Here is a 72,089-nt window from a genome sequence, read left to right as displayed (position 1 = left end):
TATACGGAAGGTGCGCATGTGCGATGGTGAGCTCCGCACCTTTGGTTGCGCAGATGCGAGGGAGAAGACCACAGAAGTGGAGACCCAGCTCTAGTGGTTAACCACAGAAGCGGAGAAACTTTTGCAAAAGTGGGACCGCAAATGCGGTCAAGTGATCCGCAAAAGTGAAAGTCCTAGGAAGACTCTATTAATTCAAGGGTTTGCGAATTTTGCTCATTTGAGACATTTTGAGCTCAGTTTTGGTGATTCTTGAGAGCATTTTTCGAGGAATTTCTTGAGGTAAGTCTCTTGTGCTTATTTTTTTTTATCAATAATCTTGTTTTCCCATTGTTTGCCCCACATAGATTGCGTTTGTTTAAGGTGGGATGTAGGAGTTGAGGCTAGAGATTTGGGAAGTGTAATTTGGGGAGTTGAGTGGAGACTTGGTGTCAGATTTTGGTAATTTTAGTATGGGTGAACTCGTGTTTAAATGAGTATTTGTATTTTGTGACTTTTACCCGATTTCGAGACGTGGGCCCGGGTCGACCTTTTGGGGCGATTTTTCGATTCTTTGCTAAAGTCATAGACTTATGATTTAAATTAGTTTCTTGTAGTTTTATTCATGTTATGAAATTGCTTTTGGCTAGATTTGGGCCATTCGGAGTCGAAAAACCGCGGGAAAGGCATTCTTACCGATTGACTGAGCGACAATTGAGGTAAGTGACTTGCCTAACCTTGTGTGGGGGAAATCCCATTAGGTTTTGGAACTGTTGTAACCATTTGTGATATGTGAGCGCCGTGTACGCGAGGTGACGAGTGCGTACACGGGCTGATTATGGAAAATTTGGTTCTTGCTAATTTGTCATCTTTTAAAATACATTAACGGAGTTGTTTTCTTTTAAAATATATTAACTGAGTTGCCTTAACATATGTAGTGATCATGTTCAGCCTAGTATCGCAAGCCTACGTGCCTTAATTCTTACTTGCAATTTGTGCAACATGCTTAGTTGAATTACCTGCTTTACTTGATTCGAATTAAATCTTTAACTGTAAGATTTTTGCTGAAAATTCGTGTTTCCCTTCGATTACCTGCTGCATATTTACTTTGGGACTACAAGGCGTTTACTCAGGAGACCCCCCCCCCCTTTACTGCATATTTACTTTGGGACTACGAGGTGGTTCCTCAGGAGATCCCCTTGTACTGTATATTTACTTTGGGACTACGAAGCGTTTACTCGGGAGATCCCCCATGTACTGCATATTTACTTTGGGACTACGAGGCGTTTACTCGGGAGATCCCCCTGTACTGCATATGTACTTTGGGACTACGAGGCGGTTTCTCAGGAGATCCCTCTATACTTCATCTTTACATTTGGGACTACGAGGCGGTACCTCGCGAGTGCCCCTGTTGTGTACCTCTATTTATTATGCTAATATTTTTCTGAAATTTCTTATTGTTTAAATTCTTAGCCATTTCAAAATGTTATTATATCCTCTGTATTACCTAACTTCATCACTACTCTACCGAGGTTAGGCTTGACACTTACTGGTTACCGTTGTGGCATACTCATACTACACTCTGCACATCTTTTTGTGTAGATCCAGGTTCTTCCCACCAGACCAGATACCAGTGAGCCGGACCGTACGTTGAGACTTCTAGGTATATCTGCCAGCGTCCGCACACCTCGGAGTCCTCCTCTATCCGTATTATATTGTTTTCCTTATTTTCTTTAGACTCTGATGTATAAAGACACTTAATAATTGCTCTTAGAAGCGTGTTACTTATTTCTACCGGGTTTTGGGAGATATATTGATTTTGAATCGCAATTTGAATTTTATTACATGTTTAGATTTGAGCTTCAGTTTTATTATTCAGTTATTCCACAAATTATTAGTCTTACCTAGTCTCAGAATCATCCTACAGAGGAGAAAATAGGGTCGTGACAAGCTGGTATCAGAGCATTAGGTTCATAGGTGTTATGAGTCACAAGTAGGTTTAGTAGAGTCTCGCGGATCGGTACGGAGACGTTTGTACTTATCTTCGGGAGTCTATGCAACTGTTAGGAAAAGTTTCACTTTCTTAATTTCCTTATCGTGCGAGATGTTGACATCGTACTCTAAAACTTTTGTCTTTCTATTCTCTCACATATGGTGAGGACACGTACAACTGGATCGGATGACCAGACACTCGCGCCCCTGCTAGAGCCATGAGAGGCCAGAGCCGGGGTAGAGGCCGAGGACATCTACGTGGTGCAACCGGAGCACCCGCACAAACTACTACATAGGAGCCACCAATAGCTCCAGTTGGAGGATAGGCACCCGAGATGCATGTTTTTGCACCAGGCCTCCAAGAGACTCTAGCCCGGTTCTTGAGCATGTTCAGTACCTTGGCTCAGGAAGGATTAATACCTCTTGCTCCTGCCACATCTCAGGCCTAGGGAGAAGTACAGACTCCCGTCGCCGGTACCCCAGAGCAGCGGGTTCATGTAGACTAGGATCCACAGATCATACAGATACAACCGGTAGCTCTAGTTCAGTCTGAGGTTAGGGAAGTAGTTTCTAAGGTAGAGCAACTCAAACTCGACAGGTACAAGAAGTACCACCCACCAACTTTTTGTGGCTTGGCGTCATAGGATGCACAGGGTTTTCTGGAGGAGTGCCACTGTATCCTCCGTACTATGGGTATTGCGGAGACTAGTGGGGTTTCTTTCACTGTGTTCTATCTTAGAGGAGTGGCCTACTAGTGGCAGCGTGCATACGAGTTGGATAGTCCAACTGAGGCAACTTCAATCACCTGGACTCAGTTCTCAGATATGTTCCTGAGGGAGTATGTTCCCCAGAGTCTCAGGGATGCTTGGCGCACGGAGTTTGAGCATTTGCGCCAGGGTGCTATGATCGTGTCAGAGTATGCGGTCCGATTTAGTGATTTGGCCAGGCATGCACCAGCCCTGGTCGCTACTGTTCGAGAGTGGGTTCGACGGTTCATTGAGGGGATCAACCCCAGTATCAGATTGAGCATGGACCGCGAGTTGGAGATGGATATTATGTACTAACAGGTAGTAGGGATTGCTCGGAGGTTGAAGGGTATGCTGACTCGGGATAGAGAAGAGAGAGGCCAAGAGGTCTCAAGAGTCTGGCACTTACAGTGGTTCTCGTGCCCTAACTACGGCTCGTTAGGGCAGAGGTTATATGGGTTGCCCTGTTAATTCATCACTTCTAGTTGCCAGCGGTGCTCCAGCCACTTGTCACGACCCAATTTCACCTATAAGTTGTGATGGCGCCCAACATCACCGCTAGGCAAGCCAACTAGTGAATTAAACATATATTTCCTATTTTAATAAATTTATGAGTAATTAAACTTCCTTACTTGCAAGATTTAAGAAAAATAGAAAGTCTAAATAGATAAAAACCAAAATAATAATTTCAAGACTACAATTCTACTAGTGTATATTCCAAGACCTGGTGTCATAAGTGTATGAGCATCTAGTAGATTATACAAAAATTTCAAGTATTGTCTGAAGATAATAGACAGAATACATATAAAAAGAGAGACACTAGGTGCTGCAGAACGGCTCAGGAAAGGCAGCTCATCACTAGGCCTCGGGGTAACTGGGATGCGCACCGGTAGGACCGCCTGAAGCACCTGTCTCAGATCCTGCACAAAAAGTGCAGCAAGCGTAGCATGAGTACATAAACAACGTGTACCCAGTAAGTATCAAGTCTAATCTCGAATAAATAGTGACGAGAGGTCGACTTCGACACTCACTATGGGTCAATAATACAAAGATAAATATATTTAAATAAACATGGTTTATGTAAATAACAACACTTTCATTAACAAGCAGAAATGAATAATTCTTTCATAATTTAATAATTTCCAATAAATCATTAATCTTCACAAGCTGCAATAAAATGGAAAAGCATTGTGTAATTGTTATTATTAAGCACGATTTATACTGAGGTCGTACGGGCCGATCCAGAGTGATGTGTACACTGCCGAGGGACGTGCGGCATGATCCATAGATGCATATATACTATCGAGGCGTTCGGCCCGATCCACAAGAAAGGAGGACATTTTATGAACCTCCGGAATGAGAAGCTATCACAAGGGTGATACATAAGGATTTACAATTTCTATTAACGGTCGAATACTTTTACAAATATTCAAGTAAGTGAAATCTCGGTCATTTACTATTTCCTCTAACAATTTCCAATATGACCCAAGTACTTCAACTAATAAATGATGCAAACATTACAAGTAATTCATGATTTGGGTCCTAAACTAACCGGACATAGCATAGTTAGTAGCTACGCACGGACTATCGTCACCTCGTGCGTACGTAGCACCCACAATTAGCAGAAAATATTAGTTTAAATCACCTATGGGGTAAATTCTCTTTTACAAGGTTAGACAAGAGACTTACTTCTTCTCGAAGCTCACTTCCCGATCAAAATTTTGCATTAAACCCTCAATTTGGTGCCGAAACATCCGAAACTAGTCAAATGTTATATAATTTAATCAATATATGCTCAATAATTCGAAATTAAATCATTAGATTAATAACCAATCCAAATTGCTAAGATTCCTAAAATTGACCCCGAGCCCACGTGCCCGGATTCCGAAAATATTTGGAGGAAATCGTCACCCATAACCTTAAGAACTGAAATATACAATTTTGATCCCATTCCATAACTATTTTCGTTGTTAAATTCTCATTTTCATCCCATTTTCACAATTTAAATGTTATAATCTACCCATAATCCATGTATTTAACTCACAATAAATAAAATTACTTACCTCCAAGTTGCTAAGTGAAAATCCATCTCAAGAAGCTCCAAAATCGCCCAAGAATGGAGAAAAATGGGCTCAAAATGCTGAGCCCCGACTTAAATGATGGTTCTACCTTCTGTGCTTTTAGCACCTACGAAGCTACTACCGCACCTGCGGAAAAATCCTCGCATGTGCGAGTTTCCCCCACCTGGCCAAGCTCCGCATCTGCAGCCTATGGACCGCTTCTGTGCTTTTGCGTCTCTTCTTCTGCATCTGCGGCCCTCGCCGCTTCTGCGCCCTCTTCATCCGCACCTGCGCGCTCACAGGTGCAACAAAAACTTCGCTTCTGCGATCCCTGGGCATCACTGGATGGTTTGCTTCTGCAGCTCGTGGCTCAAAACTGCGAGCTCGCACCTATGGCTGGCCAAGCGCATCTGCGATTGCAGCAGAAGCTGGAAGCCCCGTCCGAACATACCAACAAGTTTGAAATCATAAAACAGACTCGTTAAAACTCTCAGAACGCATAAAACAACATCAAAACTAAGAATCATACCCCAAACCAAATTGATTCAACTTAGAAATTTCAAATTCTTCAAACTTATTCCCAGCGCCGAAACATAGTTAAACTACTCGGAATGACACCAAGTTTTATGTGCAAGTCTTAAATCAACATACGAAACTATTCCCATGCTCCGAATTCCAAACAGACCTCAATTACTCTGAAACCTACTCCAAACCAAATTTAAAGAACTTTAAAACCTTCAAACAACCAACTTTGACTATTAGGCGCTGAAACGCTCCCGGGTCGTCCGGAACCCGATTCGAACATACGCCTAAGTTCAAAATCATAAGACAAATCTATTGGAATTGCCAAATCCCAATTCCGGGGTCAGTTTCTCAAAATATTGACCGAAGTCAAACTTAGCCTTTTTAAAGCCAACTAAGGAACCAAGTGTTCCGATTTCAACCCGAACACTTCCAAGTCCCGAACTAACCATCCCCACAAGTAATAAAACAGTAAAAGCACATACGGGGAGTCTTATTTAGGGGAACGGGGTTCTGGAAGGCAAAACAACCGGTTGGGTCATTACATTCTCCACCTCTTAAACAAACGTTCGTCCTCGAATGGGTGTAGAATCATACTTGGAGTGCTAAATAAGTGTGGATGTCTGCTCCGCATGTCCTCCTCGGCCTCCCAAGTCGCTTCCCCGAATGGTTGGCCCCTCCACTAAACTTTTACTACAAATATCTTCTTAGACTTCAACTGGAAAACCTACCTATCCACAATGGCTACTAGTTCCTCTTCATAACCCAAGCTTTCATCTAGCTGAATTGTGCTAAAGTCTAACACATGTGACAGGTCGGCATGATACCTCCGGAGCATAGATACATGGAAAACCGAATGAACTCCCGATAGACTGGGAGGCAAAGCAAGCTCGTAAGCAACCTCCCCAGCTCGTCTCAATACCTCAAATAGGCCTATAAACCTTGGGCTCAACTTGCCCTTCTTCCCGAATCTCATGATTCCCTTTATCGGCGAAACCTTCAAGAGAACTTTCTCACCCACCATAAATGATAAATCACGTGCCTTCTGGTCCACGTAACTCTTATGCCTGGACTGTGCTGTATGAAGTCGCTCCTGAATAAACTTCACCTTTTCCAAGGCATCCTTCACCAAATCAGTACCATATGACTTAGCCTTGCCAGGCTCAAACCATCCAATGGGCGAACGACATCGTCGACCATATAAAGCCTCAAATGGAGCCATCTCGATGCTGGATTGGTTACTGTTGTTATAAGAAAACTCGGCCAAAGGCAAGAAATGATCCCACTAACCTGAGCATATCCTCCAAGATCTAAAATGTCCGCTTCGACTGCCCGCCGGTCTGCGGGTGAATGTTTATGTTGAGCTCTACACGGGTCCCCAATTCACTCTGTACTGCTGTCCAGAAATGTGAAGTAAACTGAGGGCCCCTATCTGATATGATAGAAATAGGCACACCATGTAACCTAACTATCTCCTGGATATTAATCTGGGCCAACCTCTCTGAAGTATACGCAGTCAGAACCGGAATGAAGTGTGCCGACTTGGTCAACCTGTCGACAATGACCCAAACTGCATCAAACTTGCGCAAGGTCTATGACAACCAAACTTCGAAGTCCATAGTAATGCACTCCCATTTCCGCTCCGGTATAGTCATCTGCTGAAGTAGGCCACCTATCCTCTGGTGCTCATACTTAACCTGCTGGCACTTTAGGCACCTAGTTACATACTCAACTATGTCCTTCTTCATCCTCCACCACCAATAATGCTGCCTCAGGTCACGATACATCTTCGTAGCACCTAGATGAATGGAATACCGAGAATTGTGTTCCTCTTATAGGATCTTTTCCCTCAGCCCATCAACCTTACGAACATATAGGCGACCCTAGAGTCACAGAACACCATTTTCGCCGATAGTAACCTCCTTTGCACTACCCCGTAGTACCGTCTATCGGAGAACCAACAAGTGTGGATCATCAAACTGTCGAGCCTTAATCCACTCAAATAGTGAAGACTGGCTAACAACACATGCTAGAACTTGACTGGGCTCGCAAATATCCAGCCTCACAAGTCTGTTAGACAAGGACTAAATGTCCAAAGCTAATGGCCTATCCTCTACTGCAATGAAGGCCAAGCTACCCATACTCTCCGCCTTTCTGCTCAACGTGTTTGCAACTACATTTGCCTTGCCTGGATGATAAAGGATGGTAATATCATAATCCTTCAGTAACCCGAGCCACCTGCATTGTCTCAAATTGATCTCCCTCTGCTTGAACAAATGTTGCAAGCTGTGATGATCGGTGTAAACCTCACAGGACACTCCATAAAGCTAATGCCTCCAAATTTTAAGAGCGTGAACCATCGCAGCTAATTCCAAATCATGTATCGGGTAATTCTTCTTGTGGGGCTTCAGCTGACGTGAGGCATATGGAATAACTGGCCCCTCCTTCATCAATATACAACCATGGCCAATGCGTGAAGTGTCGCAATACACTGTATACATCCCTGAACCGGAAGGCAACACTAATACCGGTGCTGAACTCAATGTTGTCTTGAGCTTCTGAAAGCTCTCCTCACAATCATCGGACTATCGAAATGGATCACCCTTCTGGGTCAATTTAATCAAGGGTGCTGCAATAGATGAAAATCCATCCACAAACCGATGATAATAACCTGCTAACCCCAGAAAACTCCTGATCTCGGTCGCCGAGGTGGGACGGTGCCAATTCTGAATTGCCTCAATCTTTTTGGGATCAACTTTACTACCCTCGCCTGACACGATATATCCCAACAATGCTACAAAGTTTAGCCAAAACTCACATTTGGATAACTTAGCATATAGCTTTTGTTCCCGCAATGTCTGAAGCACCACTCTCAAATGCTGCTCGTGGTCCTCTATACTATGTGAGTAGATCAAAATGTCATCAATGAAGACAATGACAAACGAATCAATATATAGTCTGAACACCCTCTTCGTCAAAGCTATAAATGCCGTTGGGGCGTTAGTCAAACCGAATGACATCACTAGAAACTCATAATGGGCATATCTAGTCCGAAAAGCAGTCTTCGGAACATCCGAATCCTGAATCTTCAACTGATGGTACCCCGACCTCAAGTCGATTTTTAAAAACACTCTAGTACCCTGCAATTAGTCAAACAAATCATCAATACGCTGCAACAGGTACTTTTTCTTACTGGTAACTTTGTTCAATTGGCAATAATCAATACATATCTGCATAGTCCCATCTTTCTTCTTCACAAATAGCACCGGTGTGCCCCAAGGCGATACACTCAGCCTGGCGAACCTTTTTGCCAACAACTCCTCAATTTGTTCCTTCAATTCTTTCGGATTCATAAGGTACATCGGAATAAATATTGGCTGGGTACCTGGAGCCAAATCAATACAGAAATCAATATCACGATCTGGTGGCATGCCTGGAAGATCGGAAGGAAACACATCGGAGAACTCTCAGACTACGGGTACTGAATCAATTGTCGGAGTCTCTGCAATAGTGTCCTTAACATAAGCCAAATAAGCCAAATACCCCTTCTCGACCATGTGTTGAGCCTTCAGAAAGGAAATAAGCCGACTAAATGCACTGACAAATGAACCCTTCCATTCCAATCTAGGCAGCTCTGGAATTGCCAAAGTAACAGTCTTAGCATGGCAATCTAGGATGGAATGATATGGGGATAGCCAATTGATATTCGGCCAAAAATGAATATATTTACCATTCTTGCCTCACATTCTAATACTTTTAATCATCTTTTGAGTATTAATTATATTACTTTGTGCTTAATATTTGTGATGACCCAAAAGGTCATCTTATGTTTTAGAAATCGATTCTATGTTCTTAAGCCTTAAAAATCTTATTTTTACCCTCCTCGATTTGCGTTCAAAGTCCGGGCGTGTTTCTAGAAAGCTTGTATGTTGAAAATTGATGAAAATAAGAATATTTGCCTTAAAAGTTTATTTTAGTTCACTTTGGTCAACATTTTTGGTAAACGGGCCTGAATTCATGTTTTGACTGTCCCGGTGGGTTCGTATCGAAATATAGGACCTGGGCGTATGCCCGAAATCGAATCCGGAGGTCTCTAGCTTGAGCTTTGAATTTTTGATGAAAATTAAAGTCTGAAAATCTAATGTCTTTAAGAATTTATTTATGTTTGGCATTGTTAGTACGGGGTTCGTATTTTTGTGTCAGAGCAGGGTACAAGTTCATTATAATATTTAAGACTTGTCTGTGAAATTTAGTGAGAAACGGAGTTGCTTTTACATGATTCGGATGTCTAGTTGAGAAAATAGAAATTTTAAAGTGTTCTTGAAAATTTCATTGGATTTGGTGCTAAATTCATAGTTCTAGGTGTTATTTTAGCGATTTCATCGCGCGACCAAGCTCGTATGATGTTTTTAGACTTGTGTACGAGATGATTTCGCCTATCTGAAACGGGTGAGTTTCAGATAGGCTACGAGATGATTTCGACTTGGAAAATATTTTTGTTGCAGCAGGTGTTCTGGTATATTCCTCTTCGCGAATGCGAAGGGTAAGATGGTCAGGGTGAGTTTTGACTCTTCCTTCATCGTGAACGCGAGAAAGGTCTCGTGAACGCGAATGCCAGGGGGAGTAGACTTCGCGAACGTGAAGGGTGACTCGCGAATGTGTAAGCTTGGCAACTCTGCTCTTCACGAACGAGACAGTTTCCTTGCAAATGCGATGACCACCGTCGCCCAATTCATAAAACAGTCCCAAAATGGGACTTAAGCCATTTCTTCAACTTTACAAAAACCAAACGGGCTAGAGGCGATTTTCAAGAGATATTTTCTTTACCAAAGTCTTGGTAATTGATTCTAAACCATTTTATTTCAATTACCCATTACATTTCATGAATTATTAACCTAAAATCTAGAGTTTTCATGGTAGAATTAGGGGTTTTGGTTAGAAACTAGGCATTTCAGAAATTTTGAAATTTAGACCTCAAATTGAGGTCGGATTCCAAAAACAATAATATATCCAGACTTAGAGGTGAATGGGTAAATGGATTTTGGTCTGAACCTCGAGTTTTGACCAAGCGGGCCCAGGATCGATTTTTGACTTTTTGGAGGAAAATTAGAGAAATCTAAATTTATGCAATGTAATTGATGCCTTTAGCAATATTTGATATTATTGAGTCATTTTTGAATAGATACGAGTGGTTTGGAGGTGAATTCTTGAGGAAAAGTTGTGATTGAGTATTGAGTGGCCTTCAGAACAAGGTAAGTATCGTGGTTAACCCGGACTTGAGGGAATTAGGAACCTCAGATTATTTGCTATGTGAAATTCATGTGAGCGACGTATATGTGAGGTGACGAGTACTTATGTGTCGCCAATTTACATGTTTTCTCTATTTCTCCCATTTTTCTTAGATTGTCTCTTTCCCATGCCTAATTGCTACGAGTTTAGTCTGATGTTGTTAAATTAATCGTTCTTATTATGTTTACGGATCTTCTGATGATAATTGAGTATTTATTTTGAAGTTGAGATTGATATTGTGGAATCAAATATTGAAGTAAGGCTTGTATTTGTTATTCTATCTCCCTGTTGTTAATTGTTCATTGCATTATGGTAAGGGAGAGTGTTAATGCACAAAGGGTGATTTCGTTCCATATTGTGAGTGTAAAAGAATGAAGGGTGATGACATGCATATATTATGAGTGTAAACGCACGAAGGGTGATGCCGTGCCATATTATTAGTGTAAAAGCACAAAGGGTGATGTCATGCCATATTGTATCATGCAGGGTGATGTCGTTCCACGATATGAGAGTTAATGCATGAAGGGTGATGTCCTGCCGTTTCTTATGATTTTATGGTGAGATTGAGAGTAAAAGCACAAAGGGTGATGCCGTGCATTTTTCCATTACTGTATTCATTGTTCCTGTTGATTCATAGTATATTGGTTGTTCCAGTTATCATTTTACCGTAGTTCTTTATCTCATATTTCCCTCAGCATGTTTCCCCCTCACGATATTACCTGTCTAGCTTTTCATTGCTATTACTTGTACATATACTGTTAAATTGTACATGTTGATTTGTAGGTTCCTTGTCTTAGCCTCGTCAGTACTTCATCGAGGTTAGGATCGACACTTACCAGTACATGGGGTCAGTTTTACTGATACTGCACTCTGCACTTTATGTGCAGATTTTAGTACCGGCTTGGATTGATCGAGATTTTTGCTATTGGACCGTTATCCGGAGACTCAAGGTAGATCTGTCGGCGTTCACAGACATTGGAGTCCCCGCCTATCTTTTTTTCTATTTTACTGTTTCTTTCATCCAAACAGTTGTATTTCTTTCAGACTATTACTTGTAGTGAATTCTCGAATGCTCGTGAATTATGACTCCAGATCCGGGTGGTAGTAGTTAATAACATTTTGATATTATTCGGCACTCACTATATTTCATCTTAGCTAATGGTTGTTATTTACTAAATGTAATAAGGATTGGTTTAATGATTGTCTAACGTTGGTTTGCCTAGCAAGTGAAATGTTAGGAGCTATCATGGTCCCGACGGTGGGAATTCTGGGTCGTGACAAGTTGGTATCAGAGCATTAGGTTGCCTAGGTCTCACGATTCATGACCAAGCTTAGTAGAGTCTGGAGGATCGGTACAGAGACGTCTATGCTTATCTTCTAGAGGCTATGAAGTTTAGGAACAAATTTCACTTCTATTCTTCTCTGTCGTGCGATTTAGTTTCCTCAATACTGATTGAACTCTTCTTCTCTTATTCTATCGCAGATGGCTTGAACACGTACCGCTTACTCAGCTAAGCAGCAGCTAGAGCCCTCCGTTAAAGCTCTTACGAGGGACAGAGGTCGAGGTCGAGGCTGTGATAGAGGCCGAGGTAGGGGCAGGGCTCAGCCCAGAGCTCGTGCAGCAGTACCAGCAGTGGAGCCTCAGGTAGAGTTGGGCAAGGAGGTTCCAGCCCAGACTGTTCCTGCCTGACCAGCTTAGGTTCCGGAGGGGTTCATTGCCACCCCAGTACTTCAGGACGCTTTGGTCCGTTTGGTGGGACTTATGGAGAGTGTGGCCCAGACTGGCGCATTTCCCATGGCACCAACCGTTTCTCAGGCTGGAGGAGGGGCCCAGACTCCCCCTAATCCCGCTCTGGAGTAGATATCTCCCTAGTATCAGGCTCCAACACCTCATCCAGTAGGAGTAGTTCTGTCGGTTGTTGCGCCACAAATCGGTGATGGGTTAGCTATGTCTTTTGAGGCTTTATGGAGGTTGGACAGGTTTATCAAGCTCTTTCCAGTTCACTTGAGTGGTGCTCTTTCAGAGGATCCCCGGGAGAATCTCGATAGTTGTCACGAGGTTCTACAAAACATGGGTATAGTGGAGACCAATAAGGTCGATTTTGCTGTATTTCAGATGACTGGTTCCGCCAAGAAATGGTGGAGAGATTATTTGCTGACCAGACCAGCTGGGTCGCCTGCTCTTACTTTGGACCAGTTCTCTCAGCTCTTCCTAGAGAAGTTTCTGCCTATCACATTGAGAGATGAGCGTCGCCGTCAGTTCGAGCGTCTCCAGCAGTACAATATGACTTTTACTCAGTATGAGACCCGTTTTATGGATTTGGCCCGTCATGCTATTCTTCTGCTTCCCACCTAGAGATAGAGGGTGAGAGGTTTATTGACGGACTTGCTCAGCCTATCAGATTGCATATGGCTAAGAAGACTGGGAGTGAGATTTGTTTTCTGGCGGCTGCCAATGTCGCCAGACGAATCGAGATGGTTCTTGCTCAGGGAGGTCAGGGGTCTAACAAGAGGCCTCATCATTCCGGTGAGTTCAACGGTGTCTCATCTAGAGGTAGAGGTACTTTTGGTAGAGGCCATCCCCCCAGGCCATTTCATTCAGCACTCCAGGCATCCCACGGTGTCTCGGGTGGTGGTGGTCCTCATATGCCTTATTCCGACCAACTAGCCTACAGTGCACCACCAGCTCCTATTAGTGCACCTCCACTCCAGAGTTATCAGGGTGGTTACTCAGGTCGACAGGGTCATTTTCAGGGTCTACAGTCACAGAAGCCGAGGTCATGTTATACTTGTGGTGATCCGAAGAACATTGCTAGATTTTGCCCTCGGGCAATGGGCAACTCACAGTTTTAGAGTTCTCGTGCCATGGTTCCGGCACCAGTTTCTACACCACCTACTCAGGTAGCTAGAGGCAGGGGTCAGGTAGCCAGAGGTAGAGACCATACTGTTAGACGTGGAGGTCAAGCCGTTAGAGGTGGAGGCCAGCCAACTAGAGGTCATCCTAGGGATGTAGTTCAGGGTGGTGGGGCCCATCCCTGATGTTATGCTTTTCCAGCCAGGCCTGAGGCTGAGTCATCTGACGCTCTTATCACAAGTACTATTTCAGTTTGCAGTAGGGATGCTTCAGTTCTATTTGATCTGGGATCTAGTTACTCCTATGTGTCATCCCATTTTGCTTCATATTTGGTTGTGCCCTGTGATTCTTTGAGTGCTCTTGTGTATGTGTTAACACCAATGGGAGATGCTATTGTTATAGATTGTGTTTATTGTTCGTGTGTGGTCACTATTGGGAGTCTTGAGACTCATGTAGACCTTCTACTTCTCGATATGGTTGATTTTGATGTCATACTAGGTATGGATTGGCTGTCACCTTATCATGCTATATTAGATTGTCACGCCAATCTACCAGAAGAGTTATCTCTTATGTGAAGGCTCGACATATGGTCGAGAAAGGGTGTCTAGCTTACTTGGCTTATGTCCGCGATTCTAATGCGAAGGTTCCTTCCATGGAGTCAGTGCCAGTTGTTTGTGAGTTTCCAGAGGTGATTCTTGCAGATCTATCGGTGATGCCGCCCAACATGGATATTGATTTCTGCATTGATTTGGCTCTAGGCACTCAGCCCATGTCCATTCTGCCATACCGCATGGCCCCGCCAGAGTTGAAGGAATTGAAGGAATAATTGCAAGATTTGCTTGATAAGTGCTTCATTAGACCTAGTGTCTCGCCTTGGGGTGAACCTGTGTTGTTTGTGAAGAAGAAATATGGATCGATAAGGATGTGTATAGATTATCCGCAGTTAAACAAAGTCACAATCAAGAACAAGTACCCATTACCGAGGATTGATGATTTATTTGATCAGCTTTAGGGTGCCCAAGTGTTTTTGGAGATTGATGTAAGATCTGGCTACCATCAGTTAAGGATTAGGGCATCCGATGTTCCTAAGACATCTTTTCGGACTCGGTATGGGCATTATGAGTTTCTAGTGATGTTATTTGGGCTGACAAATGCCCTAGCAACATTCATGGATTTGATGAACCGGGTGTTCAAACCCTATTTGTATTCCTTTGTGATTGTGTTTATTGATGATATCTTGATATACTCCCACAGTCGAGAGGAGCATGAGTAGCACCTTCGGATCGTTCTTCAGATTCTGAAAGATAGCTAATTATATGTTAAGTTCTCAAAATGTGGGTTTTGGTTGAGTTCAGTTGCTTTCTTGGGTCACGTTGTATCAGCAGAGGGTATTCAGGTGGATCCTAAGAAGATTGAGGCAGTCCAGAGCTGGCCTAGACCCACATCACCTACAGAGATCTATAGTTTCTTTGATTTGGCTGGCTACTACCATTGGTTTGTGGAGGGTTTTTCATCCATAGCAACCCTGTTGACTAGGTTGACCCAGAAGGGTGCCTCATTTAGGTGGTAAGAAGAGTGTAAGGCGAGCTTCCAGAAGCTCAAGACAGCTTTGACTACAACACCGGTATTGGTGTTACCCTTAGGTTCAGGATCTTATACAGTATATTGTAACGCATCCCGCATAGGTCTGGGTGCAGTATTGATGCAGGATGGCAAGGTTATTGCATATGCTTCGTGGTAGCTGAAAGTTCACGAGAAGAATTACCTTGTTCATGATCTAGAGCTAGCAGCCATTGTTCACGCGCTGAAGATTTGGAGGCACTATCTTTACGGCTTGCCATGTGAGGTATTCACGGATCATCGAAGCTTTCAGTATTTATTCAAGAAGAAGGAGCTCAATTTGAGACAGAGGAGGTGGTTAGAGCTATTGAAAAATTATGATATCACCATCTTTTATCATCTTGGGAAGTCCAATGTGGTGGCCGACGCCTTGAGTAGAAAGTCAGCTAGTATGGGTAGCCTTGCTTATATTCCAATTGGTGAGAGACCGCTTGTATTAGATGTTCAGTCATTGGCCAATTAGTTCGTGAGGTTGGATGTTTCTGAGCCTAGCCGTGTTCTAGCTTGTACAGTTGCTCGGTCTTCTTTGTTTGAGCGCATCAAAGATCGACAGTATGAAGATCCTCATTTGCTTATCCTTAGAGACACAGTGCGGCACAGTGGTGCCAAGCAGTTTATTGTTGGAGTTGATGGAGTTTTGAGGATGCAGGGTCGTATTTGTGGGCCTAATATGGATGGACTTTGTGAGTTGATTCTTGATGAGGCCCACAGTTCCCGATATTCTGTTCATCCGGGCACCGCCAAGATGTATCAGGACTTTCGGTAGCATTATTGGTGGAGCCGAATGAAGAAGGATATAGTTGCTTGTGTAGTCGGTGTCTAAATTGTCAGCAAGTAAAGTATGAGGATCAGAGACCTGGTGGTTTGCTTCACAAGATAGAGATTCCTGAGTGGAAGTGGGAGCGTATGACTATGGATTTTGTTGTTGGACTCCCACGGACTCAGAGGAAGTTTGATGTCGTTTGGGTCATTGTGGACAGGCTGACTAAGTTAACGCACTTTATTCCTGTTGTAGTTTCATATCCGCAAGATCGTTCGTCTTCACGGTGTGCCCTTGTCTATCATTTCTGATCAAGGTACGTAGTTCACCTCGCACTTCTTGAGGGCAATACAGCATGAGTTGGGCACACAGGTTGAGTTGAGCATAGTGTTTCATCCTCATACGGACAGACAGTCCGAGCACACTATTCAGATCTTGGAGGATATGCTCCGCGCATGTGTTTATAGACTTCGGAGGATCGTGGGATCAGTTCTTGCCCCTTGCAGAGTTCGCCTACAACAACAGCTACCAGTCGAGCATTCAGATGGTTCCCTATGAGGCATTATATGGTAGGCGATACCGGTTACCAGTTAGGTGGTTCGAGCCGGGAGAGGCTCGGTTGTTGGGCACATACTTAGTACAGGATGCCTTGGATAAGGTCAAGATTATTCAGGATCGACTTTGCATAGCTCAGTCCGGGCAGAAGAGTTATGCTGATCGTAGAGTTCGTGATGTTGCATTGATGGTCGGGGAGCGAGTGTTGCTTTGGGTATCACCCATGAAGGCTGTAATGAGGTTCGGAAAGAAGGGCAAGTTGAGCTGTAGGTATATCGGACCATTTGAGATTCTGGAGAGAGTGGGAGAGGTGGCATACAGGCTTGCATTTCCACCGGGGTTATCATCAGTTCATCCATTGTTCCATGTGTCCATACTTCGAAAGTATCACGGTGATCCATCCCATGTCTTCGATTTCATCTTTGTCCAGTTGGACAAGGATTTGACTTACGAGGAGGAGCCGGTGGCTAATCTAGCCCGAAAAGTTTGCCAGTTGAGATCAAAGAGTTACCCTTCAGTTCTAGTGCAGTGGAGAACTCAGCCTGTTGAGGCAGCTACTTGGGAGTCCAAGTCCGATATGCGGAGTAGATATCCCCACCTTTTCACCAGCTCAGGTACTTTTTTATGTCAGTTCGAGGACGAACAATTGTTTTAGAGGTGGAGAATGTGATGACCCAAAAGTTCATCTTATGTTTTAGAACTCGATTTTGCGCTCTTAAGCCTTAAAAATCTCATTTTTACCCTCCTCGATTTGTGCGCTCAATTCGGGCGTATTTTCGGAAAGCTTTTATGTTAAAAATTGATGAAAATAAGAATTTTTTCCTTAAAAGTTATTTTAGTTGATTTCGGTCAATAGTTTTGGTAAACGGGCCCGGATCCAGATTTTGACGGTCCTGGTAGGCCCATATCGAAATATGGGACATGGGTGTATGCCCAGAATCGAATTCGGAGGTCTCTAGCTCGAGTTATGAATTTTTGATGAAAATTAAAGTCTGAAAATATAATGTCTTTATGAATTTATTTATGTTTGGAATTGTTAGTATCGGGTCCGTATTTTGGTTCCGGAGCAGGGTACATGTTCATTATAATATTTAAGACTTGTTTGTGAAATTTGGATTTGGTGCTAAATTCGTAGTTCTACGTATTATTTTGGCAATTTGATCGTGCGAGCAAGTTCGTATGATATTTTTAGACTTGTGTGCATGTTTGGTTTGGAGTCCTGAGGGCTCGGGTGAGTTTCGGATAGGCTACGGGATGTTTTAGACTTGGAAAATATGATATTTTTGCTACAGCAGCTGTTCTGGTATGTTCCTCTTCGCGTTCGCGAAGGTACTCTCGCGAACGCGAAGGTTTGGTCGCAAACGCGAAGTGATGGGGGCTTTACCCTTCGCGAACGCTTAGTATTAGGGACCTGGGGGAAGGGTTAGTCTTTCCTTCATCGCGAACGCGAGCAAGGTCTCACGAACGCGAAGGCCGGGGGGAGTAGCCTTCGCAAACACGAAGGGCGACTCGCGAACGCGTAAGCTTGGAAACTATGCTATTCGCAAACACGACAGTGTCTTCGCGAACGCGATGAACACTGTCGCCTAGTTCATAAAACAGTCCCAAAACAGGACTTGAGCCATTTCTTGAGCTTTTCAAAAACCAAACGGGCTAGAGGCAATTTTCAAGAGATATTTTCTTCCCCAAAGTGTTGGTAAGTGATTCTAAACCTTTTTCTTTCAATTACCCATTAAATTTCATGAATTAACAACCTAAAATCTAGAGTTTTCATGGTAGAATTAGGGGTTTTGGGTATAAACTAGGTATTTCGGAAATTTGGGGATTTAGACCTCAAATTGAGGTCGGATTCCAAAACCAATTATATATCGGGGCTCGGGGGTGAATGGGTTAATGGATTTTGGTCCGAACCTCGGGTTTTGAACTAGCGGGCCTAGGGCCGATTTTTGACTTTTTGGAGGATAATTTGGAAAATCTAAATTTATGCAATATAATTGATTCCTTTAGAAATATTTGATATTATTGAGTCATTTTTGAATAGATACGTGTGGTTTGGAGGTGAACTCTAGAGGAAAAGTTGTGATTGAGTATTGAGTGGCCTTTGGAACGAGGTAAGTGTCGTGGTTAACCCTGACTTGAGGGAATAAGGAACCTCAGATTATTTTCTATGTGAAATTCATGTGACGTCGCCAACTCAGGTGGGGGAGAATGTCATGGGCTGCTTTCCATCATCGACCCATGACCCCTTGGACGCGCCCCGTGGCGTCCCGGCAAGCCTCCCAACGCCTAGCGCCACGGTCGGCCCCGTGGTCTCGGCAGCGCCAAGTGACAAGCGAGCATGCGCCTCTGTCGCCCCACCGATAATCAATGCCAGCGCCCAGCGGCTGGCCAATGCCATCAGCGTCGCGCGCACCGACAATGCCGCGCGCCCAAATCATCATGTTGCCATCCGCGCCGCACACCCAGACTGTGCCCCGCGCGCAGACCCAATGCCAAGCACCAGCGCCCAGCCGCTGGCAGATCCAAATAGTGTCGCGTGCGCCCACAGCAATGCGCGCGCAGACCCTGCTGCTCCAGACAAAGTTGCTGCCATCGGACTTGCTTCCATAGAAGACTAAGTCCTTTTCATTGTAATTATAGAGTAGTTTTACTTCATTCATTTTCAGTGTGCTTCTACAGCTTTCTTAGGTCAACTCATGTAACTTTGGTTTATTTTTTTTAAGCATTATTAAGGGGGACCAAAGCATTCAAACATTCAAGCATTCAAACAATTCTCTGTACTGGTGTCTCTCCCCCCCGACACCGCATAGCATCTTGTAATAGCTTTCATCATCATCATCAATACAATCATCAGCTTTCATCATCAGTTGCTCATTTTCCGCTGCCTAATTGAACACGACATTGGTTTTCCCGTACGGCACTGACAATCTAGTCTAGCGTACGGCGAGGACCTCAGTTGGCGCATAGCAACCGCACTGACATCGGTTGCTTAGCCTTACGTCGCCCTTCCAAAGAACATCAGGAAGGCGCTGCGTAACAGTTGGTATCAGAGCCTAGGCTCGACATCGGACGAGGGAACTCATTGGCATCATCATCACCATTTCTGACCATGGTGAATCATGGGGATCGGCTCACGACCCTAGAAGAGACGGTTGACGCATTACGGCCCATCGTGGATACGTTGCCTGATCTACAAACCAGCCTAGTGCAAAGGTTGGACGACCTGGACCGCAGAATGTGGCAGGCCGAAAATGACATTGCAAACATCAGTCAAGACTCTGAGGAAGACCGAGAAACGGCTGCCGTCGAGGCAACCAACATTCATGGCAAATTCGAGGACCTCCAACAGGAGCGTGCCGAGGATTTAGCCCATCGGGAACTAGAGGCAGACAGACTGACAGTCATGCAGCAAACCATAGACAACTTGACAGGCCAGCTCAATGTTGTCAATGCTGCACTACAAAGCCTGCTCAAAGGGGGCGAAAATCACATCAGGGGTGCCATGAACATTGGCCCCATTCCACAAAAGCTCAAAATTCCGGAGCCCAAGCCATACAACGGAGCCCGGGACGCTAAAGAAGTGGAAAACTTCATCTTCGACATCGAACAATACTTCGATGCCATTGGACATTTGGAAGAATCCAAAAAGGTAGCAACTGCTGCCATGTATCTTCAAGGCGATGCAAAACTCTGGTGGCGAGTCAAATACGAAGCCATCAGGGCCGGTGAAGATACTCTCCAGACATGGGCAGAACTGAAGGCCGCCATACGCCTGCAGTTCTTCCCCGAAAATGTGGAATACAATGCACGGAGAAAGTTGCGTGAACTCCGCCACACCAGGTCGGTGCGGGACTACGTGCGTGAATTTTCCGCACTCATGCTAAACATACGGGATATGGGGGACAAAGACAAACTGTTCGCATTCATAGAAGGTTTGAAACCTCATGCTCGTATGGAACTGCAAAGACAACGGGTAGATACCCTACCCAAGGCCATTCAAGCTGCTGAGTGCCTTGGGGATTATCAGTTGGAAACTCAGAAGGATAGGACCCAGCCGCCTGTCCGAGGGGGATACAACGGGAGCCAACCTAGCAACGGTGGCCCCAACAGAAACGGGGGAGATCGAGGTGCATCCAAATCCAAGACTCCTACCTCAAGCAGTAACACTACTGCATCAGTCAACAACCATCAGGGGAGGAATCCCCCATCAGAATGTCGTCATTGCGGCGGGGAGCATTGGAACAATCAATGCCCCAACATACAAGTCAATGCTCAACAAACTGTTGACGATGACGAATCAGATGCCGACGACCCAGACAGCACCGATCAAGTAGGTGCCTTCAACGCATTTGTCGGATCCATTCATGATACCTTGGCGGGAACCAGCACTGGCAACCCCAAGAAGAAGGCATTCCCAATCGACAAGAAAGGGAAAGGAAAGGCGGACGAGAGGCCTCCCACATCACAAAAGAGGACCTTAATGTTCGTTGACATGAAAGTTAACGGTCGACCTATTCGGGCATTGATAGACACGGGTGCTAGCCACAACTACCTGGCCTCAACTCAGGTGCAACGCCTCGGTCTTGCAGTGCAAAAATGCAAGGGTCGTGTCAAGGCTATCAACTCTCCATCTCAGCAAGTGAGTGGAATAGCCAAAGAAGCGCCAATCCAGCTTGGCCCATACAAGGGAATATTCGACCTACGCATAGCTATCATCGATGACTTCGAACTGATAGTAGGATTGGAATTCCTCAGGCAGACCAACACCATCCCGGTACCATATGCCAACATGCTCCTAATGATGGGAGACAAGGGGGCCAAACCCCACACCATACCGTGCATATCCAAGAAGATGGCCGCTGGAAACATCACGGCCATGCAGTTTAAGGAGGGAACCAGCAGACCTGAACCCACAGTTCCGGCTGCCCTCAACATCATCAAACAGGCATCACATCATCGGGGCCCAACAGCTCATGGCGCCCCTCATTGTGTGAAGACTGGCCAAGCATTCCCAAAGGCCAAGTCGGATCACCCAGCAAAAGCGGGACTCTTGGAGCCGCTACCTGTCCCACAGAGACCTTGGGAAAGCATTTCCCTGAATTTCATCACGGGATTACCCAAGGTCGGAAATCATGCAACCATCATGGTGGTAGTAGACTTGTTTTCCAAGTATGCCACCTTTCATCGCAGCCCCGCAGAACATGTCGGCAGAAGCAACAGCTCGACTCTTCTTCTCCCATGTTGTCAAACATTGGGGTATGCCCAACAACATCATCAGTGACTGCGACCCACGCTTCACTAGCAAGTTTTGGACCCAACTCTTCAGTTGCCTCGGATCCAAATTGAGTTACAACTCAAATCATCATCATCATCAGCAAACACATGATCAAACAGACCGGTTCAATGACATGCTGGAGGAATATCTCCGCCAATTTGCTACCGGGTCACAAACTCATTGGGTGAAGCTTCTGGATGCTGCTCAGCTGTGTTTCAATTCCCAAAAGTGCGCTCATACAAACAAAAGCGCTTTTGAAATTGTTACCGGACAGCAACCGCTACTCCCACATAATGTGAATGCACCAATCATCCCATCATCTCATCGAGCTGCCAGTTTCTCTACAGAATGGGAACAAACTTTGAAGGTAGTGCGGAGCTATCTTGTCAATGCCCAAGACAGGGCAACGAGGCATGCCGAACAGAACCTTCACTTTGCCCAACATCAAGCAGGGGACAAAGTGATGGTAAGAACCCCGAGGCGAAACTTGTTTGCAAAGAGGACCCAAGATCCTCGCCTATTGCCAAACTTCATCGGGCCTTTTTCCATTGAAAGGCGTATCGAGAAATCCACATACCAGCTGAACACACCAGCCTGGTGGAAAATCCATCCAGTCTTCCATGTCAGCCGCCTCAGGCCAGTTCAAAAATGCATGGAAGATCATTCAGAAAGACATCTCATAGCACCGAGGGGAACAGACCTCCCAGCCGTCAAGAGCCTGACCAATCATCATCATCCTGCAGGTAAGGCTCCGAGGACGTCGCCAACTCAGGTGGGGGAGAATGTCATGGGCTGCTTTCCATCATCGACCCATGACCCCTTGGACGCGCCCCGTGGCGTCCTGGCAAGCCTCCCAACGCCTAGCGCCACGGTCGGCCCCGTAGTCTCGGCAGCGCCAAGTGACAAGCGAGCATGCGCCTCTGTCGCCCCACCGATAATCAATGCCAGCGCCCAGCGGCTGGCCAATGCCATCAGCGTCGCGCGCACCGACAATGCCGCGCGCCCAAATCATCATGTTGCCATCCGCGCCGCACACCCAGACTGTGCCCCGCGCGCAGACCCAATGCCAAGCACCAGCGCCCAGCCGCTGGCAGATCCAAATAGTGTCGCGCGCGCCCACAGCAATGCGCGCGCAGACCCTGCTGCTCCAGACAAAGTTGCTGCCATCGGACTTGCTTCCATAGAAGACTAAGTCCTTTTCATTGTAATTATAGAGTAGTTTTACTTCATTCATTTTCAGTGTGCTTCTACAGCTTTCTTAGGTCAACTCATGTAACTTTGGTTTTTTTTTTTAAGCATTATTAAGGGGGACCAAAGCATTCAAACATTCAAGCATTCAAACAATTCTCTGTACTGGTGTCTCTCCCCCCCGACACCGCATAGCATCTTGTAATAGCTTTCATCATCATCATCAATACAATCATCAGCTTTCATCATCAGTTGCTCATTTTCCGCTGCCTAATTGAACACGACATTGGTTTTCCCGTACGGCACTGACAATCTAGTCTAGCGTACGGCGAGGACCTCAGTTGGCGCATAGCAACCGCACTGACATCGGTTGCTTAGCCTTACGTCGCCCTTCCAAAGAACATCAGGAAGGCGCTGCTTAACAGTACTTATGCGCCGCCAATTTACCTGTTTTCTCCATTTCTCCCATTTTTCTTATATTGTCTCTTTCCCATGCCTAATTGCTACAGGTTTAGTCTGATGTTGTTAAATGAATCGTTCTTATCATGTTTACGGATCTTTCGATGATAATTGAGTATTTATTTCGAAGTTGAGATTGATATTTTGGAATCAAATGTTGAAGTAAGGTTTGTATTTGTTATTCTATCTCCGTGTTGTTAATTGTTCATTGCATTATGGTAAGGGAGAGTGTTAATGCACGAAGGGTGATATCGTGCCATATTGTGAGTGAAAAAGCACGAAGGGTGATGATGTTCCATATTGTGAGTGTAAGAACACGAAGGGTGATGCCGTTCCATATTGTGAGTGTAAATGCACGAAGGGTGATACCGTGTCATATTGTTAGTGTTAATGCATGAAGGGTGATGTCGTGCCATGATATGAGAGTTAATGCATGAAGGGTGATGCCGTGCCGTTTCTATTGATTTTATGGTGAGATTGAGAGTAAAAGCACGAAGGGTGATGCCGTGCATTTTTCCATTACTGTATTCATTATTCCTGTTGATTCATAGTATATTGGTTGTTCCAGTTATCATTTTACCGTAGTTCTTTATCTCGTATTTCCCTCAGCATGTTTCCCCCTCACGATATTACCTGTCTAGCTTTTCATTGCTGTTACTTGTACATATACTGTTAAATTGTACATGTTGATTTGTAGGTTCCTTGTCTTAGCCTCGTCAGTACTTCGTCGAGGTTAGGATCGACACTTACCAGTACATGGGTCGGTTGTACTGATACTGCACTCTGCACTTTCTGTGCAGATTTTTGTACCGGCTCGGGTTGATCGAAATTTTTGCTGTTGGACCGTTATCCGGAGACTTAAGGTAGATCTACCGGCGTTCACAGACCTTGGAGTCCCCGCCTATCTTTTTTTTCTATTTTACTGTTTCTTTCATCCAAACAGTTGTATTTTTTTCAGACTATTACTTGTAGTGAATTCTAGAATGCTTGTGAATTGTGACTCCAGATCCGGGTGGTAGTAGTTAATAAAATTTTGATATTATTCCGCACTCACTATATTCTATCTTAGCTAATTGTTGTTTTTTACTGAATGGAATAAGGATTGGTTTAATGATTCTCTAACGTTGGCTTGCCTAGCAAGTGAAATATTAGGTGCCATTACGGTCCCAACGGTGGAAATTTCGGGCCGTGACAATATTATATTTTAACTGTGTAGGAATAAAGTAGTGTGAAGATAAAGAGATTTGGAGCAAAATTGAATAAAACGCGGAAGAAAAGGAAAGGAAAATAAAACAATTAAATAGAAAAGGACAAAGGGGGGACACCCTTTGGTGTTTGTCCCCCCAAGTGCAAGACAAAAACAAAGGAGGAGTTCCAATTCTTGATTTTGAATTGGCAAAAAACAAACTTACTCGACTCAGCACCAGGGCCAGCGCGAGGCACTAGCCTGGACGCTAGAGGCGGGGGTTTTCCTATTTCGTCTGGGGCAATGTTATTTCGACCCTACACTGCCCCAAGTCGTATAAAAGGGGTTCTAAACCTAATTTGGATGAGATCTAACATACTTTGAAGGAGAATATATGTGGAGGAACACACACCACCCTTGGAGGAGGCTTCTAACTATTTTTTCTTCTCTTCTCTTCTCTTCTTTTAATCTCGTAGTTTATTAGTTCTAGAGTTTTGGGTGTTGCATGAACGTTGTAGTTTGAAGCTTGATTTGTTCTTTTATTTTATCATATTGGTTTATTTAATGAATCTTGCACTCAATTATTTGATTGCTTGATCACCAATTGAATACTATCTACGAATCTAGGATTGAACTCGGGAGAGGGAATTCTAGATTGCATATAAGATTGAGTAGATCATGATCTTGAACTCGAGAATCGGGAACGGCTTTGCGGTTAAGATAGGGATATACCTAATCGCCTTGCTTGGTTACTCTATAGGATTTATTAATGCGTTCTTGTTAATTCTAATTCCATAGGAATATAGGCGTTAGGTTAGCTTGAATAGACGAGTAGTACTTCGGGATAACGCTACGAGTAATATTAACCCTGTCAATTAATAAACTAGATAAAATTAATTAGACAATTTAAGTGGAAAACTAAATGGGATTGTTAGCTAACCTATAGCTCTAGAATATTCTCTCCCATTGAATTCAACTCTAAGATTGCCGGCTTATTTTATTTACTTTCTTAGTTTATTACTCTAGATTAGTTTTATAAAATATTCATACATTAGAAAAGTTCTTGAATAGATTAATTAACTTAGTTTAATTTAGTGAATAGTTAATCACAAGTCCCTGTGGGTATGATATCTGGACTTAAAATCCTTTATTACTTGTCGACCACGTATACTTGTGTGTGCGTTTGGGAGCAACAAGTTTTTGGGTCCATTGCTGGGGACTTAGAAATGAACTATTTTACTTTTTATCTATTTAATTTTTTAATTTTAGTTTAGTGTAGTTTGTATTAGATGTTTTTTTACATGGCATCGTTGAATGAAAAGTGGAGGGATAGTAAGTATTCTTGTTTTTGTGATCCTTGTCCATATTGTAAAGGACCCTACTTGTGGCAAATTGTAACTCCTTTCACTAAAATCGGTGGTGGAAAATTTTCAATTGCTTCCGCCTTAGCCTTGTCAACTTCCCGTCCATCTTTGTACACCTTGTGTCCCAGCAGTATAACTTCACATACCATAAAATGGCACTTATCCCAATTCAGTACAAGATTAGTCTCCTTACACCTAGCAAGCACTTTAGCAAGATTGGTCAAGCATTCATCAAAAGAAGAACCAAACATAGAAAAACCATCCATAAAGACCTCCACAAACCGTTCCACCATATCGGTGAAAATAACCATCATACACCTTTCAAAACTCGCATTACACCACCCGAATGGCATTCTCTTAAATGCATACATGCCATAAGGGCATGCAAAAATGGTTTTTTCTTGATCTTCCGAGGTAATAGCAATCTGATTATACCCCGAATAGTCGTCAAGGAAGCAATAGTATTCCTGTCCGGCTAACCTGTCAAGCATTTGATCAATGAAGGGGAGAGGGAAGCGATATTTTCGTGTAGCATTATTCAACTTCCTATAATATATGCATATTCGCCAACCAGTCACAGTCCTAGTTGGGATTAATTCATTTTTTCCATTCACTACAACATTCATACCCCATTTTTAGGTACACATTGAACAGGGCTTACTCACTTACTATCGGAGATAGGAAATACTATACTTGTATCGAGCCACTTAATCATTTTTTTCTTACCACCTCTTTCATGATTGGATTTAGGTGGCGTTGATGTTGCACGCTAGGCTTGTGTCCCTCATTCATGAGTATTTTGTGCATGCAGAATGCAAGGCTAATACCCTTTATTTCAGATATTGTCCAACCAATGACATGCTTGTGCTCCCTTAGCAACCTTAAGAGCTTTTCTTCCTGCAATTTAGAGAAATGAGAAGAAACAATCACAGGTAAAGTGTTAGAACTTCCCAAATATGCATAATGAAAATGAGATGGTAAAGGTTTATGTTCCAGTTTTGGGGCCTCCTCAACTAAGGGTTTAGGTGGCGGGTCGATTGGCCTATGTAGGGTGGCGGGTCGATTGGCCTATGTAGATGCTCAAATTGGGATCTTTCTCTTATGTATTCGCAAGATGCATCCAGAATTTGCAACATCTCCTCAACCTCTTCTTCAAGTTCCAAGTGATAGAACAACATCAATGTCTTTTCTAGTGCATCTTCTTTAATCGCACTTGGCTCTACGACTGGTTCATTTATCTCCACCACAAAAATCGTGGCCAGGTCCTCGTAATGACGAGGCAACTAAATGGCTCGATATACATTGAAGACTGCTTCTTCATTGTCCACCCTCAGGATCATCTTACCTTCTCGGACTTTGATAATTGCATCTCCAGTGGCCAAGAGAGGTCGTCTCAAGATGATAGGAACTAACTCATCAGCCTCGTAGTCTAGGATGATAAGATCTGCATGGAAAATAAACTTCCCAATCTGCAGGAAGACGTCCTCAATTACCCCCATCAAGATAAACATAAGATCTATCAACTAACTATAGCATCGCCGTGGTGGATCTCGGAGCTCCTAAGCCCAATTGTTTGAACACTGATAACGGCATCAGATTGATACTTGAACCCAAATCATACAAGGCTCTACCCACATCAATTTCACTAATCCTCACGGGGATGGTAAAATTACCTGGATCCTTAAGCTTTTATGGAAGCTTATGTTGAATCCTGGCGGTGCACTCCTCAGTAAGTGCGACGGTCTCAAACTCAGTTAGCCTCCTTTTATTTTCCATTATATCCTTAATATATTTTGCATATTCGGGACCTCACGGAGCATGTCCACCAAAGGGATGTTCAAGTGTATCTGCTTCAGCATATCTAGTAATTTGTGAAACATGTGGTCATCATTCTTCTTTCTCAATATTTGAAGAAAAGGGGGTGGCACCCTCTCTGATATTTGCTCAGACTCTGTTTTGTTTCTCTCATCTACCTCTACAGGTTTTGGCATTCTTTCTTCTTCGAGCCTAGACAAATCTTTTTTCTTCTTAGGTACTTCTACCAACTCTCTCCCATTTCTCAACGTCAGTATATTGACTTGAGGATTTTTCTCTATATCACTTGGGAGAGCTCCAGCAGGTCTAATATTCTGATTGTTAGCCATTTGCCCAAACTACCTCTCTAGATTTATGAACTCTATGTGCAATTGTTGATTCTCAGCCATAACTTTCTGATTGTCTAGCAAGAGCTTTTTCATCATGTCAGTCAAACTCTCTTATGCTTGCTGTGGGGGTTTAGGTGGCTGATTATAATTAGCTTGAGGCCTGATATTCTGATTGCCACCTCAAGAGAAGTTAGAATGATTCCTCCAGCTCGGATTGTATGTGTTACCATATTGAGCATTTTGATTCATCGGCCCTCTAGCTTGTTGCCCCACATAGTAGATGGATTCAGGATTCACGGGGCATATATCACTTGTGTGACCTTCACCACATAACTCGCAACAAGTAGAAATTTATTGCACATGCTACATCGGTTGTGCTTGGTGCATTGTCATTTTATTCATCTAATTTACTAATCTTGCTATATCTTCCCTCATGACTGAGAAATCATCAAGCTCGATCACACATGCAGCCTTTTGTTTAAGTGCTCTTCGTGGTTCCCCATCTCCTTGCCAATTATTATCATTAGCAGAGAAATTGTTTAGCAGGATCTGGAACTCATTATACGGTATTGCCATACAACTACCCCTACATGCTGAGTCAAGATTCATCTTTGATGCCTCATCCAACCCATCAACAAAAGTGTGACCCAATACCTCATCAGTTTGACAATGATGTGGGCAGTCTTTGAGTAGCTTCTTGTATCTTTCCCAAGCTAGTCAAAGAGTCTCGCCATCTCGTTGTTGAAACCCAAGAATCTGGCGCCTCATCGACTTTATCTTCTTAGTGGGAAAAAACTTGATTAAGAATTTCCTTGCGAGATCATCCCAATTATGGATTGAGTTTGCGGGTTCCTTTTGCAACCATTCCTTAGCTTCCCCCTTCAGTGAAAGGTGTCAGCCTGACATAGTCCTTGGAAACGTTCAGATAATTGTAAGTGTCCGTAATTTCCAGGAAGTTCTGAATGTGCCTCTGTGGGTCTTCATAAGATAGACCCACATATTGCCCTGTGGACTGAATCAGTTATACCATGTACTATTTGAGTTCAAAGTGACCCGTGATATCAGGCTTCACAATCGTATGAATTATATTAGCCAGATTGGGCCTTGCAGCTTCTATCACCGGACGCTCTTCATTACTTGCCATCTCTATTGGCTGTGGTTGAACTACGATGTCCAACTCTCTTTCAATTCTGGTTCTAGCTTCGACTTCCCTCCTCACTCTCTGAAGTGTTTGTTTGATTTCAGGATAAAGAGGAAGGAGATTGTTTGCGCTTCTACTCCTCCGCATTCAAGAGAAGATCCTGCGTTATCACAAATAAAGAAAACTAAAAATTAAAACTTGAATAAATAACTAATAAAAGCTTAACTTAAATAAATAATCAATAACTAAGTCCCCAGCAACGGCGCCAAAAACTTGTTGGTTCCCCAAGTACACGCAAGTATACGTGGCCGTCAAGAAATAAAGTGACTCGAAAGTCATATATCAAACCCACAGAGACTTAGATCAATCGTTAACTAAGCAAACTAAAATTAGTTAAATATCCAAGATAATCAAGAGTGATGTTTTTCTATTAATCTACTATTGCGGAAATTACACAAGTAACAACGAATTTATCAAGAATGCAAATGTGTATGATGAGATTTTAATTCAGAGATGAAAATTTTAGGGTTGTGGTTGGTTTATCAATCCTATTAAGTTCAATAATCACACTCGTTAATCCAGATTATATATGGTTGCTGATTAACCAGATCATTTATATAAATAGCATGTTCCTATAATACTACTCGCATGTCCATAATATATCAATCTTATATTCCTATGGTATTGAGTCTATCATGAACGAATATAATACGGTATTCAACTAAGCAAGACTGTTAGGTATATTCCTATCCTAACCGTGAATTCTTTCCCCGAGCCACGGGTTCAAAAACAAGCTCTCTTTAATTCTACTCAAATCTAAACACGGCTTTCCCAAGCATAGCACAAATAGTAGAGTGAATTGGTAGCTACAACAATTCACAAGTTAAAACTAGAATTAAAGAAACAACCACAAGATGATAATCCGAATTAACAAAAATGTAATTAATAAACGTTAATAATCATGTCAACCACAACCCTAGAAAATAGAGTGCTTAGCCACTCATGTTCGTAGTAACAACTTTCCAAGTATTTTGCATAAACAAATTACAAAGAAAAGATGAAAGACGGAAGAACTCGATGATTTTCTCCCCCAAAGAATGTTTCCAAGTTTTCTCTCCTTCCAAAATAGTCTCCTTATGTCTAAGGTATGTCAAAAGTCAGAAAATAACGTTTTTTCTATGTATTTATACCAAGTAGGGTTGGATCTAGACGAAATCTCCCTTTCCTAGCCGAAATAGGAAAACTTGCAAACTTATTGCTTTTCATGCGTCGCACTAGTGCTTTTTCTTGTCCGACCAAAAAATTCAGTCTCTGAACTTTGGAAATTTCGTCAGCAGTTGCTTCTTCCTTGAATTTTGACGTTCAGAATTGATCCTCGACCCCCGAACATGATCCTGACTAACTCTCTTGGGCTTTTACTCAGACTTCAAAGCTCCAAATAGCTCGAATTCGTTCCATAACATCTACATAGCTCAGAATCACTCCTACAAGGCATAAAACACGCAATTAGTGCAAAACACTAGCGATTAAAGCTCAAACTCAATTAAAGTGTAGCAAATTAGAGTATAATAAGCGACTAAAATGCGTAATTATAGCCTACCATCATGTTCTCCACCAATCATTGTAACATCTTGTGCATCTTGTTACGGATATCAAGATCGCTGGAGCTTTCTTGAAAATATGCAATGTAAAACTTTTTTTAGATCCCTCGGTGCCATAGCACGACGTTTCTGCTTCTGCGAATACAGTGCCAGTGAAAGGTCAGAGCCCTCTTCAATTTGGATGGTGAACACAAGTCCTCAAAAGCACAAGATGAACAACTTTACATCCCAAAGTCGAGCATCTTCCACTAGGGTGAGTGAGCACAACTTGTGAAAACATCTAAAGCCTTTGCCAACACATCCTCGTAAAAATGCAAAAAAAAGGGAGAGATATGCAGGAGCCTACGATGCTAAGTCCATGAAGCTTTTTGGTGCTTTAGTTGATCTCTATTGAGTTTGAGGGCTGCTCTAGCTTCGTACATCCCTGCTACGGTGTTGTCTCTCAATGCTTCGTCGTCGTTGAAAATTGAGTTACCAGTGATATCAAGCTTATCATGATTGAGCATGTGTCCGTAAGACCCGCTAATCTAAATCTCAGGACTCCTTTGTGATCAATGCAATCGCGGCATTTTTCTGTATTCAATGCAGTTGCGGGTGATTCGTCCATGGCTCTGAGTAATCTGTTGTTGTTTAGTAGGAAATCTACAAGGAAATAATAATAGAGTAGTACGGTAGGGGCAGTAAGGCGGAGGAAGCAGAAGGAAGCAACGAAAGATATCAAATAATTTGCCAGATACTTAGCTAGATATTTCGAGAAATACGGGTTTCTTGCGTTAGCTCGTGAGTCATGACGATCCTTTTCTTTGCATGTGTTTTAAGGGTCAACTCCCGTCTATTTTAGGGGCAATTTTGTCAGATATTTTTAACTAGGTAAAATAGATCTTTTATCATTTTTAGGTTAAGTTTGGTACACCTGAACACTTAGAGCCGTTTTTATTTACTGTATTGAGTAACTTTGTACTAGTTTAGCATTTAAATATTAGATTTTCTTTCCTTAATCAATTATTATGCATTTTATCTTAGTTTTTTCTTTAATTTCTTCATTTTCCATGAGTAGCTAAACCCTTAACTAGGGTTGTGACACAATCCTAATATGGGTACTTAATGGATGATTAATTTAGGGCTTATTTATGATTGGGTATATGATAATTAGCCTAGTTCTCGCTTGGATTTGAGAATTGACGGTCGCAAACGTTGATTCATGCCTAATTGACTCGGTATTTACTTGAGAAAGTGAGACTAAGTCTAGGAAAACTTGGCTAACAAGAATTTGGGGTAAACTCAAGAAATTGATAGCCCTAATTAAAGGGTCGAATCTAGAGATAGTAAGACCCGACTTGAGTATTTATCACTTGTTTCGTGAGATACCCATTTGGACTTGAGAAAGCCAAATTGTGAAAAATCACTCAAACTACCAAGAGGTATAGAGTGAGTAATTGAGTGTGATTGTTATATTGTATCCCGATCAACCAAATATGCCCTAAAGCTCTAAACTCGTTAGGTAACCAACTAGGCGGAAGTCGCAACCCTAGATCTTTTATAACTTGAAAAATAACCAAAAACATTGTCTCTTAGCTTTACAATTACAAGCATTAGCATAAAAGTAGAAGTAGAAACAACAATTGAAAATGTGGAAGTGTAATCTTAGGCACATCATACATTCACACCAGGTATATACCTAATCCCACATCAAGCTCCATGTAGAATCGACCCCGACTCGCGTTGGATTTTTATTATTGCATCGACCGCCTCACAACCTAAATTAGTGGTGTGAGTTTGGGCGACATCAATTTTTGGCGCCGTTACCGGAGAGCAAAGCGGATTTAGCTATATATTTAGTTTTGTGTGTGACTTGTCTTCTTTTTCTTCCGGTTTACTAACCTTTTTGTGAATTGATTGTAGGCACAAAAATGGCTATCAATAATGATCCTCTCGGAAACATGTCGTTGGGGGATGTGGGCGTGGAAGATGACCCAGTTGAAGAGGTTCCTCTTGAACTTTAAGCAAATATACGAGGCCGACTGCCTCAAGACAACATTCTCGTTCCTCCCCCAAATCCACCAAGAGCGGCTCCATACCTGGTGTTGCCGAATGAAGGGTACGCAAGTGCCATAGTCCCGCCCCGCATTAGGGAGGGTAACTTTCAAATAACAAATGTTATGCTTATATTGCTTGAGCAACGGGGATTCTTTACCGGAGCTCCGAATCAAAATGCGTACAAGCATTTGAAAGGATTTGTGGACACCTGCTAGGTAGATCATTAATCATGTTAATTTGTGCATGCCATGTCTAAATTGTGAAAAATTGCATGAACCCTACCCTAACCGTCGTAAATGTTCAAATTGTGCGGTCGCACACAAATTTGTACGGTCCGCAGACCACTTGAATAGGGCAAATATTATGCTTCAAAAGTGCGAACCGCACTGAAAATTGTGCGGTCCGCAGAAACAGTTGTGCGGCCGCATAATAATTTGTGCGACCGCACTTTTGAACTTCAGAGAATCAGTATCTCATAATTGGATAAGTGCGGTCCGCACTTCAGGGGGTGCGACTGCACTTCAAAATTGTGTGGTCCGCACTAGACAGTCTGTCGCCGCACTCAGAATTGTGCGGTCTGCACTGTCTCCTTTGATGATTGTTGTGCTGCAATTGTTCTGCAAATGTTTGAATTATTTTGAACTCAACTGACCTATGTACCTTGTATTGTAGACAATGGTTAGATCGCGTGGTGGAGGCAATACATCCAAAGGGAAAGGTGAATCCTCATGAGGCAGAGGAAAAGGCACTCGCCCTCAGTGAGTGCAATCAAAGCCTATTGCTAAAAAGCCGACCACCGGGAGAGGAAGGGACACATAACCCTCAGAATCCAGTTCCTATGCTCCATCCAAGGAAGCCTCCGAGGGTCATTCATTGGAGTTCCAACCTGAGGCCCAGTCCCAACCATCCCAACCCATCACTGGGCGTTTTCAATTGCACGACGAACCTACATCTAGTTCATCTAGAGGTTCTAATGCAGGAAGCCAGGGTTCCGAGCCCTCCTCTACACCTGCTCCTCCGGCACCAGTAGCTATTGATGTCGATGATGATGATGTCCCGGATGATGGTAGGGGGGGACACTCGAGTGGACGGCCTTGAGAGGTCGAAGAGAAAGGAAATATGGGAGGATCGTTTCGTCAGCTTGACAGCCTTGAACAGGTTTCGGGAATTGTGGCCCCAGAGGTCGCTCACACTTGAGCGACAGTTCTTAGTGAAGGATTTGGATATTCATAATCTAAATGTCCTTAGACAGTTTCACGAGCACAAGGGGTGGAAGTGGTTCACCAGCAGTGTCAAAGATGCAAATGAGCACTTGGTTAGGGAGTTTGCTAATGTGGGTCATATCAAGAAGGGGAAAAAAGTGGCAAAGGTGAGAAATTTGAAAGTCCGCTTCGACGCCTGCTCTTTGAACACTTATGTGGGATTCGAAGACGTGGAGGCAGTCCAGTACCTAGAGAAGTTGGCTCTGGGTGATGCAGCTCACCCTTGGCTAGCTGAGATTTTAGCCGCCCGAGGACCATCACCACCATGGATTACAGCAAGAGTTCCTATCCTCCGGGCCACCCTAAATTTTGAAGCTAAAGGGTGGCAAACCTTTGTATGTAGCCGGATTGATCCGAGTTTGAATGAGAACAAACTCCCACTTCCCCGGGCAGTTCTGGTGGCTTCTATTATGGTGGGGTACCCGATCAATATTGGTGCTATCATGTCAACCAACATCACATTGGCGGTCCGAAAAAGTGAAAAGTCCTACCTTATCCAAACACCCTCACAGAGTACTTCAATGATGCCAAGGTGGATCCGAGGCCATTTGACACAAAAGTAAAGGCCAAGAAGCCTTTCTCATGGTACCACCTGCAGGGTGCTGACAACCCAAAGTTCAAGGATAAGGTCACTACCATGGTTAGCCAGTCTGATGAGCCATCGGTGGTGGGTTCTGAGGCTGCTGCTGAGCCATCTACAGCTTCCATGCCTTCCACAGCAGTCGGACCTTGCACCGGGTCAGCCGAAGTGCCACCACCTTCATCTTCTAGGCCATCAGTTGCAGTACCAGTGCCAGCCTCATCTACCTATCCTCTCACTACGCTACGAGTCTTCCCGACTTTGGCAAGCCTAAACAATTGGATGGAGACAACCACTTCTAAGTTGTCTGACATATCAAGTATTGTTGCAGCATAGTCCTCTACCCCAGTAGCACCACAGGTCCCTCCATCAGTGGAGGAAATATTGAAGAAGATTCTGGACAACCAGAAGACTATTATGGATACATTGGTGGCTCACGAGGTGCTATTAAGGAGTTGACCAAGCAACTGAAGAAGATGAGGAAATCTCAAGCGTCAAAGAAAGCAGTGGAGAGTTTGAGAAAAGAGGTGACGAAGATAGCAACAGCAGGTAATTTGCCTTTTGACCTACTGATGGAGACAGATCCATCAGTACCAACTGACCCAGTGGCACCATCAGCAAAGACACCACCTGGTCAGTCTAACGAGCCATATCCCACTGCTGAGGAGATGCTTCAGATACTCACCAACCCTGTTTTCCCTCAGCCCGGTGATGATGAGATACAGTTGGAGGAGACTGAGAGTGGCGATGCTGCCAGTCACCCTGAGACCACATAGGGAGTTTTCTTTACTCTCTATCCTCTTTTGTTTTGATTTTACTAAACATTGAGGACAATGCTCGTTCTTATTCTGGGGGTGGTCTATTTTGGTTCATTTTGGATGACTGTGATATATTTTGATGACATTTGATTACATTTGATTACTTTTGGGTCTGTAATAACTTTAATACTCTTTTTCTTTTATTTTTTATTTTCTCCCTCATTATGTATATATTCATCCCTCATGTATATATTATATTCCTCTCGGTTTGTATATTCATTTGCCTTAATTTCAATATTATTTCATAGCTTCTTCATTTTGTTTTCTTAATAGTATAGCTTCTTAGTTACTTTATTAGCATCTTTTTGATTTGTTAGCTTCTTTTTATTTTAGTGAACAATAAGCATTTGGTTTTCTTAATGCTACGGTTCTTTCCAAAGGTGGGTCTTGTGTGAACCGGGTGACTCTTCCCAACGATGGATGGCGTGGCAACCTTCTTAAGGGATTGAGTCAGTTTTTGATTATTAGGTAGAAATAAGTAATATTAATGAATAAATAAGGGTCAAGCATGATTCACTTGGTACCAACACACTTAACTATGCGCTTATGGTTAAAAACAAGTTTTTGTAAAGAAATAGCCCTAGTTAGTGACCTTGTGACTCTTGTGGTGACTTAGGCAATCATCGGGTGATTTAGTTGAACCATTAGCAATTTTCAATCTTGAATGCGGTTGTTGTGGGCCCTCGAATCTATTCTCTTTGACAATCCGGTTGTGTGAGAGGTGAGGTATTTTGTTAAAAGTCCAAGTACCCGTGCGATTGGTCTAGAACTTGCCCCGAATGTGTTTCTAGGTGAAATTCTAAGTTAGCCTGGCTTGACAAGTGATTGTAGGCTTTTCTTGCCACGTTTTGAAACCTTCCATGGCCTACCAATGATATCATCCTTAGTAAACCATTTTGTTCCTAAAGCCTTTTTATTCGATAACCATATTACAAGCCTTTACCCATTTTATAGTGTCTCTCTCTTGGCACCCGAACTTTCTTTAGCACTCGTGTGATTCAAATAGAAAAAAATATAAGTTTGGGGGAGAGACGAGGGGTTTAGATATGGTCTCAAGGCACAAAAGGAGAAAAGAAATGAAGAAAAAGAAAGTCAAAGAAAAAGAAAGAAAGAACAAAAGCAAAACACAAAAAGAAAGTGAATAATGTGAAAGGGTTGAAAAGATGCAAAAGAAAGCAAAAGTTCAAAGCATGAAGATAACAAAGAAGGAAAGTATGAATAGTATGACAAAGAAAGAGTGATGTCAAGTCTCTCTAATCCCCCTAAGGTAAAATAAAATGGATCAAAAGTTTGGCAAAGTAAGAGCCAAAAAGAGAATATGAAGTGCTAAAGAAAAGATGAACCAATTTCATTCCGATATTTCCCTCCTTAGTCCAAAAGCCTTCATTACATGCTGAAAAAGCCCTACATGATTTCAAGCCGAGCAATCTTACATTAGTGGTGATCTACATGAGGGGAAAACATATAGTACTTAGAGCCGGGCTTGTGACATTCTTTTGAGAGTGATGAGCGAACCTTTCTCGAGTCATTGAATTGAATTCTTCATTTGTGAGTGCTATGAGATTTCGGAGAGTATAAGAAGAGGAGTTTGGGATACACAGTGACCTGCATGAAAGTGAGAGCTTCCTTGATGAACAAAGTCAACCCTTGATGCTCAAGCGTCACATTAGAGCCATTTGTGCGTTAACATTCAAATCATAAGCTTGATAATGATTCATGAGTGTGTGGGTAATTGTTGGTCCCAATTGATTTGTGTTTGATTCAACTTAGGCCATATGAAATAGCCATTTACTAGTGGAGGTGGGAAATTGCCTTAATTGCTTGAGGACAAGAAAAAGCTTTAAGTTTGGGGGAGTTGATAAGTAGAGATTTTAACCGCTTATTTTCTCTTTTACTTACATTTTAGCTCAAAATACTTAAAGGTATTCCCGAGAACTAATAAAATATGCTTTCTTGCAGGAATATTGGGAAACGAGCCAAAGAAGTAAAAATCAACTTAAAAAAGAGTAAAATTGGACAAGAACCAATACAAGGCAAAAAGGGCTACAGTGCGGACCGCACAATACTGTGTGCGGCCGCAAACTCTGAAGATGCACTGATAGAATTTCTTCACAGAGTGCGGACCGCATAATTATTGTTCGGCCGTAGAAGACTAGATTCAGAGACCTGTAGTTTGATAGCTTGAACATGTGTGGACCACACTATTAAAGTGCGGTCGTAAGATGCCAAAATACACTCATAAATATGCGGTCCGCATAATGAAGCCTAGATCCAGTCCAAGAACAAGAATGCGGCCGCACTCCAAAATGTGTGGTCCACACAATTAGAGAAAGTGCGGTCGCATCTCACTTTTATGCGACTGCAGAAAGTCAACCTGGCCAGTCAATCTCAAAGTACGGACCGCGCACATAATTATGCGACCTCAAAACCTTCGCAGGGGAAATTTTGTCAGATATTTTCAACTGGGTATAAATAGATCTTTTTATCATTTTTAGATTAAGTTTGGTGAACCTGAACACTTAGAGCCATTTTTATTTACTGTATTAGGTAACTTTGTACTAGTTTAGCATTTAAACATTAGATTTTCTTTCCTTAATCAATTATTATGCATTTTATCTTAGTTTCTTCTTTAATTTCTTTATTTTTCATGAGTAGCTAAACCCTTAGCTAGGGTTGGGACCCAATCCTAGTATGGTTACTTAATGTATGATTGATTTAGGGCTTATTTATGATTGGGTATATGATATTTAGCCTAGTTCTTGCTTGAATTTGAGAATTGATGGTTGCAAACGTTGATTCATGCCTAATTGACTTAATCTTTACTTGAGAAAGTGAGACTAAGTCTAGGAAAACATGGCTAACAAGAATTTGGGGTGAACTCAAGAAATTGATAGCCCTAATTAAAGGGTCGAATCTAGAGATAGTAAGACCCGACTTGAGCATTTATCACTTGTTTCGTGAGATACCCATTTGGATTTGAGAAAGCCAAATTGGGCAAAATCACTCAAACTACCAAGAGGTATAGAGTGAGTAATTGAGTGTTAAACCCGTTAGGTAACCAACTAGGCAGAAGTCGCAACCCTAGATCTTTTATAACTTGAAAAACAACCAAAACCAAAAACACTGTCTCTTAGCTTTACAATTGCAAGCATTAGCGTAAAAGTAGAAGTAGAAACAACAATTGAAAATGTGGAAGGGTAATATTAGGCACGTCATACATTCACACTAGGTATATACCTAATCCCACATCAAGCTCCCTGTGGAATCGACCCCGACTCGCGTTGAGTTTTTATTATTGCATCGACCGCCTCACAACCTAAATTAGTGGTGTAAGTTTTGGCGACATCATCATTTAATTTCTTTTCACAAAAAAGGTTACTACTTATCTAAATACTCAAATACTTCACTTGATGAAAAGATGTGGAGTAATTATTTTCACGAGTACTTCAAGCCTCGTCTAAGGTTCAACAAGTTTACACCTCGACAAATCTTCAAGTAGGGGCATCTGGAGACATATAAAATTTATTAGGTCTAATCCGTATAAAATTTGGATTAAATTCAAATTTGGGTTAAATAATTAATTTGGACTCTACAAATTAAATTAGTCCATTTTATTATTTCAAGCCCAAGTTCCATTTCATATTAAGACCCAAACTCATGCCACATGTCAAGTGACATGGCATATCCAGTCAAACTACAAGCCAACAAGATGACGCCACGTGTTAAATGATGTTGCAATCGCAGTCCAAAACAATGACCAATCATGAGTTGCCAAGTGTCTAAAATGACATGTCTTGGCCAATCACAAGTAATCTTATCACATATCTTATGTGATCAGTTTGATGATTCATATGATCCAATTAGAATCAAGAAAAAGAGTTCATATGTAGCTGGATTGTCCATACTCTACGACTATAAATAGAGAGATTACATAATTCTCTAGGGACAATTCAGAGTTGGAGAAGGACATTCCACAATTGGTGAAGGCATCCGCAAACAGAGAGATCAATCATCAAGTGCAAAATTCTTTAACAAATGAGTGATCAACGGAGTTCTTTCCAGAGATCAACCCAAAATAACGAAGCTACGCTCGACATTTTTGGCGATTAAATACATCACAGGGAGGTCTGCATTATCCTATATTTGATAAAGACGTTTCTCTAGTCCTCGAGTCACGTAGAATTTCAGAAAGGAGAATCAAGGGATACATAAAATTATACTCACAAATATTCATCAATAACATCTCTGCTTCTTCATATTATTTTTGTTGTAGTTTATTTTTTCGTACTACAAATATTTGTTGCAAACAGTTATACCCATGCAGGATTGCCATCTATTGTTTAGGAGACCATGGCAATATGATAGGAATGTGTTACATGAAGGGGGAGTAATAATTATACTCTTGAGCTGAAGGGTAAAAAGTATCTCTTGAAGCCATTGACTTCACTTCAAGCATATGAAGATCATAAAAGATTTAAACAATTGGGTGGGGAGAAGGTGAGAGAAGAAAAAAGAGAGAATGAGTGTAGAGGTAAAATTTCACTTGTTGACACTGAGAAAAATGAGGAAGCGGAAAAATCAAAGGGTAGCCGAAAGAGGAAGAATGAAAAGAAACTGAGTGATGGTGAGCGGAAAGAGGCGAAAGGAAGAGAGTTGAACCTTTTTTGTAATAGCCAGGGACTGTGAAAAGACCCTTAGTGAAGGAATGCCACTTTTACTATGTGTGTATAAAGGAGCTTATTTGAGCATTAACGAACTCTCTAACTCTTTTTCTAGTGATTTTATCTCTTTACTGCAGGAATACAATGATGTCTTTCCTGAGGAGCTACTTGAAGAATTGCCACCACTTAGAAGGATTGAACACTAGATTGACTTTGTACCAGGATCTCATATTCCAAATAAACTGGCTTATAAGAGCAACCTAGAGGAGGCTAAGGAGCTTTAAGGGCAAGTGGAGGAGTTGCTAAATAAGGGGTTTGTGAGGGAGAGCATGAGTCCTTTTGTTGTACCAGTCATTTTGGTACCAAATAAGGATGAGTCTTGGCGTATGTGTGTTGACTATAGAGCCATCAACAAAATCACGGTAAAGCATCGCTATCCCATTCCTAAATTGGATGATATGTTGGGTGAGTTACATGGTACAATGGTATTTTCAAAAATTGAATTGTGAAGTGGATATCATCAGATTAGGATGAATCCTGGTGACAAATGGAAAACAACATTTAAAACTAAAAATGGTTTGTATGAATGGCTAGTTATGCCTTTTGGGTTAACTAATGCACCTAATACATTTATGTGCTTGATGGATCATGTTTAAAAGTCATTTAGAGGTAAATTTGTTGTTGTCTATTTTGATGATATACTTATCTGTTGTCATTCTTTGGATAATCATCATTTGCATGTTAAAAGTGTGCTTGATGTACTTAGGAAAGAGACTCTTTGCAAATCCTAAGAAGTATGATTTTTGTGTTGATAGGGTGATTTTCTTGGGGTTTGTTGTGAGTGAGAAGGGCATAGAGGTTGATGAAATAAAAGTGAAAGCCATTGGAGAGTGGCCTGTTTCGAAGAGTATGTTAGAGGTTAGGAGCTTTCATGGTATCACTAGTTTCTATAGGAGATTTATTAAGGGTTTTTGTACCATAGTTGCTCTTTTGACTGCAGTAATTAGGAAGGATAAGGGATTTAATTGGGATAAGGATCAAGATGAGGCCTTTGAACTATTGAAGAAGATGCTTAGTTCATCCCCTTTGCTACAACTACTTGGTTTTACTAAGACTTTTGAGGTTGAGTGTGATGCTTCTCGGGTAGGTATAGGTGCAGTTCTTATGTAAGACCAAAAATATATAGCTTACTTTTGTGAGAAATTGAGTGGAGCAACCTTAAATTATTTGCTTATGATAAAGAGTTATATTCCCTTGTGAGAGCTTTAGCCAATTGGCAGCACTATTTGTGGCATAAGGAATTTATGATTAGGACTGACCATGGGAGTCTGAGATTTCTAAAGAGTCAGTCTAAGTTAAATAGAAGGCATTCTATATGGGTAGAGTTTATAGAGACCTTTCCATATATTATCCACTATAAGCAAGGCAAAGATATTGTTGTGGCTGATGCACTTTCTAGACGATATGTACTGATCAATGTGATAACTACTAATTTAATGGGGTTCAAGTATATTAAATATTTATATGATAGTGACCCAAATTTTAGTAGTAAGTACAAGGATTGTAAGTTGGGTGTGTTTGAGGGATTCCTTATAGATGATGGTTATTTACTTATGAAGGGAAAATTGTGTGTCCCTATATGTACTTTGAGGAAATTGTTTGTTAGAGAGGCACATAATGGTGGATTGATGGGGCATTTTGGAGTTTCTAAAATACTTCAGCGCCTAAAAGAAATTTTTTATCGGCCCCACATGAGGAGAGATATAGGTAGAGTTTGTGATAAATGTATCGAGTGTCTTCAGGCTAAGTCTAAGGTTAAGCCACATAGTTTATATACTCTATTGTCTATTCTCGATGGTCCTTGGTTAGATATTTCTATGCATTTTGTTTTGGGCTTACCGGGGACTAGGAAGGGACATGATTGCATATTTGTTGTGGTTGTCTACTTTTCTAAGATGGCACATTTTTATTCCTTGTCACAAGAAAGATGATGCATCTTACGTAACTACATTATTTGAGAGAGAGGTTTTGAGGTTACTCTTTTTTATGTTTAGCATCAGCCATACCTTTTTATGATATGTCCATCCTAAAAATCTGCAACATGGGGTGCTTAGGTCCATTGTTAGTGGTAGGGATGCTAAGTTTGTTAGTCAATTTTGAAGAACTTTGTGATCTAAGGTGAAAACTAAGCTATTGCATTATACTACTTGTTATCCCCAAACTGATGGTCAGATTGAGGTAGTCAATAGGACTTTGGGTAGTATTTTTTGAGTTGCACTTAAGGGTAAGTACACTACTTGGGAGGAGCATTTATCGTTGATTGAGTTTGCCTATAATAGATCTGTTCACTCTTCCATGGGTAAGTCTCCATTTGAGGTTGTATATGGATTTAATCCGCTAACACATTTGGATTTAATTCATTTGCCTATGAGTGATGTTATTCATGTAGATGGTAAGAACATGGATGAAGCATTGAAGAGGGTTCATGATCAAGTGCAGTTGCAATTGGAGAAGACATATGAAAAGGTTGCAAGTAGAGCTAACAAAGAAAGAAAATAAGTTATTTTCAAACCTGATGATTGGGTTTGGGTTCACTTGAGGAAGGAATAGTTTCCTAATAAATGCAAGTCCAAGTTGTATCCACATGGATATGGACCGTACCAAGTTCTTGGGAAGATTGGTGACACTGCGTACAAGTTGGATCTCCCAGATGAGTTTAAGGTAGGTGGGATATTTAATGTTTCTCACTTATCTCTTTTTGGTGCAGGAATGTCAGATTTGTGGACGAATCCTTTTCAAGAGGGAGGGATTGATACGATCCTAGATAGCATGAGCAAAGCGGAGAATATTAAAGATGACCCTGAATTATCTAGTAGACCGTTGACTCGCTCCAAGTCCAAGAATGCCCGAGGGATGCACGATGAGGAGCTTCATGATCTTAGACAATTGACTAGAAGATGTTTGGAGAGTAACTTGAAGGATTCATGCAAAGAATACCATATTTGGAGTCTTGAGAATTGAAGAATCAAGACCCCAAGTCAAACCGCATGACACAGTTTCACCAGCCATTGGCTACGGTTCAAGAGGGGCCTGAAGAGCTGAAGAAAATAAGTTGCAGCTATGTGTTACAGCTGGGGTTACGGTTGAGACTACGGTTTGGCCTGACGAGTGTTTTTGGAAAATTAACTTTGAAACTTTTTATATTTTACCCCTTGGGTATTTATAGTGGGCGTTTGGACATAAGAATTGTAAAATTCCAAAATATGGGGAAAATATTTTTCAAGTGAAAATAGTATTTGAAATTTAGAGTTGTGTTTGGACATGAATATAATTCTGGGTTATTTTTGAAGTTTTGTGAGTGAATTTTGAAAACTGCTTTTTGGAGTTTTTCAAATTTTCAAAAATTTTCAAAATGCATATTCAAGTGAAAATTGAAAATTTTATGAACAAATGCTGATTTCGAAAAAAAGTAATTTTTTTTTGGAAAAAGGGGGAAAATTTCTTATGTTCAAACGGGCTCATAATAGCCTAGGGTTATTTCATTAGCCACTTAGCATATTTTGACAGAAGAAAACTCTTGAGAGAGATTTGGAACCTCTTGGTTCGAGTTCGACTTTGGATTACCTATTTTCAAGACTTGGGTTCTTGAGGACAATCTTCTTCTCCTTTCTTTATATCTAGGGTTTCTAAGTTTTCATTCTTGGGAGGTGATCGGATAGTATTTCGATTGTTGCTTGAGATGTTCACTTAAGATTATTTTCTTCTATACTTCACTATCCAGACTACTTTGATTATCTTAATCAAACCTATCATTAGTTTTGCTTTAATCATTGTTATTTTTATATTCCACTATTTTGTTTATCTTGGATCGTATCACGGTGTAAAGTATATTTTTGAGCAAAGAAGAAGAGAATATTCAGTTTCACTCTCTCTCCAGAATCTTCCTCTCATTTCTCTCTAAACTCCCTTCTTCCCCAAATATGTAGCTCCATCAATGGCAGACCTAGGGCTTTATTTTAACATGGTATCCGAGCTTGGTTGATTGCGACTTTGAGCTTTAGGAATCTGTTCTTCGATTCAGCTCCTCTAATTCTTTGTCTAATCCCTAAAATTCTCTTTCATATCTTACCTTTCAATTTTTGATTTCTTCATCGTAATGGCGATCGATACACCAAAAAATGTGACTGGATCCCCACATGCAAATGCTCAACAAATTGATTACAACGATCTGCTATATGTTCATTCATCAAATACAGGTATTTCACTCGTCACTCAACTGTTGATTGGGACTAAAAACTACTTTGAGTGGAGTAGATATATGGTAATGTCACTGATTGTAAAGATCAAGTTAGGATTTATGGATGGTTTATGTACAAAAAATAAGTTTGAAAGAATATCTACAAATTATGCAAGCGGGATAGGTTTAATGCGATTGTACAGTCATAGATTATGGGTTCAGTTACACCAGAACTCAGAAGGGGAATTGTATACTCAACAAATGCGGAGAATGTGTGGAAATCTATGAAGGGGAGATTTGATAAAATAAATTCCACCAAAATTTATCATATGAATAGGGAAATTAGTTGTTTGACACAAGGAATCTCGAGTGTTTCTATGTATGTTTCTAGACTTAATGATCTGTGGGATGAATTTGAGTCGATTATTTCTTTTTCTGATTGTGTCTATGAAAATCCAGACTTTTGTGATATTTATTCATCATCATAAACTCATGAAGTTCCTAATGGGGCTAAATGATACCTATGCACCACAAAGGAGACAAATTTTAATAATGCATCCAACACCTACTCTTGACCAGGCTTATTCAATGATTATGTAAAAGGAAAGCCAGAGGATGAGTAGTGGCACATCACAAGCTAGAATTTTGGGGAGTACACCTCTGAATGTAAAAAGTAGTGCATTAGTTTTCGCACATGCTTCAAATATGAGACCTAGGAAGAACAATGGACTTGTGTGTGACTATTGTAACATGAAGGGGCATTCAAGGGAATCATGTTACAAACTGGTGGGATATCCTCCAAGGTTCAAGTTCAATAATAATAGGAGGAGAAGAGCACATAAGCATCCTGAAAATATGGCACACAATGCGCATACCACAGAGGAGTTTCAGAATGCTGCACATGGAAACAATATACCAGTTGTAGTTCCAACTTTGCAACCATTAACCACTGAGCAGTATCAACAAATTCTCATAATCTTGAGCAAAGAAAGCTAGCCAGCATATGTAGCTAATATGGCAGGTAATTTACTCACTAACCAATGTAGTTGGATCATTGACTTTGGTGCTTCTAATCATATGACTTCATCCGTGAATCTACTGTCATCTTCTAATCCAATTCCTGAACTCAAATCTGCAATAGTGCACTTGCCTAATGGAAGTAATACTAAAATTACTTACATAGGAATTTGCACTTTACCTAATTCTGATGTACTTACTCCACAATGTGCTCTAATTCAAATATAACCTTCTATCGATTTCCAGATATACAAAATAACTGAAGAATTTAGTTTATTTTTACCCTGATTTATGTGTCTTTCATGACCTCTTCAGTGGCATGGTGAAGGGGATTGGTAAGCTCAAGGGTGGTCTCTACATCATCAATCTTTCAACACATGCTATTGTTCTTTCTTCTAAATGTATAACCACTTCCGTTCAACATAGTACAAATATTCTATGGCATTAAAGATTGGGACATGCTCCTCTTCCAGTTTTACATAAAATCCCTGCAATAAATAAAAATTTGTCTAGTATTCAAACTTCTGCTTGTTATTTTCATGTTTGTCCACTATCTAAACAAATAAGGTTGCCCTTTCCAATATTAGAAATTCCAAGTCTACTAGTTCATTTCAGCTTGTACATATGAGTGTTTAGGATCCATATAAAGTAAGCACTCATAATGGCTATAGATACTTTCTGACTCTGGTTGATGATTGTACCGGAATGACTTGGACCTTCCTTTTAAGATTGAAAAGTGATCTATATGTTATGTTGACTGATTTCTTTCACTTGGTAGAAAATCAATTCTTCACTAGTGTTAAAACCTTCAGATCAGATAATGGTTTTGAATTCTTTAACACTATGTTCTAATATCTTCAAAACCAAGGGCATCATTCATCAAAATAGTTGTGTACATACTCCACAACAGAATAGAGTTGTGGAAAGCAAATATAGACACCTTCTAGATGTAGCCAGAGCTTTAAGATTTCAAGCAAATATTCCTTTAAGATTCTTGGGGGACTGCATTCTTACAACAACATATATCATTAACAGACTACCTAGTACAATCCTAAATGAAAAATCTCCTTATGAGATATTTCATGGAAAGCCACCATCTTTTGATCATATCAAAACCTTGGGATGTCTTAATTATGCCACAAAACCGGATTTCCATGATAAGTTCACTTCTAAATCAGTCCCTGTTGTGTTTATGGGTGATGCACCTATACAAAAGGGATACAAAGTCTATGATATTGAAGCCAAAATGTTTCTGGTTATTAGTGATGTTGTCTTCAAAGAAAAAGTTTTCCCCTTAAACATCCTAAAAGCAAGTTTCTTGTTGGTTCCGATTTGATTCCTTCATGTCCTACTTCTGATATCTTTCCTACCTCTGATGTTCAACCTACTGTTCCACCATATTCATGTGTAGATCGTCTTGCTTTACCAGATAACTCTTTTTCTTCTCTAGATTCATCACCTCGTTCCTCTTCCTCTAGCCCTGCTATACATACTTCCTCACCTTATCCTTCTTCAGTTGGTCCTGATGCACGTACATCGCTATCTCCCTTTGCTGACTCACCTTCCCTATCACACCAACCATCCTTACATCCCTAGCAGCCCGGAAATCCAACAGAACAACTAGACCCTCTATTTGGTTAACCGACTATGTTCACCCTCCTTTGCCTTCCACTTCTTCATCACCTTTTCCTATCCAATAATTTGTGTCTTATTCTCATCTTCCTTCCCACTTTCAGTCGTTTCTTGCTGCTTTTCCTCAGATACTGAGCCTTCTACTTATTTCCAAGCAATCAACGATGACAGGTGTATTCAAGCAATGAAGCTTGAAGTAAAGGACCTAGAACAGAACAACACTTGGGAAGTGGTTACACTGCCACCAGGGAAAGTACCTATAGGATGTAAGTCGATGTATTAAATCAAATATAATGTTTAGAGATTCAAAGCATGGTTAGTTGTAAAGGGATACACCCAGCAAGAGGGAATTGACTTTCATGACACTTTTTCCCATGTAGCTAAGATGACTACTGTAAGGACTGTGATAGTTATTGCAGCCCTTAAACATTGGCCGCTATCCCAAATAGATGTTCACAATGCTTTTCTAAATGGTGATCTTTTTTAGGAAGTTTACATGACAATGCCTCAGGAATTTGGTAGCCTGGGGAGAACAAGGTTTGTAGACTCCTCAAATCCCTATATGGCCTAAAACAGGCTTCTAAGCAATGGAACTTATAATTAACATAAGCTTTGCTAACATCTAGTTTTCAACAGAGCAAATATTACTCACTTTTTACCAAAACTACTAATGGTAAACTTTTGCTCATACTTGTCTAGGTAGATGATTTGCTTGTTACATGTAATGATTTGGAAAAGATACAATCAGACATAGATGCTTTATATCAGAACTTTAAGCTAAAGGACCTTGGAGAACTAAGATATTTTACAAAAATTGAGTTTGCTAGATCAAGTGAGGAAATTTTGATGTCACAAAGGAAGTATGCTTTGGAGATGATTTGTGAAGTAGGTCTCTCAGGTTCAAAGCCTAAGGAGACTCCAATGGAACAGAATTTAAAATTCACTAGTACAGAATTTGATGAACTAGTGAAAGTAGGTGGTTCTAATGAACTTTTGGAGGATAGGAATAGCTTCTAGAGGCTAGTTAGGAAGTTATTGTATTTAACAATAACCAGACCTGAAATTGCATACGCAGTACAGTGCTTGAGTCAGTTCATGCATGAACCCAAATAGTCACATTATGATGCTTCCTTGGACCAACCTGGACTTGGACTCTTAGTGTCAAATGTTAATGCATAAAAAATGGTGGCCTACTGTGATTCAGACTGGGCTTCATGCCCCATGTCTAGGAAGTCAGTTACTGAATTTTATATCAAGCTGGGAGCATCACTTATCTCCTGGAAAGCAAAGAAGCAGAGCACTATATCCAGAGCTCAGCGAAAGCTGAATATAGAAGAATGGCACATACATTAGTAGAACTAATATGGTTAAAAGGATTATTGAAGGAGTTGCAGGTGACTGTGAGGATGCCTATGGAGTTGTACTGCAATAACAAAGCAGCCTTGAAAATAGCAGCTAAGCCTATGTATCATGAAAGGACAAAACATATAGAAATTGACTGCCACTTTACAAGGGAACAAATACAAGAAGGTTTGATCAAGACTTCATACATACCCGGTCAAGAACAACCAACAGACATTTTGACAAAAGCTTTAGGACATCAACAACATTCAGCATTACTTTCCAAGTTGGGCATGAAAAACATTTTCCATTCTCAACTTGAGGGGAGTGTAGAAATAAATAATTGTACAATTAGTTATATATCTTGTACTCTTCTAGAAGATTAATTAGTTAGAAAGTTAGTTGCTTAGCTCGCATAATGATAGTTAGTGGAGATGTTCGTAATAGATATGTAGACGATGTACAGTATATTTTTGAGCAATGAAGAAAATATTCAGTTTCATTCTCTCTCTAGAATCTTCCTCTCATTTCTCTCTAAGCTCCCTTCTTCTCCAAATTTGTAGCTCCATCAATGGCAGACCTAGGGCTTGATTTTAACAACATGTAGTGGAATTCGACTTACTCTAAGAGAGGATTAAGCACAGTACCGGCAAAGAGTACCACGCGTGTTGCATCTTCTCTAATAAGGAAGAGAAATGGATGATCCGCAACAGTCTCTTAAATTTTCCCTCCTTCCCCTTGGTCTAATCACATCAGAAGCAGCAGCTCCTGCTCCCTCTTCATTTACCTCAATGAATGACTTGTTAAATATGCTAGAAACATGAAACTTACTGAAACCTTCACAACCTAGTATTTATTGCTCCTTCTTGCAAGTCATGAAGGGCACTTGAATAGAGGTCCCATTAATGCAATGTGAAAAACTATATGTTTTGCTTCATCATATATTAGCTGAGAGATCTTAATGTGTAACTGCAGAAGTTCCTTGCAGTTATTCGTAACTATGAATTATATTAAATGAACCCTTATGTCAATTAATGATGGATTAATCTATTAATAAAATTTCTGATTTTGCCAATTACTAATATGCTAGTTTGGTAAACGTGGATTGCTACTAATATGACTGCTTTGAATTTGGCATATTTATTCTAAAAATTGGTATACAAATATTCTGTGCCATGCCATCATGCTCCACAAAGAGAATGTTTCAGCAGTACTATTTAGAGCTTGAAGTTGCAGTTCTGGACATCAAAGTCATACTTTTTAATTTGTGCCTTGTTGCCTGCCCAACGCCAACAGCAAAGAATCATTTGGCTTCAAACGCAAAAAAAAACCCAACTTGAGTGGGATACACGGAGTTCCACAATATGTTTTAAATTATACATTACTCATAACATTATAAAGATTTTTACGCTATTAGATTACTTATGGTATACATTTACTTGCTATTATCTTATAATTGACATGATTGTATAAATATTTTTGACAGTAGCGTGCACAAAACTTAAACTCAACAAAAAAAGGGAGGAAGATAGCAAAAGGTAAACATGTGGTTCTCCACTAAACTCAGCCAAATGTTACAAAAAGAGAACCTAACAAAGAAAAGGTACTCGTGTTTCTGATCAATGCCACTCATTACTATAGAATAATGCAAATCTTTGTCACGATGCTTTCTATTCTTGTCTTACAACAAAAGGCAGCCTGATGAAAGTGATACTTTCTGTCTTCTGAACCTCTGCTATAATGGAAGTTCTATCTGTAGTTTTAGCTCTTCCGAGTACTGCCCCCTTTATACTTCTTTCTCTGTTCCACCATCTTGTGAATGTTTCTACTAAACTCTGTTAAAATCTATAATCAAATTATGTTGATTTTGTCTCTTCTGCTTCTACATTATACAGGCATCTGAGTTAGAACTAGCGCATTGATCTTAACATTCACTTTTTCACTGCTTCCTTTTTTCTTTCGTGTCTATTATCATCCATTAAGAGCACTGTCTTCTCCATTGAGCTTGGCTATGGATAATGTAAAATAGATCAATAGTATTGTTCCCATACATGACCTGTCAAATAGAGGGCACTACCATATTAAATAAAAATTTAAGTAGAAAATGTCAGAAGTTGTATTCTTTCCTCAAAGTCATAACTGACCATTTCTTTTATTCTCTTTTCCGATTCAAGTGACACTGTTTTTTTTTAGTCTACACAAAAATAAAATGTTACTTTTCTATAAATAAACGGAAAAGGTCCAAATATGTTCTTGTACTATACGAAATTGAGCACATTTGTCATTCGTTAATATTTTAGCTCAAATATGCCCTTACCGTCACATAGTTGGTCCATATATGCCCTTAAACTTACACAGTTGGTCCATATATGCCATTTTCGAAACGGAATCCACCCAAACTAATTAACTCTTTCGTTAATTGTATTACAAACATTACTTCTTTTTTATTAGTACTTTTTTTCTTTTCCTATCTCTTTTCTTTCTTCTTTTTTCTTTTTTTCTCTTGTTTTTTTTTTCCTTTTTCTTTCTCCCTTATCCAATTTCCTCCATTACTGATGTCTTCTCCATTTTCGTCACCAATTTCACTTGACAAAACTCATGAATTTCAATTACTAAGAAAATTCTCGCATAAGAATATTTTAATAGATCATATGTTTGTCAATTTTTTAATTTTTACTAAACATATATTTAGTTGTAAAATATTTAACAAAGTAAGATTGAAATAATATTTATGTAACAAAAAACCCGAAAAATCCAACAAAATCGAACAATCCAAACCGATATAATTGGTTTGATTTGGTTTTGATAAAAACAAACCAACCCGTTCCATGTACACCCTTAATTTACATATTTAATAAAAAAAATAAAAAATGTCTAGCTGAAAAAAGACTAACAACTCAAATTTATAACACTACAACTTGAACTCTAGAATTTTTAATCATTAAATTATCTTTCTGGAAATAATTTAAATATTTTGGTCTTTTGAGTATTGTTAAAGGTTGAGATGTTTTTATTATTTTAAAGTTTAAACCATAATTTTTGGAATAATTTAATTTCGTTTATTTAGAGAGCTAGTGAAATTGGAACTTGATTACCTTATGGGAGAATTTTCTTAGTAATTGGAATTCATGAGTTTTGTCAAGTGAAATTGGTGACGAAAATGGAGAAGACATCAGTAATGGAGGAAACGGATAAGGGAGAAAGAAAAAGGAAGAAAAGAAGAAAGAAAAGAGAAAGGTAAAGAAAAACGTACTAATAAAAAGAAAATAGTGTTTGTAATACACTTTACAACAATTAAAGAAAGAGCTAATTAGTTTGGGTGAATTCCATTTCGAAAAGGGCATATATGGGCCAACTGTGTAACTCTAAGGGTATATATGGACCAACTATATGACGGTAAGGGCATATTTGAGCTAAAGAATTAACGAAGGGCAAATGTGCTCAATTTCATATAGTACAAGGGCATATTTGGACCTTTGCCCATAAATAAAAACTATTTAATTATAATATTTCTCCTTTACACTTAATGAGATGATTTATAGTCATAAAAAGTTACTTCCTCCGGTCCACAACAAGTGACTAATTTACCTTTTTATTTTAGTCCAAAATAAGTGTCTATTTATATAATCAAGAAAAAATTTAATTTATTTTTTCAAAATTATCCTTATATACGTATCTCTAAAAAGTCTTTTACTCCTCATATTAACTATACTGCAACATTTAATTAAGGGTAGTTTAGTCACACTAACTATTTTATGTAGAATTTTGTATTTTTTTAATAGGTGTGCTCAATGCAAATTGGTCAGTTATTGTGAACCGGATGGAATATTTTTTTTTAGATCACAAATTTCAATAATATTCTTTTATTCTTAAATTTTGTACCTAATTAAACATAGTAATTTCGTGAGTATTTGTTTTTAGCCTAACGGTGTAAAACATTATACATACACGATAAATATAAAGAAGTTAAACAAGTCTTTGGTTGGTTAAGAGAAAACTCACAAGGTAGCAAAGAAGAGAAGAATTCTCCTGGGATCAATGGTCCAATTAGAAGTGGAAGAAGTGCGTCGGAAACTGAATCTCCTACCACTAATTTTGCTTTCGGTGGCGGTGGCGGTGGCGGTGGCGCCGCCATGGCCGGCCACTATAGTGATCTGATTATGGGTTTGTGGGGTAGGTAGATCAGTAGTCCCCACAATAGTCTTTTCTGGCGTGCTAATACCTCCTCCTAGCAATGAAGCTGCATTTTTCCATTTTAAAAATGACATTCAGAATATACCCAAAAATATGTGTTGCCTTGATTCTTTATCACTCAATTCTTATCATGCATGTGGGCAACCACCATTTTAGTTTATATGAATGCAAACAAAAAGGAATGACACTCTGTACCGTACTTTTATATTATTTCATCTACAAGATTAACAAATGCTCTAACCTTAATATTCATAAGAAAAGTTGATACCATAGGATAGGCTAATTAATTGTCCGTCACATTCATTCTTATTTGCTATCTTTTGGATTTTATACATTCGTTGTATATACAGCTTGGACCATATAAACTTTAATTGGACCCAGTGCTTTAGGTAAATAAATTATTAGCAATCTCAGCAATTAAATCTTGCAATACTGATCACACCAGGATATATAAACTTACGGATATCCACTTGCTGCTTCTTCCCTTGAACTTTATATTATGTACATAATGAATTGTATTTATTTCGAACCCACTAACACCCAAAATAGAAGAAAATGAAGGCTCTGAAACTCGAGGGCATAGGCAATTTATACGTTGAATACGAACTAATGGCCAATTAACACGTCTTTGCTTAAGGAAAATAGGGATAGATCACAGATTGATTTGTCTCATTAGATTATACATCATGATTACCAGAGGAAACAACCTAGGCAGCTAGCTAATGTACAAAAATACTTAGTAAAGACAAAATCTGTATCTTGTAATACTGCCATATGAACAGACAAAAAACAGAGACGCTTTCCCCACATTGATCTTTTTGATTGAGAATATGTTGTTTGTTACTATGTTACAGCTATGTGGTATTTAGGCACGGTCGTCGCTTAATTTCTCTATAATGGTAAACTATATCCAAGTTATTAGTGTTACATCATTACTCCAAACTTTAGAGGAATCGAAATATAAGAATACAGATATGGCTAAAACAATGAGATTGCATTGAGCAGTACGTGATATGTTTCACGTGAAGCCAAATATGGCTGATCAAGTCGACATTTTGTTTTAAATGCTATAGATATTTTTAAATCCTTGGAAGTAGAGTGTGAAAGGTAAACTCTTGCTCGGACAATAAATATTTACAAGATTGAGAAAAAGATACTCCTTCATCTTCATATTTTCATTTCTAGTAATGTCATACTTTTTTATTTAGAATAATTTAACTTTAATTTTTAATTTTTAATTTTTAATTTTTAATTTTTTCTTTAATGAGATAGATTCATAGTCATGTATATGACTTCTTTAGACAATAAATTTCAAAAGGTTTTTTTTTTTTTTAAATTTTATGCAGTCAAACACTGCAATTGAGATAGAAATAGTAAATACCTGTATAAAACGACCAAAACTAGTATAGAGAAGAAAACGGTTCCTTTTACTCTTTTTAAAAATGATGGGCATTATTTCCTATAATTTTTTTCAAAAAGATTGGCACCTTTCAATATTTCATTAATAGGAATCAATTACGTCATACAAATGCTATGATAGATTTCAAATCACAAGTTTCAAAAGTTTTATAACCACACAAATATTATGCTTTATATAACACCACATATATTAAAAATCTTTCTTTTTTTATTAAAGTTTGTATAAGTCGAACTAAAACAATCCTTTTTAAAAAGGGAGTAATTTGGAAGTTCTATTTTTGAGAAAATATCGAAGAGGCATAGTCTTTTTCCTTTCACTCCTCACCATTAAATACCTTAAAACGACAGAAACGCATGTAGACAGATACTAAAAATTTGTTGATTGCTTTGTTTCTAACACCTCTTTGTTTTTTGTTTTTTCGGTAGCACCGTCAATTACCATTAATAACAAATAATGTGTACATATTGAGAGCACCCAATCACACAGTTTCTTACGGTGATCCTAGGCCTCAGAAAGAAAGATAAAACTCTTTGTTTTTATTTATTACTTATTATTATTCAAATAAATGATAATATACCTCTAGGGGAACTTGCCGTGAAATTAGTGTCTTTCTCTTTGGCAGCATTTGAATATGTTTTCCTCTCGCCGCTTCGAAATGACCCTTTCCTTGAAAGGTTTCTCTGCAACTTTTCCAATTAGAAACATTAAAAAAATAAAAAACATGTGTTTCCCGGCTTTTGCAATATATTGTATAACTTTTTTAGTATTGTCCAAAGTCAAATTTATCATCTTCTTCGTCATCCTCCTCCTTTTTTTAAACAGAAAAATAAATTAAATTCAAGTAAAATTTAACACTTAGTCCAAGTAAACAAAAATTGACCAATAATGAGTTCTGTTCTCACTACTTCAACAAAGCGGTTAGGATTAGCATAAAATTGAATCAATTGTCAAGTTGATTGATAATGAATTGATAAGTTTCAGGAGAAATAGAGTATGTGTGCAGAGGATGAACAAAAACTCCGAGGAAAAAGAAGAAGAAAGGGAACATACAGTAATTCTTGAATTGGCATTTATATCTTTCTCTATGATATGAGAAAAACGTTCCATGTCCACAACAAAGCTATCTGATTTTGTGCAAATTTCCTGAGACCCTTTCACTTCAAATTCTCCATATATCCTCTGTTTCTCAGCACTCATACTCTCCTGCAAATACATATCCAAAACTTAAGCACATGTACATACAGAAAACTGAACAAGATTAGTTCTTAGCTGGGAAATTTTAAAAAGCAGAGCTCCAAGAATTCAATAAAACAGTTGCCAGAAAAAAAAAACGAAAACAGAGTTGAAACTGAAACAAGACTTACCATTTTGGTATAATCCATGATTGTTGCAGCACTTGAAGAAAGAGAAGATGGAGGAAGAAAATTTGATAAAGAAGTGTTTGGAGTTCTTCAATTTCTAAAACCACAGTTTTACAACCTGATACATTTGACAACAAAAACAAACAGAGAACAGAACCGATTAAAGTCAACTTTCCACTGTATGAATAAAGTAAACAACTCTTGCCTAGTGTATATATAGGTGAGAAATGACAGAAGCTTTATTTGTAAGACTCCTTTTTTTTTTTTATCTCAACTGCTACTTATAATATCGGTTTGAAAATAACTAGCTTTACCAACCTCACAAACTTCAAGAAAAAAACTACTACTCTTCTTCCTCTTGTTGAACTGGTAATTAGTCCTCTTGTCCTATCACAGACACATAACATGACTGTATATTCACAATTTCACATCACATATATAGGGGCTACTTTTTAAAATATTTCTTGAAAAGTTTTGCTTTTTGGTTTTAGTTATAAAAAATGATGGGGAAATTCAAGGAGTATTTGAGGGATTTTCGGGGAAGTTAAACCATGTGTCGTGGTTTGTGGGCACAAAATAAACTCTTTTTTTTTGGGAGTTGATGAGGTGTTTGGATGTCCGTTTCTATTTAATTGAATTGTTAATTAACAAAAAATATGACCCATTTTTGTTGGTGCCGGCCTCACTTTTTGGATTTTTAGGTTGCTGAGAACCGCTCCCCTCGGTCCACAATAAGTAATTCTTTTTACTGTTTTTACGCAAATTAAGAAATTTATATTTTAATATTAATTAGCAATGAAATTGACCATATTAATCTTTATTATCTCTTCACATAAATACTCTGTACACGGGTAAAATCGGGGCTAATTAGCACTTCAATTTTCCGGTGGGACAAACGAAGCAAAGACATGACTACATGAGATTGGAGTCGAAACGGGGAACTTCTCGTACTAAGGCCCGAGCGCAGTGCACGTCATCGAGCCCGACAAGACAATCCCCCCAAACCCGGTATGACCCACATGACCTCGGAAAGCACTACAAACGGTTGTACACGCCTTATAGAAGGTCGTGATATCCGCACCCAACCGGATATCACGGCGCGGATGTCGCCCGACGTCGCTAGCGTATCAGCAATTGATATACAAGGAGGATTTTTACATAATTGTACTAAGGGTAAAACTCTCATACTATATAAAGGGAAAGTTTCTAATTCAATATAGACATTATAACACGCATATCAAGGCAATACAAACTTATTTCTCTACTTTCTAGCTATTGAAATTTTTTTATTTTAATCATAGTTCTTCTTACATATCTGGCTTCGAACCGAGAATCCGACCGAGTGCAGAACTATCGTTAAACTTAAATCTGAGCCCTAGATCAACGTCACAACTAGTTTGGTTATTTTTTTTATCCTTAATTACTTGTATTGAATCGATCCACATATCCTTAAAACGCGTATAAATTTAATTGTTATATATTTAAGGATAAACAGTTTGGCGCCCACCATGGGACTAAGGATAATAGTGGTGGTATGATACAAATTTCTATAATACACTCAATTTTACGCTTCTTCCCTAAGGTTTCAATTTCAAGACAGCTTAAAAATATCAAACTCTCAATCTCCTCACTTGAACATTGATGCTGAGTTTGGCCATCATGGATAAAATAACAATATGGTGCCTAGCAATGAGGTACCCTCTGTTGATCCCAACAGAGTCCTAGTTGCAGACACAATCGAAGCTAACTCGCATGTAGCCATCGACGCCAACTTGCCTACCGACCCCGAGAACAGTGTTCGCAGAGGAGCCCGACTAACGGCTCAAGGAGCGCCCGAAGGTGAAGGAGATGGGGTTAGTCTACGAGTGATCTTCAAAATGTTATAGTCCCAACATGCGGCGATAACGCAGCTGTAAAATCAAAGTCACGCCCCCAATAGGGTTGAGCCCAAACCACCCTAGGAAAACGCCTAGAGAAATGAGGAGATCACCGAAAGGCCGGCTGAAACTTAGGCCTGTGTCAGCCCCGAAGTAATGAAGATGTTTGAAGCATTAACGAAACACTGGAATCAGGTGAAAAGAAAATTGAGGCAAACGACAAGAAGGTAGAGACGTATAATTCTCAGGTCGATCGAATCTCAAGAGCGCCTCAAATACTGAAAGGCTCGGACTCCAAGAAATTAGTCCAAAAGCCTTTTCGTCCAAGCGAGGAGCCGAAGCCAATACTGAAGAGGTTTCATATGCCTGATATTCCAAAATATAACGGAACTACGGATCCAAATGAGCATGTGACCTCCTACATGTGCGCCATCAAAGGTAATGACTTAGAAGATGACGAAATCGAGTTTGTGTTATTACAGAAGTTCGGGGAATCTCTGTCAAAAAAGCAATGATGTAGTACTAGAACTTGCCCCCAAATTTAATTATTCATTCGCTATGCTTGCAGAGGCTTTTGTAAAGGCTCATACTGGGGTCATTAAGATCGAGACCAGAAAATCAGATATTTTCAAGGTTAAGCAAAGGGACAACGAGATACTGAGGGAGTCCGTAACAAGATTTCATATGGAACAGATGGTTTTACCTCCGGTTGCGGACGATTGGGTCGTTCAGGCATTCACCCAAGGACTTAACCCCCAAAGCTCCTTGGCTTCGCAGAAGCTAAAACAAAACTTAGTAGAGTATCCGGCAGTAACTTGGGGCGATGTCCACAACAGGTATCAGTCAAAACTCAGAGTCGTGGACGACCAACTCGGAACCCCTTCTGGATCTATTTATCCCATCATAACCGATAGCAATCCCAAGAGAGTCGTTGATCATGAATCAAGATCGGTACCAACCATACGATGCAGATCAAAGGGGAAACGGGTCTGGGTGTAACTCTACAAGGAATGAAATGGGAAGCGATCGAGGGCCCAATAGGCAAGGCCTGATGAGCAAAAATGGTTTCGACAGGCCGCTCGGGGGAAGGGAAGCTTTGAGATTGTTAGAGTATAACTTCAATGTTGATGCAGCCAGCATCGTATCGCCCATCGGACGCATCAAGGAGTCCAAGTGGCCTCGACCATTGCAATCCAATCCTACCCAAAGAGATCCCAACCTGATGTGTAAGTATCATGGCACTCATGGACACAAGACCGAAGACTACCGACAACTGAGAGAAGAAGTTTCCAGTTATTTAATAACGAACACCTGCGAGAATTTCTGAGTGATCAAGCCAAAAACCACTTCAGAAATTGGGACGCCAACAAACAGACTGAATAAGAGGAACCCCAACATGTCATCAACATGATCATTGGAGGGGTCAATGTCCCTAAAGGGTCGATGATAAAATGCACTAAAATGTCGATCAGAAGGGACAAACACACTCGAGATTATATCCTGGAAGGAACTATTTTGTTCAGCGACGAGGATGCAGAGGGCATTGTATAACCTCATAATGATGCACTGGTAATTTTCGTACTTATCAATAAATCTCAAGTTAAGCATGTGTTGATTGATCCAGGTAGCTCGGCCAACATCATCAGATCGAGGGTCGTATAGCAGTTGGGGTTAAAACATCAAATAGGGCCAGCTGTCTGGGTGTTGAACGGGTTTAACATGGCATGCGAAACCGGTGCCGGCCCAAGAGTAAGGCTGCTAAAGCAGCTGCTTTGGGCCTCATAATTTTTTGGGCCCCAAATTTTTCTAATAGGTTATAAATTAATTTATTTTTAGAAAAATATTTAGTGCTTTAAATGAGAAAGTATAAATTTTCATAGTAAAAAAGTAGTATTAAATTGTTGATCATAAATTGAGAAAAAAATTCTTTTTGGGAATCACTCTCTAGACCATAAATTGAGAAAGGATTCGATTATTAATTCATAACTCAAAAAAGGTTAAAACTTTAATACAGTCCCACAACATGTATATCTCAAGAGAAATTAAATGGATTAGATAAAATTATTAATAACTTTGCATATGAAAAACTAGAAATACAGAATTTAAATAAAATTATATATGAATTTTTTCTTTTATATAAAAAAGAGCCTCTCATTGAATTTTTGCTTTAGGCCTCCATATTTATTGAGCCGCCCATGTGCGAAACCACTAAAGGGGAGATAACCCTACCAATGAACACCGCTGGGATCATCTAGGAAACAAAGTTCTATGTGATTGAAGGGGACATGAGATATAATGCTCTATTTGGAAGACCATGGGTTCACAACATGAGAGCAGTACCTTCGACCGTACACCATTCGTTAAAATTCCCTACTCCTGGAGGAATCAAGACAGTATACGGATAACAGTCGGCGACAAAGGAGATGTTCGTAGTTGATGAAGTACTCCCATCGTCTGCCGTCCCGACATTAAGGAACACAGAGCCGACTAGAAAGGCCGAAGTCAACTAGCAACCACCGATGTCGGTCGCGGTTGGATCGGAGGATCGAGGAGCTGACAAGGAAGATAATTACGGAGTTCCGACATCCTAATGATACCGGCACCACCAAATCAACGGTCTAAGAGCTGGAGCAAGTAATATTGACTGAATACCTACCGGATCGAAAAGTATACATGGGCATGGGATTAACCCCTGAACGTATGAAATAACTCATTAATTTTCTTAAAACTAACATATCTTGTTTCGCCTGTTCCCATCTTGATATGACAGGGATCCCGCCGGAGATAACCACTCATAAGTTGAGTTTGGACCAAAAGTTCCATCCGGTTAAACAGAAGAGGAGACCTCAGTCTGAGGTCAAGCATGCATTCATCGAGGACGAGTTATCTAAACTCTTTAAAATAGGGTCCATCCGGGAAGTTAAGTACTTGGACTGGCTAGCTAAAGTTGTGGTAGTACCTAAAAATGAAATAAGATAAGACTGTGTGTAAATTATAAAGACTTGAATAAGGCATGCCCTAAGGATTTTTTTCCTTTTCCTAACGTCGATCGGATGATCGACGTGGCGGCCGAGCACGAGATACTTAGCTTTCTCGATGTCTATTTCGGGTACAACCAAATTCGTATGGACCTGAGCAACCAAGAAAAGACTTTTGTTATCATTAAATTCAACACCTACTGTTATAATGTAATGCCATTTGGGTTAAAAAAAGTTGGTGGCACCTATCAACGCCTAGTAAACTGGATGTTCGAAGAATAGATAGGAAATTCAATTGAAGTTTATATTGATGATATGTTAGTTAAGTCCATGCGAGAAGAGGACCATTTGAAACATTTGTAGGAAACCTTCGACATATTGAAAAAATTCAATATGAAGCTGAATCTGGAAGTGCGCATTTAGGTCAGATCGGGAAAGTTCCTCGGATTCATAGTATCCAATCGGGGGATCGAGATTAATCCTGGAAAGATCAAGTCCGTAGAAGACATTACCGTTGTGGACAACGTCAAGGTGGTTTAGAGGATGACTGAGCATATAGCCGCCTTGGGCCGGTTCATAGCTAGGTCCTCAGATAAAAGCCATCAGTTCTTCTCACTATTGAAAAAGAAGAATAACTTTTCCTAGACTCCGGAATGCCAACATGCTTTGGAATAACTCAAACGATACCTTTCGAGTCCGCCCCTACTCCACACTCCGAAGGCGGATGAGCAACTGTACCTTTACTTGGCGGTGTCCGAGGTGGAGGTAAGTGGAGTTTTAGTACTGGAAGAGGAAGGTACATAATTTCCTGTTTACTATGTCACTAGAACTCTAGGCGTGGCCGAAACAAGGTATCCTTACCTAGAAAAATTGGCGCTCGCTTTGCTAAGTGCCTCCAGGAAGCTAGAATCGTACTTTCAATGTCACCTCATATGTGTCGTAACCTCTTACCCACTGCGGAACATCATGCACAAGCCCGAGCTCTTGGGCCGATTATCCAAATGGGCCGTCAAAATCAGCGGGTATGATTTCGAGTATCGACCTCGAACTGCTATAAAATCTCAAATTTTGGCCGACTTTACGTCGGCCTTAGTGCCCGAAGTCAAAAGAGAATTATTGTTAGCCTCGGGGACTACCTCAGGAATTCAGACCCTTTTCATGGATGGCACCTCGAACGCAAAGGGGTCTGGGCTCGACATCATGTTGAAATCTCCTACGGGGAATGTAGTTAGGTAGTCTATTCAAACTGTAAAATTGACTAATAATGAGGCCGAGTATAAGGCAATTGATTGCAGATCTTGAATTGGCTAAAAGCCTTGGGGCCGAGGTGGTCGAAGCTAAGTGTGATTCTCTCCTTGTGGTAAATCAAGTCAATGGGATGTTCGAAGTAAAAGAGGAACGAACACAAAGGTACTTAGATAAGTTACAAGTAGCGCTGCATCAATTCAAGGAGTGGACCTTGCAGCACGTGCCCTGAGATCAAAATAGTGAGACCAATGCACTGGCTATCTTCGGGTCATCGGTTGATGACGATGAATTCAGTTCGGAAAAAGTCATATAACTCATGAAGTCGATGATAGAAGAAATCCATGCCAAAGTAAACTCAACAAGTTTTACCTAGGATTAGAGGAACAAGTACATTGACTACTTAAAGACTGGGAAGTTTCCCTCGGACCCCAAAGAATTGAGAGCCACGCGTACCAAGGCTGCTAGATTTAGCGTGGCCGAAGTGGAATTTTTTAGAAGAACGTTTGAGGCCCGTTAGCCGGATGCTTGGGGTCGAGAGATACTGAGTACTTCTTGAGATAAGTTCACAAAGGAACTTGTGGAAACCATTCGGGGGCAGTCTTTGGCTCTAAAAATAATCAGGCCCGGCTATTACTGGACCGAATTGGAGAAGGATGCAAAAGACTTCTTACAAAAATGCGACGGCTTCCATAGAGATGCATCGATGATCCATCAACTGGGGGAGCTACTACACTCGGTCCTATCCCTATGGCCGTTTATGAAATTGGGGATGGACATCGTCGGTCCCCTGCCATGAGCATCCAGTAAATCTCAATTCATATTATTCTTGAATGACTATTTTCCAAATGAGTCGATACCCAAGCATTCGAAAAGGTCCAGGAGAAAAAAGTTATTGACTTCATTTGGGACCACATAGTATGTCGATTTGGGATACCGGCCGAAGTCGTATGTGATAATGGGAAGAAATTTATCGGCAACAAGGTAAACAAATTTTTCGAAGATCACAAGATAAACAAAATACTATCAACACCCTATCAACCTAGTGGGAACGGACAGGCAAAATCAACAATCAAAACCATACTTCAAAACCTAAAAAATAGGTTGATCAATGCCAAAGGAAAATGGAAAGAAATCTTGCCCTATGTCCTATGGGAATATCGTACAACCTAGAAGTCTAGTACGGGGGCCACCTTATTTTCATTGGTTTACGGTGTCGAAGCCTTAATATAAGTCAAAGTAGGAGAACTAAGGCTCATGTTCTAATATGCGACCGAAGAGTCTAATGGCGAGGCCATGATCACGAGCCAGGAACTATTGGATGAAAGGCGTGAGGCCGTCCTAGTCCGGTACGCCACCCAGAAACAGCGGATATAAAGATACTACAACCAAAGAGCCAACCTCCGACACTTCAAGATCGGGGACTTGGTGTTGAGGAAAGTAACATTACACACCCGGAACCCGAACGAGGGAAAGTTGGGACCGAACTGGGAGGGACCATATCGAGTCGTCGGAATTACCGGCAAAGGCTCATACAAAGTCGAGGCATGAAATGATGTGCAACTACCGAACAACTGGAACATGACGCAATTAAAGTGGTACTACTTATAAGGTACGATCTCAATTACTCTTAAATAATGTTATGAATCTGACTAAAACTTGCAGGCATCGACCAAGAGTGAATGTGACAATTAGGTCTGAAAGCACGTGTTGTACTCTTTTTTCCTTAGACCAGTTTTGTCCCAAAATGGGTTTTTCGACAAGGTTTTTAATGAGGCAATAGTTAAACGTGCTAACTTAGATTCAAAAGCCGGTCTCAAACCGGAGTCAATGGGCATTCATTTCGCATAAACAATATTTGAGCCCTCTCAAGCTCGACCTTGAATATTGGGGGCCATCACCCTCATGTTAAGATTTTTAGCAAGGGAAAAAATCTTGTATGTTAGAAGTTAAGGCTCGGTGGTTAGAATTCATTGTAAGGGCCAAACGGTCGTGTGAACCATGTCCACATAGTCCACTTTAGCCATAACACAAGCTTTTATGCGCTTTCGGTCATGTAATTTACACCTAGAAATGAAAGAAAGTTAGCCCTTACTATTACACATTTCCTTGCCTCTTAAATTTAGGATCATAAGAGCCCACAGTCTACCCTTATTCAGGGACTATTGAGCCCAAGGGCTACCCCTACTCGGGGACTATTATTTTTTCTATTGATCCCAAGGGCTACCACTACTTGGGGACTACCGTCCAGAAAACATTCGGATAAACCAGGCTATCAAATCCCAGAAGCACCAAACCTATTAGGCGGTGCCCAAATACAAAAGGCTACAGTCGCCCTTAAAATGGCACGGAGACGTCCGAAGCTCATAATCAGAAAGTAAGGCCTTTATAAAAAATCAAAATCTGCTAAAAGGTTACCCTCAGCAAAAGCATCATCTAAAATCACTTAAGAATCTTGAAAAAGATTCCGGTCATACCGAGTTTTCAAAGACTCGAGCAAACAAAGTTGTATCGAAGTCAGGCTTCGTTCGGACCTCTGAAAATCAAACGCCCTATAACTATATTTGATTATATGCTAAGGCATTAGAAACATTGGAAGAATAAAAATTATGAAGAGATGCTGAAAAAGTAAAGACTTGAAATTGCCATAAAGGGAAATTTTTTATATATATTCCGGAATACACTTACAAAGGCCTAATAAAAGCGACCTCAAAATAAATAAAAAATGTACATAAGTCAAAAAACTTAAAAATTACTAAGGCATCTATACCTAATCTTTTCCAGGGCCTGACTCTTCACCAGAGCCGTCGGAACCTTGGATCCCTCAGAGCCTTCGACACTTTCGGGCTCGTAAAGCTTATTCGCCTCGACCTCGGATTTTTTGGCTTCTTCGATCTCAGCCGACATGTCAAAAACTCGGGCGTGGAACTCCTCGAGGGTCACTCTTCGGGATAGTCGCTTTATATATTCTTCATTTTCCTTCAGTCGGACTTCGGCTTCCTCCGCATCGCACTTGTATTGGGATACCATTTCATTAACGTAGGCGGAGGTTGTATCCAACTTGGAATTCACTGCCTCGTATTCTCTACAGAGGGCATCTCGCTCCGTGACAGCCGAGATTAACTATGCTCGGAGGTAGTCATTCAGATGAGACCACATGTTAACTTTCTCCTTCGCTAACCGGAGTTGGATCTCTACCGATACCGTCTTCGCCTTAGCGGTTTCCTTCTCCGAAGCCAGCAGATCCATTTTGCTCTTCCACTCATCGGCCATGGTTTGAACCTCATTCATCTCGATTCGTAGTTGGTCGATCTGGTCGATCTTCTGTTGGACCTGTGAGGTTGTGTAATTAGCCATCATGACTAGCTCATCGTTTTTAACATCAAATACCTTTAGCTTTTTAACCAGGTCGGCATGTTCCTATCTCAGGGTCGAAGCTTCCTTCTGAGCCTTGTCTAACTCGGCCTAAAGGTCCCCGTTGACCCCGTCATGTTGCTCACTAAAGAGCTTGTACATATCTTTCTTTCGAACCAGCTCCTTAAACTCAAACTTGAGCAGGTTAATCTCGGAGCGGAACTTGAAGAAGCTCTCATGGTAAAGCACTTAGGCCTGCAAAGCAACAAAAACAATAAAAGATATTGAAACCTAAGTGGAATCTACAAAGGAGTATTAATGCCTTACCTAGTTCAGCGCCTGCTAAGCCTCGTTGAAGAGACTCGATGTGCCCACCTCATTCATCTTTGCCTGGTTCTCTTCGATCACCAAATATTGGAGGTAACTAGCTATGCCAGTCGGATCAAATAAAACCTGAGAATCTTACGGGACCGTAAGAATGATTGATCTCTTGCGGCCGGGGTCCATACTCGTAGAAGGAAACTACTTCACCGGTTTTGGGCTCGAGCTCGGTCCGCTAGTTACAGAAGGCACGTCTTTCTTAGGGATCTCCAGGTTGCCCAGCCCGATAAATTCGTCCAAAATGGACATGTCCACGCCATCGAAGAAGGAACAGAGAGTGTCATCCTCACCATAAACTCCTTCACTTGAATTATCCTTCCCTGCCTGGGCCTCTTTAACATTGGACTCGATGTTGGAGGGCGTCTGCATGATGTCTATCACACCGGTAGCTTCCTTTGGAATAGAGGCGGCTTATCGGGAGGTCTCAGCCCCGATCTCCATTTTGGCCTCTCGAGTCGGGGGAGATTGACTTCATGGCTCTCTTCCTTGGCCGTCGCCTGCTCTCCGACAGGAGTCGATCCGTGGGCGACAAAGATGTCATCTTCTTTAGGCTCATCCCTAAGCCGGTAAAGAAATCGAAGTCCGTTACCCGAAATTCGGTATTCTTCTTGGGCTTGCGGGCCCGAGTGGCCGACCTATTTTTTATCTTCACCTCGGGGCCCTCTGAGCCCGAGGATTTCCTTTTTCTCTTCTTCTCCTCTGCACCAACCTGGGGCTGCCCCCGTAACGGAGGGATTAACGGACAAGGACACATTATCGTCCCCTTCCAACGGACTAAGTTCGATGGTCTTAGGCAAACCTACCAAATCAAAAGGAGAGATCAAAGTTATATAAGTTTAGAGCATATTAATAGCTATTCAAAAGAGAACCTTATCATGAGAACGAGCCTCCTATCGACCCTTTGAAAGCTTGTGCCAAGAGCGCTCAAAGTACGACATTTGCTTGCAGATGACTTCGGTCCACTCCTTGAACCGGGAGACCGCATTAGGAACCCGAGCAACAATTGCACAATCAAAAATACTGATGGTGGGAAAGGAAACAATTGAACTTGACACTTAAGACAAGGTTACACTTACAAGATGCATTCCACTTCTCAGAAAATTGCAGGACTTCGGGAGGGATCAAATCCTCAGTTTTTACCTGAACAAAGCGCCCCTACCAGCCTCGGTCTCGATCATAGTCGATGCTCGAAAAGGGAGCCTTGATGGCCCGACAACTGAGCTTGATTAATCCTCCTCGGAAGATTCAGGGGATGTAAAGACCGAGTAGGTGGTCGAGGGTGAACCGATAAGATTCAGTGTTATTCTCAAAATAACGTATGAGGATCATGATACTCTAAAGAGACGAGTGAATTTGCCCGAGACATACCTCGTACTTGCAAAAGGCCATAATCACCGGGTCTACTAGGCCAGTGTAAAGGGGTAAGTGTAAACACTCGAATATCCCTCAAAGTGGGTAGTAATATCATCCTTGGCCCTAGGGACTACCACATCCTTGCCTTTCCATTTACAGTCCTCTCGGACTGTGGGAAGGACATCTTCAGTAATAGAGCATATGTATCTCATTGCTCCCTCACCCCGGTCATGTTTGGATGAGGCCTTCTCGACTTTGAAGTCGTTTGCGATTGAGCAACCCCTCGGGTATAAAGCTTTTCATGGGGACTCGGGGGTGGCCTCGGGGGCAGTTGCCTCAGGAGCAGCCACATCGAAAGCAGCCACCTCAGCATCTGTAGCCGGGTGGGAATATGAAGAGGCAGCCTACTGAGGAACTGATTTAGAAGTCTTGGTCTTCGTAAATCTGGAAAATATATGAAGATTTGAAGGTGTATGAAGATTTGAAGTTTAGAAGTGAAGATATGAGGTCCTAGGTTGAAAATCCAAGAAAATGTATGGAGATTTGAGGTTAAAGATGAAGGCATGAAGGTTCAAGAAACGAGATGTGAAGATTTGAGGGAGTCAAAAGCCATTGTGTAGTTCGAAGTTAAAAGCCAGGATCCGAAAGTGTAGGAAGTGAAGAGAGGCGAAGCTTTTATAGGAGGAAATTAGTGACGATTCGCATTCTGGGGTAACCAATCGTTTAATGACACGTGTCTAAAGTCAGAACATCGCAACCGATGGGACGTTTCGTCTTATCCGCCATCCCTATTGTAATGCGCAAAGGAAGGAATCAAGGTTCATCTATCATTTCCCATCGTTTCGGCAAACCGACTCTCTGTGAAACGAGGGAACTATTTGTATACAGATAAAATCGTGCTAATGAGCACCCCGATTTCCCTGTGGGGGAAAACGAAGCGAAGACATGTCTACATGGGATCGACGTCGAAGCGGGGAACTTCTCGTACTAAGGCCCAAGCGAAGTGCTCGTCACCGGGTTCGACAAGACAACACTCCCCCAAACCGGTACGAGCCCCATGACCTCGAAAAGCACTACAAACGGTTGCACACGCCTAACAGAGGGTCGTGATATTCGCACTCAACCGGATATCACGGCGCGGGTCTCGCCCGATGTTGATAGCGTATCAGTTATTGATGTACAAGGAGGAATTTTACTTTTTTTAGAATTGTACTAAGGGTAAAACTCCCCTACTATATAATGGGGAAGTTTCTGATTCAATATAGATAATGTAACACACATATCAAGGCAATACAAACTTATTTCTCTGCTTTCTTGCTATTGAAAAGTTCTTATTTTAATCATAGTTCTTCTTACATATCTCGCTTCGAACCGAGAATCCGACCGAGGGCAGAACTATCGTTAAACTTAAATCCGAGCTCTTGCTCAACGTGACAACTGGTTTGGTTATTTATTTTTATCCTTAGTTGCTTGTATTAAATCTATCCACATATCCTTAAACCCGCGTTAAATTTAATTATTATCCGTTTCTAGGGTAAACACGCTCCTAACACATACTTTAACACTATTTACTCCAAGGGCAATATAGAAAAAAATAATAATTCATTCATTCTTAAAACTGAAAAAATCACTTATTTTGGACCACAAAAAAAAAGGAAAAAAATTACTTATTATGGATCGGATGGAGTAATTAAGAATTTATTTAATAATAACATTACTTTTGATTTATTTTAAAAATAGAAAATTGAATAACAATTGTAGCACAAGATGCTTACGTGCGGTAGTTATGAGGTTTAGAAACTAATAAATACTGACCTTATAATTAAGCGGATCACTTTTAATTCTTATCAATTTATTCCTCATTTCTCTTTCATGATTACTCTATGACTTTTAATATTTGGATTTATTAGCATAAATAAATCTGCATTTTTTAAAAATAAACTGCACAAATAAACACAAATGAATACACATTATGTTATTATTATATCATTTATTTTTTTTAATATACATTTTACATAATAATAATAATATTATATGAAACATATACATCTATGATGTACTCTAAATATATAATATTTATACAATAAATATATGATACATTTTGAGTAATAAAATTCAATATACTTCCAACCATATATCGTGTATATTCATCATGTTGATAAAGAATTATGTACATGTTAATACATAATATTATATAAAAATAATATTTAAAACTACTTTGTTAAATTGTTGGGTGTAGAATAAGCAACCTCGCGCCATTGCTTTGTTTTTTAAATCAGCTCAATCATTCCATTTCTGAAAATCGCCCCGCTAATTTAGTTTAAGACCGGACAAGTCCACTAAATAAGGTTAAAGCATTTTCTACCAACGTTTTTTTTCTTTTTTCTTTTTTCTTTTTTCTTTTTAAGGCTCAAATATAAAACTTCTGATTAAAAATAGTGGAATCCTTATAATTGCCTTACTTACACCCTGGAAGTGTGTTGTTGGATTTTTGTATAATTTAGGTGAATGTTTTCGTGATGAACAATGATTATTATTAAGAATTTAATAGTCTTTTTTCCACTTGGATCTTATCTTTTAGTCACATAAATCATAATACATGAGCCTTTTATGGCAAGTGATACAAGTTTTCTTATAGACGTAATATGTCCAAATTAGCTGAGAGACGAACCTAAAATCAGTTTGGAAGCAAGAAAAGCCCTGAAACAGCCATTTGTCGTCTTGCCTCTCTTCAACACTAATTATTAATTTAGCGGGATAAAACTGTTTAAATCATCAAAAGTTTTGGTTCTTTTTTCCCGTCGAAAGTCGAATGTCAAACAAGGTGATATTTCTCGTCCAAAATTTTATAACAAGGTCATTCATGACCCAAAGAATCTCTACAAAACATGAAATATGACAGCAGATAGGACTAAACTTTGCCTACTTTTGAGTTGGATCTCGTAAAATGAACTTCGAAAGTACTTCAATTCTTGGTTTTCAATGTGGAAAGCGAAGGGACTTTTATCTCCTCAAAGAAACTTTTAACAATTTTAAAAGTAGTTTAATAATCAATCACAGTATGGTTACAACAGGAAATTCAGTTCCTCATCTCTCACAACACAAATAGGAACGTTCATAACGCCAGATAAGTAAAATATTTTAGTGCAAATGCTAGTGCAGTTCTTAAAGGTTTTTAGTCACATACGAGGTTCCAAAATTAAAAGATAAAAGAAAAAGGAACAGAAAAAAGAGAAAAGGGGGAAAGATGGGAAGATGACACATTTATAGCCTGTTTGGATAAGTTTCTCGGGAGGTCAAAAGTGTTTTTTTTTTCTTTTCTCAAAAGCATTTTTTTCCTAATTTGAGGTGTTTGACCAAGCTTTTTTGGGGAAAAAAGTAATTTTGGAAAGAAGTAGAATTCTAATAAGCATAAAAAAATAGATTCTTCCCAAAAGCAGAAGCAGAAGCAGTTTTGACTTTTCTTCTTATCAAAAATACCCTTAACAAAATATAGTATATACCAAAATAATCGTTAAACCTAATACTTAGGATATTAATGTATAAATATTTCTTATTATTTTTAGGACAACTTTCTAATATATAGTGACTTTAGGAGTGAATGTTTTTATATTTGTTGAATGATGTTTAATATATTTAACTTATATTAAAAGAATTAAGTACTTTTAAATTTTATTTTCATATTTTACTTATAAAATAAAAATATTTAATTATTGCATGTAATAACAAATTTTTAAGATTATTTATTTACTTATAATATTAACTATTAAGTAAATCTATTCATGTCCTTATTCGTAATTTGATATTTAAAAACACTTTCTTAAAAGCTTGACCAAACACAAATTATTGTTCAAAAGTACTTTTAAGAATGATTAGCCAAACACAAAAAGTAAGTATTTTAAAAAAAAACGCTTTTGAAAAAGCTCTTTTCAAAAGCTATTAGACAAAGAAGATTAAATGGAATGCATACTTTTTAACTATCGGATTTGACGATTTTGGCAACTCCACTGGACCATCTTAATTTCTTCCTAATTAGCATGCCTACTCTCCTAATCATATTACCACTCAACGGTCAACTTTTATCAGACCCGTCCTATAGCTACACTTTGACATATTGTCTTAATTTTGTTATTAAATATTTAATGATAATCAAAATGATACTCCATGCACGTGTTGTAGTTAAATACTTCATTTTAAAACTCTAATAACATGTTTGGCCAAGTTACAAAAATCAATTTATTTTAAGAAGTATTTTTTTTTTAAATATTTTTTTCAAAAGTACTTTTGGTGATAAACAGTTTGTGTTTGATTAATTAATTTTAAAAGTACTCCTAAGCAGCAATTAGTGTTTGACCAAGTTTTTAAAAACTACTTCTAAGTGTATTTTTTTCAAGAGTTCTTTTCAAAAAAGTGCGAGAGAAATTACTTTTTTCTGCTTCTCTTCAAAAGCATTTTTTTTTTCTTCCAAAAGTTTGGCCAAACACTTCAACTTTGAAAAAATATATTTTTTTAGCTAGCGTTTGGCCATAGATTCCCAAATTTGTTCTGAAAAATCTGATTTGGGTAAAGTTTGGTTTGAAGATGTAAATGTGTTTGGACATCAGTTTTCAAAACATATTTCCCAAATTCATTTTGGAAAAACATGAAACATGACTTATACCCACAAGTTCTAAAAATTATCACAAATACCCAATAATACCATTATCAATAACATTCATTATATTATTGCAAATCATAGTCCTGAACATAAATAAATTTGATACAAAATTATCATTTTTATAATGAACCACATGATACACTATCAGTGACCGAAAAGACGAAGTAACATTGTTACAAAATAATAAATGGTGGGCTCTTTTATAAAATACAAAAGTTTGGGGCAATTTTTAAAAAATATAATAGTGATAATTTGGCCCAAAATCAGCTATTTTTGGAATTTTGCCAAAATATAGGCAAAATCTATGGCCAAACATGTGCTTGCCAAATAAAATCCAAATTTATTTTGCCAAAATCTATGGCCAAACGGTTCTTAGTATTGGAGAAGTTTAGCCAAATAGGCTATACGAATTAGTTAAAATAAAAAGAACAAAATAACGATTTTTTTTCTTCAAAACATAATTTTTTTTTTTGCAGAAAATATTCAATTTGTTTTCTTCATTTTTAAAAAAAAATAGTTTCAACCAAACACCATTCCAGAGGAGTGTTTCGGTTTCTTGAAACTTTTTCTCATTTATTTGGAAAAATAAACTGAATATATTTGTTTTCTGATCAATATTGATGCCGGAACTCTTTGGTTAAGTGAGAGAAATATTTCTACCGTGCTAAATACTGAATTTTCTTAAATAAAAAATTCGGTGCAAGTGCAACGTCATAATTCTATTTTCTTTAAAATGAAAACTGAAAAGCAAGATTTAGATTCCCCTGGTCTGTTCAACATGAGGAATGATTGGCAAATTTCATGATTCTTACTCATGATATCAAGCTCTCCTTGGCGCCAACTCATTTGGATGGAAAAACTATAACTCTTCATATAAAAACTACCCATCAATGTATTTTTGGTATAGATAAGAAAATTGCAACTAAAATTTTAAAGAAAAATAAAATAAATT

At 40.1% G+C, this 72,089-nt stretch overlaps 2 protein-coding genes and 1 long non-coding RNA gene across 5 annotated transcripts; 2 read left to right on the top strand and 1 right to left on the bottom strand.

Moving 5' to 3' along the window:
* Positions 1-13,450: 13,450 nt before the first annotated feature.
* On the top strand, positions 13,451-14,014 carry LOC138905147 (uncharacterized). Its single transcript, XM_070193655.1, has 2 exons — positions 13,451-13,580; positions 13,692-14,014. The coding sequence occupies exons 1-2, from the start codon at positions 13,451-13,453 to the stop codon at positions 14,012-14,014; spliced, it is 453 nt and encodes a 150-aa protein (XP_070049756.1).
* Positions 14,015-43,729: 29,715 nt separating this feature from the next.
* On the top strand, positions 43,730-49,889 carry LOC104111406 (uncharacterized). Of its 2 annotated transcripts, none has more exons than XR_011414023.1 (2): positions 43,730-45,348; positions 49,804-49,889. It is a non-coding gene; the product is annotated as an uncharacterized lncRNA (long non-coding RNA). The 2 variants fall into 2 exon arrangements; XR_011414024.1 differs by lacking the exon at positions 49,804-49,889 and adding an exon at positions 45,660-48,819.
* On the bottom strand, positions 49,847-55,844 carry LOC104111410 (uncharacterized). 2 transcript variants are annotated; one of them, XM_009621114.4, is made up of 6 exons: positions 55,611-55,844; positions 55,296-55,410; positions 54,982-55,134; positions 54,509-54,617; positions 52,320-52,557; positions 49,847-50,373 (listed from the first exon to the last, which is right to left on the bottom strand). In XM_009621114.4, exons 2-6 carry the CDS (start codon positions 55,311-55,313, stop codon positions 50,289-50,291), a joined length of 603 nt encoding a protein of 200 aa, XP_009619409.1. In that variant the 5' UTR covers positions 55,314-55,410; positions 55,611-55,844; the 3' UTR covers positions 49,847-50,288. The 2 variants fall into 2 exon arrangements, with proteins under 2 accessions (XP_009619409.1, XP_033515980.1); XM_033660089.2 differs by lacking the exon at positions 55,611-55,844 and having other exon boundaries at positions 54,509-54,611; positions 55,296-55,529.
* Between the last annotated feature and the right edge of the window lie 16,245 nt (positions 55,845-72,089).

Source organism: Nicotiana tomentosiformis, chromosome 2 (assembly GCF_000390325.3).
Source record: "Nicotiana tomentosiformis chromosome 2, ASM39032v3, whole genome shotgun sequence".
Taxonomy (NCBI): domain Eukaryota; kingdom Viridiplantae; phylum Streptophyta; class Magnoliopsida; order Solanales; family Solanaceae; genus Nicotiana; species Nicotiana tomentosiformis.
The sequence above is the reverse complement of the archived record's forward strand: the minus strand, read 5'-3'. Positions and strand labels throughout refer to the sequence as shown.

Excerpts from the sequence above, each read along its gene's own strand:
- LOC138905147 (XM_070193655.1), top strand. The coding sequence starts at position 13,451 with ATGGTTCCGGCACCAGTTTCTACACCACCTACTCAGGTAGCTAGAGGC. Across the intron at positions 13,581-13,691 it reads TGGAGGCCAGCCAACTAGAG|TTTGCAGTAGGGATGCTTCA; the intron begins GTCATCCTAGGG and ends GTACTATTTCAG.
- LOC104111410 (XM_009621114.4), bottom strand. Across the intron at positions 54,618-54,981 it reads ATGCCAATTCAAGAATTACT|TTGCAGAGAAACCTTTCAAG; the intron begins GTATGTTCCCTT and ends TAATTGGAAAAG. Across the intron at positions 52,558-54,508 it reads CACGGCAAGTTCCCCTAGAG|CTTCATTGCTAGGAGGAGGT; the intron begins GTATATTATCAT and ends GGAAAAATGCAG.